Source organism: Melospiza georgiana, chromosome 2, assembly GCF_028018845.1.
Source record: "Melospiza georgiana isolate bMelGeo1 chromosome 2, bMelGeo1.pri, whole genome shotgun sequence".
NCBI classification, from domain to species: Eukaryota; Metazoa; Chordata; class Aves; order Passeriformes; family Passerellidae; genus Melospiza; species Melospiza georgiana.
In genome coordinates, this window is record NC_080431.1 from 95,502,923 (window position 1) to 95,572,369 (window position 69,447).

Sequence of the window (69,447 nt, forward strand, 5' to 3'; positions counted from 1 at the left end):
CACCAGTGCCAAGTCGGGCTGGTTTGATAGTAATAAATAGCTCCTGCAATCTGCCATCCAGAAGCGGGGTAGCTTAATTTTGTTTGTCAGGGTAACGGGCAGAGCTTTGTGTCTGGGGTCCTGTGGCTCGGAGTGGCCGGCTGGCTCCTTAGAATCCACGACACGCAGGATGGTTCCCAGACCAGTGGTGGCACCAGTGCCAAGTTGGGCTGGTTTGATAGTACCAAGTGGCTCCTGCAATCTGCAATCAAAAAGTTGGCAGGCGAGTTTTGTTTTCCAGGGAAAAGCGCCGTTGTTTGTGTTTGGGGGCCTGTGGATGGGAGTGGCCGGCTGGCTAATTAGAATCCACGATACGCAGGATGGTTCCCAGGCCAGAGGTGGCACCAGTGCCAAGTCGGGATAGTTTGATGGTGCAAAGTGGCTCCTGCAATCTGCCATCCAGAAGCGGGGTAGCTTACTTTTGTTTGCCAGGGAAACGGGCCGAGGTTTTTTTCTGGGGGCCTATGGCTGGGAGTGACCGGCTGGCTCCTGAAAAGTTCCCATAGGCAGGATGATTACCAGACCCATGGTGGCACCAGTGCCAAGTTGGGCTGATTTGATAGTACCAAGTGGCTCCTTCAATCTGCCATCCAAAAGTTGGCAGGCGAGTTTTGTTTTCCAGGGAAAAGCGCCGTTGTTTTTGTTTGGGGCCCTGTGGCTGGGAGTGGCCGCCTGTCGTCCAAGAATCCACGTTACGCAGCATGGTTCCAGGATCCCAGGTGGCACCAGTGCCAAGTCGGGCTGGTTTGATAGTACCAAGTGGCTCCTGCAATCTGCCATCCAGAAGCGGGGCAGCTTACTTTTGTTTGCCAGGGAAACGGGCCGAGGTATTTCTCTGGGGCCCTATGGCAGGGAGTGACTGGCTGGCTCCTGAAAAGCTACGATAGGCAGGATGGTTACCAGACCCATGGTGGCACCAGTGCCAAGTTGGGCTAAATTGATAGTACCAAGTGGCTCCTGCAATCTGCCATCCAGAAGCGGGGCAGCTTACTTTTGTTTGCCATGGAAACGGGCCGAGGTTTCTGTCTGGGGGTCTATGGCTGGAAGTGACCTCCTGGCTCCTGAAAAGCTATGCTAGGCAGGATGGTGACCAGACCCATGGTGGCACCAGTGCCAAGTTGGGCTGGTTTGATAGTACCAAGTGGCTCCTGCAATCTGCCATCAAAATGTTGGCAGGCGAGTTTTGTTTTCCGGGGAAAAGCGCCGTTGTTTGTGTTTGGGGGCCTGTGGCTCGGAGTGGCCGGGTGGCTGCTTAGAATCCACAATACGCAGGATGGTTCCCAGGCCAGAGGTGGCACCAGTGTCAAGTTGGACTGGTTTGATGGTGCAAAGTGGCTCCTACAATCTGCCATCCAGAAGCGGGGTAGCTTACTTTTGTTTGCCATGGAAACGGGCCGAAATTCTTGTCTGGGGGCCAGTGCCTGGGGCTGGCTGGCTGGCCCCTGAAAAGCTACGATAGGCAGGATGGTGACCAGACCCATGGTGGCACCAGTGCCAAGTTGGGCTGGTTTGATAGTACCAAGTGGCTCCTGCAATCTGCCATCCAGAAGCGGGGCAGCTTACTTTTGTTTGCCAGGGAAACGGCCGAGGTATTTGTCTGGGGGCCTACGGCTGGGAGTGACCGGCTGGCTCCTGAAATGCTATGATAAGCAGGATGGTGACCAGACCCATAGTGGCACCAGTGCCAAGTTGGGCTGGTTTGATAGTACCAAGTGGCTCCTGCACTCTGCCATCAAAAAGCTAGCAGGCGAGTTTTGTTTTCCAGGGAAAAGTGCCGTTGTTTGTGTTTGGGGGCCTGTGGCTGGGAGTGGCCGGCTGGCTCCTTAGAACCCACGATACGCAGGATGGTTCCCAGACCAGAGGTGGCACCAGTGCCAAGTCGGGCTGGTTTGATGATGCCAAGTTGCTCCTGCAATCTGCCATCCAGAAGCGGGGTAGCTTACTTTTGTGTGCCAGGGAAACGGGCCGAGGTTTGTGGCTGGGGGCCTATGGCTGGGAGTGACCGGCTGGCTCCTGAAAAGCTACGATAGGCAGGATGGTGACCAGACCCATGGTGGCACCAGTGCCAAGACGGGCTGGTTTGATAGTACCAAGTGGCTCCTGCAATCTGCCATCAAAATTTGGCAGGCCAGTTTTGTTTTCCAGGGAAAAGCTCCGTTGTTTGTGTTTGGGGGCCTGTGGCTGGGAGTGGCCAGCTGGCTACTTAGAATCCACGATACGCAGGATGGTTCCCAGACCCAAGTTGGCACCAGTGCCAAGTCGGACTGGTTTGATACTATCAAGTGGCTCCTGCAATCTGCCATCCAGAAGCGGGGCAGCTGAATTTTGTTTGCCAGAGAAAAAGGCTGTTGTTTGTGTTTGGGGGCCTGTAGCTTGCAGTTGCGGGCTGGCTCCTGAAAATCCATGATACGCAGCATGCTTCCCAGACCCAAGGTGGCACCAGTGCCAAGTAGGGCTGGTTTGATAGTACCAAGTGGCTCCTGCAATCTGCCATCCAGAAGAGGGGCAGTTGAGTTTTGTTTGCCAGAGAAAAGGGCCGTGGTTTGTGTTTGGGGCCTATGGCTGAGAGTGGCCGGCTGGCCCCTGAAAATCCACGATAGGTAGGATGTTTCCCAGATCCAAGGTGGCAGCAGTGCCATGTTGTGCTGGTGTGATAGTCCCAAATGGCTCCTGCAATCTGCCATCCAGAAGTGGGGCAGCTGAATTTTGTTTGCCAGAGAAAAAGGCTGTGGTTTTTGTTTGGGGGCCAGTGGCTTGCAATGGCCGGCTGGCTCCTGAAAATCCATGATACGCAGCATGGTTCCCAGACCCAAGGTGGCACCAGTGCCAAGTGGGGCTGGTTTGACAGTGTCAAGTGCCTCCTGCAATCTGCCATCCAGAAGCGGGGCAGCTGAGTTTTCTTTGCCTGTGAACCGGGCCGTTGTTTGTGATTGGGGTCTGTGGCCGAGAGTGGTCGGCTGGCTCCTGACAATCCACAATATGCAGGATGGTTCCCCGACCCAAGGTGGCACCAGTGCCAAGTCGGGCTGGTTTGATAGTACCAAGTGGCTCCTGCAATCTGCCATCCAGAAGCGGTGCAGCTGAGTTCTGTTTGCCAGAGGAAAGGACCGTGGGTTGTGTTTGGGGGCATATGGCTGGGAGTGGCCGGCTGTCTCAATAAAAAGATCGATACGCAGGATGGTTCCCAGACCCAAGGTGGCACCAGTGCCAAGTCAGGCTGTTTTTATAGTACCAAGTGCGTCCTGCAATTTGCCATCCAGAAGAGGGGCAGTTGAGTTTTGTTTGCCAGGGAAAAGCACCGTTGTTTGTGTTTGGGGGCTTGTGGCTGGGAGAGGCCGGCTGGCGCCTTAGAATCTACGTTACGCAGCATGGTTCCCAGACCCAAGGTGGCACCAGTGCCAAGTCGGGCTGGTTTGATAGTCCCAAGTGTCTCCTGCAATCTGCCATCCTGAAGCGGGGCAGCTTACTTTTGTTTGCCAGGGAAACGTGCCGAGGTTTGTGACTGGGGGCCTATGGCTGGGAGTGACCGGCTGGCACCTGGAAAGCTACAATAGGCAGGATGGTTACCAGACCCATGGTGGCACCAGTGCCAAGTTGGGCTGGTTTGATAGTACCAAGTGGCTCCTGCAATCTGCCATCAAAAAGTTGGCAGGCGAGTTTTGTTTTCCAGGGAAAAGTGCCGTTGTTTGTGTTTGGCGGCCTGTGGCTGGGAGTGGCCGGCTGGCTCCTTAGAACCCAAGATATGCAGGATGGTTCCCAGACCCAAGGTGGCACCAGTGCCAAGTCGGCCTGCGGTTTTAGTATCAAGTTCATCCTGCAATTTGCCCTCCAGAAGAGGGGCAGTTGAGTTTTGTTTGCCAGAGAAACGGGCCGAGGTTTCTGTTTGGGGGCATATGGCTGACAATGGCCGGCTGGCCCCTGAAAATCCACGATAGGCAGGATGGTTCCCAGATCAGAGGTGGCACCAGTGCCAAGTTGGGCTGGTTTGATAGTCCCAAGTGTCTCCTGCAATCTGCCATCCAGAAGCGGGGCAGCTTACTTTTGTTTGCCAGAGAAATGGGCCTAGGTTTTTGTTTGGGGGCCTGTGGCTAGGAGTGGCCGGCTGGCTCCTAAGAATCCACGATACGCAGGATGTTTCCCACACCCAAGGTGGCACCAGTGCCAAGTCGGGCTGGTTTGATAGTACCAAGTGGCTCCTGCAAACTCCATCAAAATGTTGGCAGACGTGTTTTGTTTTCCAGGGAACAGCGCCGTTGATTTTGTTTGGGGGCCTGTGGCTGGGAGTGGCCGGCTGGCTCCTTAGAATCCACGATACGCAGCATGGTTCCCAGACCCAAGGTGGCACCAGTGCCAAGACGGGCTGGTTTGATAACACCAAGTGGCTCCTGCAATCTGCCATCCAGAAGTGAGGCAGCTAAGTTTTGTTTGCCAGAAAAAAGGGCCGTGGTTTTTGTTTGGGGGCCTCTGGCTGGGAGTAGCCGGCTGGCTCCTTAAAATCCACAATAGGCAGGATGGTTCCCAGAGCCAAGGTGGCACCAGTGCCAAGTCGGGCTGGTTTGATAGTACTAAATAGCTCCTGCAATCTGCCATCCAGAAGCGGGGTAGCTTAATTTTGTTTGTCAGGGAAACGGGCAGAGCTTTGTGTCTGGGGTCCTGTGGCTGGGAGTGGCCGGCTGGCTCCTTAGAATCCACGATACGCAGGATGGTTCCCAGACCAGAGGTGGCACCAGTGCCAAGTCGGGCTGGTTTGATGTTTCAAAGTGGCTCCTGCAATCTGCCATCCAGAAGCGGGGTAGCTTACTTTTGTTTGCCGGGGAAACGGGCAGAGATTTGTGTTTGGGGCCTATGGCTGGGACTGATCGGCTGGCTCCTGAAAAGCTACGATAGGCAGGATGGTGACCAGACCCATGGTGGCACCAGTGCCAAGTTGGGCTGGTTTCATAGTACCAAGTGGCTCCTGCAATCTGCCATCCAAAAGTTGTCAGGCGAGTTTTGTTTTCCAGGGAAAAGCGCCGTTGTTTGTGTTTGGCGGCCTGTGGCTGGGAGTGGCCGCCTGGCGCCTTAGAATCTACGTTAGGCAGCATGGTTACCAGACCCATGGAGGCACCAGTGCCAAGTCGGGCTGGTTTGATAGTACCAAGTGGCTCCTGCAATCTGCCATCCAGAAGCGGGGCAGCTTACTTTTGTTTGCCAGGGAAACGGGCCGAGGTTTGTGTCTGGGGGCCTATGGCTGGGAGTGACCGGCTGGCTCCTGAAAAGGTACGATAGGCAGGATGGTGACCAGACCCATGGTGGCACCAGTGCCAAGTTGGGCTGGTTTGATAGTACCAAGTGGCTCCTGCAATCTGCCATCAAAAATTTGGCAGGCCAGTTTTGTTTTCCAGGGAAAAGCGCCGTTGTTTGTGTTTGTGGGCCTGTGGCTGGGACTGGCCAGCTGGCTCCATAGAATCCACGATACGCAGGATGGTTCCCAGACCAGAGGTGGCACCAGTGCCAAGTCGGGATTGTTTGATGGTTCAAAGTGGCTCCTGCAATCTGCCATCCAGAAGCGGGGTAGCTTACTTTTGTTTGCCAGGGAATCGGGCAGAGCTTTGTGCCTGGGGCCTATGGCTGGGACTGACCGGCTGGCTCCTGAAAAGCTACGATAGGCAGGATTGTTACCAGACCCATGGAGGCACCAGTGCCAAGTTGGGCTGGTTTGATAGTACCAAGTGGTTCCTGCAATCTGCCATGCAGAAGCGGGGCAGCTTACTTTTATTTACCATGGAAATGGGCCGAGCTTTGTGTCTGGGCGCCTATGGCTGGAAGTGACCGGCTGGCTCCTGAAAAGCTACGATAGGCAGGATTGTGACAAGACCCATGGTGGCACCAGTGCCAAGTTGGGCTGGTTTGATAGCACCAAGTGGCTCCTGCAATCTACCATCAAAAAATTGGCAGGCGAGTTTTGTTTTCCAGGGAAAAGAGCCGTTGTTTGTGTTTGGGGGCCTGTGGCTGGGAGTGGCCGGCTGGCTCCTTAGAATCCACGATACGCAGGATGGTTCCCAGACCAGAGGTGGCACCAGTGCCAAGTTGGGCTGTTTTTGTAGTACCAAGTGCGTCCTGCAATTTGCCTTCCAGAAGAGGGGCAGTTGAGTTTTGTTTGCCAGAGAAAAGGGCCGTGGTTTGTGTTTGAGGGCATATGGCTGAGAGTGGCCGGCTGACCCCACAAAATCCACAATAGGCAGGATGGTTCCCAGAGCCAAGGTGGCACCAGTGCCAAGTCGGGCTGGTTTGATAGTACTAAAAAGCTCCTGCAATCTGCCATCCAGAAGCGGGGTAGCTTAATTTTGTTTGTCAGGGAAACGGGCAGAGCTTTGTGTCTGGGGTCCTGTGGCTGGGAGTGGCCGGCTGGCTCCTTAGAATCCACGATACGCAGGATGGTTCCCAGACCAGTGGTGGCACCAGTGACAAGTTGGGCTGGTTTGATAGTACCAAGTGGCTCCTGCAATCTGCCATCAAAAATTTGGCAGGCCAGTTTTGTTTTCCAGGGAAAAGCGCCGTTGTTTGTGTTTGGGGGCCTGTGGCTGGGAGTGGCCGGCTGGCTAATTAGAATCCACGATACGCAGGATGGTTCCCAGACCAGAGGTGGCACCAGTGCCAAGTCGGGATAGTTTCATGGTGCAAAGTGGCTCCTGCAATCTGCCATACAGAAGCTGGGCAGCTTACTTTTGTTTTCCATGGAAACGGGCCGAGGTTTCTGTCTGGGGGTCTATGGCTGGGAGTGACCTCCAGGCTCCTGAAAAGCTATGCTAGGCAGGATGGTGACCAGACCCATGGTGGCACCAGTGCCAAGTTGGGCTGGTTTGATAGTACCAAGTGGCTCCTGCAATCTGCCATCAATATGTTGGCAGGCGAGTTTTGTTTTCCGGGGAAAATCGCCGTTGTTTGTGTTTGGGCGCCTGTGGCTCGGAGTGGCCGGGTGGCTGCTTAGAATCCACAATACGCAGGATGGTTCCCAGGCCAGAGGTGGCACCAGTGCCAAGTCGGGCTGTTTTCGTAGTACCAAGTGGCTCCTGCAATTTGCCGTCCAGAAGAGGGGCAGTTGAGTTTTGTTTGCCAGAGAAAAGGGCCGTGGTTTGTGTTTGGGGGCATATGGCTGAGAGTGGCCGGCTGGCCCCTGAAAATCCACGATAGGCAGGATGGTTCCCAGACCCAAGGTGGCATCAGTGCCAAGTCGGGCTGGTTTGATAGTAATAAATAGCTCCTGCAATCTGCCATCCAGAAGCGGGGCAGCTTACTTTTGTTTGCCAGGGAAACGGGCCGAGGTTTGTGTCTGTGGGCCTATGGCTGGGAGTGACCGGCTGGCTCCTGAAAAGCTACGATAGGCAGGATGGTGACCAGACCCATGGTGGCACCAGTGCCAAGTTGGGCTGGTTTGATAGTACCAAGTGGCTCCTGCAATCTGCCATCAAAAAGTTGGCAGGCCAATTTTGTTTTCCAGGGAAAAGCGACATTGTTTGTGTTTGGGGGCCTGTGGCTGGGAGTGGCCGCCTGGCGCCTTAGAATCTACGTTACGCAGCGTGATTCCCAGACCCAAGGTGGCACCAGTGCCAAGTCGGGCTGGTTTGATAGTACTAAATAGCTCCTGCAATCTGCCATCCAGAAGCGGGGTAGCTTAATTTTGTTTGTCAGGGAAACGGGCAGAGCTTTGTGTCTGGGGTCCTGTGGCTGGGAGTGGCCGGCTGGCTCCTTAGAATCCACGATACGCAGGATGGTTCCCAGACCAGTGGTGGCACCAGTGCCAAGTTGGGCTGGTTTGATAGTACCAAGTGGCTCCTGCAATCTGCCATCAAAAAGTTGGCAGGCGAGTTTTGTTTTCCAGGGAAAAGCGCCGTTGTTTGTGTTTGGGGGCCTGTGGCTGGGAGTGGCCGGCTGGCTAATTAGAATCCACGATACGCAGGATGGTTCCCAGACCCGAGGTGGCACCAGTGCCAAGTCGGGATAGTTTGATGGTGCAAAGTGGCTCCTGCAATCTGCCATCCAGAAGCGGGGCAGCTTACTTTTGTTTGCCAGGGAAACGGGCCGAGGTATTTGTCTGGGGCCCTATGGCAGGGAGTGACTGGCTGGCTCCTGAAAAGCTACGATAGGCAGGATGTTTACCAGACCCATGGTGGCACCAGTGCCAAGTTGGGCTAAATTGATAGTACCAAGTGGCTCCTGCAATCTGCCATCCAGAAGCGGGGCAGCTTACTTTTGTTTGCCATGGAAACGGGCCGAGGTTTCTGTCTGGGGGTCTATGGCTGGGAGTGACCTCCTGGCTCCTGAAAAGCTATGCTAGGCAGGATGGTGACCAGACCCATGGTGGCACCAGTGCCAAGTTGGGCTGGTTTGATAGTACCAAGTGGCTCCTGCAATCTGCCATCAAAATGTTGGCAGGCGAGTTTTGTTTTCCGGGGAAAAGCGCCATTGTTTGTGTTTGGGGGCCTGTGGCTCGGAGTGGCCGGGTGGCTGCTTAGAATCCACAATACGCAGGATGGTTCCCAGGCCAGAGGTGGCACCAGTGTCAAGTTGGGCTGGTTTGATGGTGCAAAGTGGCTCCTACAATCTGCCATCCAGAAGCGGGGTAGCTTACTTTTGTTTGCCATGGAAACGGGCCGAAAATCTTGTCTGGGGGCCAGTGCCTGGGGCTGGCTGGCTGGCCCCAGAAAAGCTACGATAGGCAGGATGGTGACCAGACCCATGGTGGCACCAGTGCCAAGTTGCGCTGGTTTGATAGCACCAAGTGGCTCCTGCAATCTACCATCAAAATGTTGGCAGGCGAGTTTTGTTTTCCAGGGAAAAGAGCCGTTGTTTGTGTTTGGGGGCCTGTGGCTGGGAATGGCCGGCTGGCTCCTTAGAATCCACGATACGCAGGATGGTTCCCAGACCAGAGGTGGCACCAGTGCCAAGTTGGGCTGTTTTTGTAGTACCAAGTGCGTCCTGCAATTTGCCTTCCAGAAGAGGGGCAGTTGAGTTTTGTTTGCCAGAGAAAAGGGCCGTGGTTTGTGTTTGAGGGCATATGGCTGAGAGTGGCCGGCTGACCCCACAAAATCCACAATAGGCAGGATGGTTCCCAGAGCCAAGGTGGCACCAGTGCCAAGTCGGGCTGGTTTGATAGTACTAAATAGCTCCTGCAATCTGCCATCCAGAAGAGGGGTAGCTTAATTTTGTTTGTCAGGGAAACGGGCAGAGCTTTGTGTCTGGGGTCCTGTGGCTGGGAGTGGCCGGCTGGCTCCTTAGAATCCACGATACGCAGGATGGTTCCCAGACCAGTGGTGGCACCAGTGACAAGTTGGGCTGGTTTGATAGTACCAAGTGGCTCCTGCAATCTGCCATCAAAAAGTTGGCAGGCGAGTTTTGTTTTCCAGGGAAAAGCGCCGTTGTTTGTGTTTGGGGGCCTGTGGCTGGGAGTGGCCGGCTGGCTAATTAGAATCCACGATACGCAGGATGGTTCCCAGACCAGAGGTGGCACCAGTGCCAAGTCGGGATAGTTTGATGGTGCAAAGTGGCTCCTGCAATCTGCCATCCAGAAGCGGGGCAGCTTACTTTTGTTTTCCATGGAAAAGGGCCGAGGTTTCTGTCTGGGGGTCTATGGCTGGGAGTGACCTCCAGGCTCCTGAAAAGCTATGCTAGGCAGGATGGTGACCAGACCCATGGTGGCACCAGTGCCAAGTTGGGCTGGTTTGATAGTACCAAGTGGCTCCTGCAATCTGCCATCAATATGTTGGCAGGCGAGTTTTGTTTTCCGGGGAAAAGCGCCGTTGTTTGTGTTTGGGCGCCTGTGGCTCGGAGTGGCCGGGTGGCTGCTTAGAATCCACAATACGCAGGATGGTTCCCAGACCAGAGGTGGCACCAGTGCCAAGTCGGGCTGTTTTCGTAGTACCAAGTGCGTCCTGCAATTTGCCGTCCAGAAGAGGGGCAGTTGAGTTTTGTTTGCCAGAGAAAAGGGCCGTGGTTTGTGTTTGAGGGCATATGGCTGAGAGTGGCCGGCTGACCCCACAAAATCCACAATAGGCAGGATGGTTCCCAGAGCCAAGGTGGCACCAGTGCCAAGTCGGGCTGGTTTGATAGTACTAAATAGCTCCTGCAATCTGCCATCCAGAAGCGGGGTAGCTTAATTTTGTTTGTCAGGGAAACGGGCAGAGCTTTGTGTCTGGGGTCCTGTGGCTGGGAGTGGCCGGCTGGCTCCTTAGAATCCACGATACGCAGGATGGTTCCCAGACCAGTGGTGGCACCAGTGCCAAGTTGGGCTGGTTTGATAGTACCAAGTGGCTCCTGCAATCTGCCATCAAAAAGTTGGCAGGCGAGTTTTGTTTTCCAGGGAAAAGCGCCGTTGTTTGTGTTTGGGGGCCTGTGGCTGGGAGTGGCCGGCTGGCTAATTAGAATCCACGATACGCAGGATGGTTCCCAGACCCGAGGTGGCACCAGTGCCAAGTCGGGCTGGTTTGATGGTGCAAAGTGGCTCCTGCAATCTGCCATCCAGAAGCGGGGCAGCTTACTTTTGTTTGCCAGGGAAACGGGCCGAGGTATTTGTCTGGGGCCCTATGGCAGGGAGTGACTGGCTGGCTCCTGAAAAGCTACGATAGGCAGGATGTTTACCAGACCCATGGTGGCACCAGTGCCAAGTTGGGCTAAATTGATAGTACCAAGTGGCTCCTGCAATCTGCCATCCAGAAGCGGGGCAGCTTACTTTTGTTTGCCATGGAAACGGGCCGAGGTTTCTGTCTGGGGGTCTATGGCTGGGAGTGACCTCCTGGCTCCTGAAAAGCTATGCTAGGCAGGATGGTGACCAGACCCATGGTGGCACCAGTGCCAAGTTGGGCTGGTTTGATAGTACCAAGTGGCTCCTGCAATCTGCCATCAAAATGTTGGCAGGCGAGTTTTGTTTTCCGGGGAAAAGCGCCATTGTTTGTGTTTGGGGGCCTGTGGCTCGGAGTGGCCGGGTGGCTGCTTAGAATCCACAATACGCAGGATGGTTCCCAGGCCAGAGGTGGCACCAGTGTCAAGTTGGGCTGGTTTGATGGTGCAAAGTGGCTCCTACAATCTGCCATCCAGAAGCGGGGTAGCTTACTTTTGTTTGCTAGGGAAACGGGCCGAGGTTTGTGACTGGGGGCCTATGGCTGGGAGTGACCGGCTGGCTCCTGAAAAGCTCCGATAGGCAGGATGGTGACCAGACCCATGGTGGCACCAGTGCCAAGTTGGGCTGGTTTGATAGTACTAAGCGGCTCCTGCAATCTGCCATCAAAAAGTTGGCAGGCGAGTTTTGTTTGCCAGGGACAAGCGTCGTTGTTTGTGTTTGGGGGCCTGTGGCTGGGAGTGGCCGGCTGGCTCCTTAGAATCCACGATACGCAGGATGGTTCCCAGACCCGAGGTGGCACCAGTGCCAAGTCGGGCTGGTTTGATGGTTCAAAGTGGCTCCTGCAATCTGCCATCCAGAAGCGGGGTAGCTTACTTTTGTTTGCCGGGGAAACGGGCAGAGATTTGTGTTTGGGGCCTATGGCTGGGACTGATCGGCTGGCTCCTGAAAAGCTACGATAGGCAGGATGGTGACCAGACCCATGGTGGCACCAGTGCCAAGTTGGGCTGGTTTGATAGTACCAAGTGGCTCCTGCAATCTGCCATCAAAAATTTGGCAGGCCAGTTTTGTTTTCCAGGGAAAAGCGCCGTTGTTTGTGTTTGTGGGCCTGTGGCTGGGACTGGCCAGCTGGCTCCTTAGAATCCACGATACGCATGATGGTTCCCAGACCAGAGGTGGCACCAGTGCCAAGTCGGGATAGTTTGATGGTTCAAAGTGGCTCCTGCAATCTGCCATCCAGAAGCGGGGTAGCTTACTTTTGTTTGCCAGAGAATCGGGCAGAGCTTTGTGTCTGGGGCCTATGGCTGGGACTGACCGGCTGGCTCCTGAAAAGCTACGATAGGCAGGATGGTTACCAGACCCATGGAGGCACCAGTGCCAAGTTGGGCTGGTTTGATAGTACCAAGTGTCTCCTGCAATCTGCCATGCAGAAGCGGGGCAGCTTACTTTTATTTACCATGGAAATGGGCCGAGCTTTGTGTCTGGGCGCCTATGGCTGGAAGTGACCGGCTGGCTCCTGAAAAGCTACGATAGGCAGGATTGTGACAAGACCCATGGTGGCACCAGTGCCAAGTTGGGCTGGTTTGATAGCACCAAGTGGCTCCTGCAATCTGCCATCAAAAAGTTGGCAGGCGAGTTTTGTTTTCCAGGGAAAAGAGCCGTTGTTTGTGTTTGGGGGCCTATGGCTCAGAGTGGCCGGCTGGCTCCTTAGAATCCACGATACGCAGGATGGTTCCCAGACCAGAGGTGGCACCAGTGCCAAGTTGGGCTGTTTTTGTAGTACCAAGTGCGTCCTGCAATTTGCCTTCCAGAAGAGGGGCAGTTGAGTTTTGTTTGCCAGAGAAAAGGGCCGTGGTTTGTGTTTGAGGGCATATGGCTGAGAGTGGCCGGCTGACCCCACAAAATCCACTATAGGCAGGATGGTTCCCAGAGCCAAGGTGGCACCAGTGCCAAGTCGGGCTGGTTTGATAGTACTAAATAGCTCCTGCAATCTGCCATCCAGAAGCGGGGTAGCTTAATTTTGTTTGTCAGGGTAACGGGCAGAGCTTTGTGTCTGGGGTCCTGTGGCTGGGAGTGGCCGGCTGGCTCCTTAGAATCCACGACACGCAGGATGGTTCCCAGACCAGTGGTGGCACCAGTGCCAAGTTGGGCTGGTTTGATAGTACCAAGTGGCTCCTGCAATCTGCAATCAAAAAGTTGGCAGGCGAGTTTTGTTTTCCAGGGAAAAGCGCCGTTGTTTGTGTTTGGGGGCCTGTGGATGGGAGTGGCCGGCTGGCTAATTAGAATCCACGATACGCAGGATGGTTCCCAGACCCGAGGTGGCACCAGTGCCAAGTCGGGATAGTTTGATGGTGCAAAGTGGCTCCTGCAATCTGCCATCCAGAAGCGGGGTAGCTTACTTTTGTTTGCCAGGGAAACGGGCCGAGGTTTTTTTCTGGGGGCCTATGGCTGGGAGTGACCGGCTGGCTCCTGAAAACTCCCATAGGCAGGATGATTACCAGACCCATGGTGGCACCAGTGCCAAGTTGGGCTGATTTGATAGTACCAAGTGGCTCCTTCAATCTGCCATCCAAAAGTTGGCAGGCGAGTTTTGTTTTCCAGGGAAAAGCGCCGTTGTTTTTGTTTGGGGCCCTGTGGCTGGGAGTGGCCGCCTGTCGTCCAAGAATCCACGTTACGCAGCATGGTTCCAGGATCCCAGGTGGCACCAGTGCCAAGTCGGACTGGTTTGATAGTACCAAGTGGCTCCTGCAATCTGCCATCCAGAAGCGGGGCAGCTTACTTTTGTTTGCCAGGGAAACGGGCCGAGGTATTTCTCTGGGGCCCTATGGCAGGGAGTGACTGGCTGGCTCCTGAAAAGCTACGATAGGCAGGATGGTTACCAGACCCATGGTGGCACCAGTGCCAAGTTGGGCTAAATTGATAGTACCAAGTGGCTCCTGCAATCTGCCATCCAGAAGCGGGGCAGCTTACTTTTGTTTGCCATGGAAACGGGCCGAGGTTTCTGTCTGGGGGTCTATGGCTGGGAGTGACCTCCTGGCTCCTGAAAAGCTATGCTAGGCAGGATGGTGACCAGACCCATGGTGGCACCAGTGCCAAGTTGGGCTGGTTTGATAGTACCAAGTGGCTCCTGCAATCTGCCATCAAAATGTTGGCAGGCGAGTTTTGTTTTCCGGGGAAAAGCGCCGTTGTTTGTGTTTGGGGGCCTGTGGCTCGGAGTGGCCGGGTGGCTGCTTAGAATTCACAATACGCAGGATGGTTCCCAGGCCAGAGGTGGCACCAGTGTCAAGTTGGACTGGTTTGATGGTGCAAAGTGGCTCCTACAATCTGCCATCCAGAAGCGGGGTAGCTTACTTTTGTTTGCCATGGAAACGGGCCGAAATTCTTGTCTGGGGGCCAGTGCCTGGGGCTGGCTGGCTGGCCCCTGAAAAGCTACGATAGGCAGGATGGTGACCAGACCCATGGTGGCACCAGTGCCAAGTTGGGCTGGTTTGATAGTACCAAGTGGCTCCTGCAATCTGCCATCCAGAAGCGGGGCAGCTTACTTTTGTTTGCCAGGGAAACGGCCGAGGTATTTGTCTGGGGGCCTACGGCTGGGAGTGACCGGCTGGCTCCTGAAATGCTATGATAAGCAGGATGGTGACCAGACCCATAGTGGCACCAGTGCCAAGTTGGGCTGGTTTGATAGTACCAAGTGGCTCCTGCACTCTGCCATCAAAAAGCTAGCAGGCGAGTTTTGTTTTCCAGGGAAAAGTGCCGTTGTTTGTGTTTGGGGGCCTGTGGCTGGGAGTGGCCGGCTGGCTCCTTAGAACCCACGATACGCAGGATGGTTCCCAGACCAGAGGTGGCACCAGTGCCAAGTCGGACTGGTTTGATACTATCAAGTGGCTCCTGCAATCTGCCATCCAGAAGCGGGGCAGCTGAATTTTGTTTGCCAGAGAAAAAGGCTGTTGTTTGTGTTTGGGGGCCTGTAGCTTGCAGTTGCGGGCTGGCTCCTGAAAATCCATGATACGCAGCATGCTTCCCAGACCCAAGGTGGCACCAGTGCCAAGTAGGGCTGGTTTGATAGTACCAAGTGGCTCCTGCAATCTGCCATCCAGAAGAGGGGCTGTTGAGTTTTGTTTGCCAGAGAAAAGGGCCGTGGTTTGTGTTTGGGGCCTATGGCTGAGAGTGGCCGGCTGGCCCCTGAAAATCCACGATAGGTAGGATGTTTCCGAGATCCAAGGTGGCAGCAGTGCCATGTTGTGCTGGTGTGATAGTCCCAAATGGCTCCTGCAATCTGCCATCCAGAAGTGGGGCAGCTGAATTTTGTTTGCCAGAGAAAAAGGCTGTGGTTTTTGTTTGGGGGCCAGTGGCTTGCAGTGGCCGGCTGGCTCCTGAAAATCCATGATACGCAGCATGGTTCCCAGACCCAAGGTGGCACCAGTGCCAAGTCGGGCTGGTTTGATAGTACCAAGTGGCTCCTGCAATCTGCCATCCAGAAGCGGTGCAGCTGAGTTCTGTTTGCCAGAGGAAAGGACCGTGGGTTGTGTTTGGGGGCATATGGCTGGGAGTGGCCGGCTGTCTCAATAAAAAGATCGATACGCAGGATGGTTCCCAGACCCAAGGTGGCACCAGTGCCAAGTCGGGCTGGTTTGATAGTCCCAAGTGTCTCCTGCAATCTGCCATCCTGAAGCGGGGCAGCTTACTTTTGTTTGCCAGGGAAACGTGCCGAGGTTTGTGACTGGGGGCCTATGGCTGGGAGTGACCGGCTGGCACCAGGAAAGCTACAATAGGCAGGATGGTTACCAGACCCATGGTGGCAGCAGTGCCAAGTTGGGCTGGTTTGATAGTACCAAGTGGCTCCTGCAATCTGCCATCAAAAAGTTGGCAGGCGAGTTTTGTTTTCCAGGGAAAAGTGCCGTTGTTTGTGTTTGGCGGCCTGTGGCTGGGAGTGGCCGGCTGGCTCCTTAGAACCCAAGATACGCAAGATGGTTCCCAGACCCAAGGTGGCACCAGTGCCAAGTCGGCCTGCGGTTTTAGTATCAAGTTCATCCTGCAATTTGCCCACCAGAAGAGGGGCAGTTGAGTTTTGTTTGCCAGAGAAACGGGCCGAGGTTTCTGTTTGGGGGCATATGGCTGACAATGGCCGGCTGGCCCCTGAAAATCCACGATAGGCAGGATGGTTCCCAGATGAGAGGTGGCACCAGTGCCAAGTTGGGCTGGTTTGATAGTCCCAAGTGTCTCCTGCAATCTGCCATCCAGAAGCGGGGCAGCTTACTTTTGTTTGCCAGAGAAATGGGCCTAGGTTTTTGTTTGGGGGCCTGTGGCTAGGAGTGGCCGGCTGGCTCCTAAGAATCCACGATACGCAGGATGTTTCCCACACCCAAGGTGGCACCAGTGCCAAGTCGGGCTGGTTTGATAGTACCAAGTGGCTCCTGCAAACTCCATCAAAATGTTGGCAGGCGTGTTTTGTTTTCCAGGGAACAGCGCCGTTGATTTTGTTTGGGGGCCTGTGGCTGGGAGTGGCCGGCTGGCTCCTTAGAATCCACGATACGCAGCATGGTTGCCAGACCCAAGGTGGCACCAGAGCCAAGACGGGCTGGTTTGATAACACCAAGTGGCTCCTGCAATCTGCCATCCAGAAGTGAGGCAGCTAAGTTTTGTTTGCCAGAAAAAAGGGCCGTGGTTTTTGTTTGGGGGCCTCTGGCTGGGAGTAGCCGGCTGGCTCCTTAAAATCCACAATAGGCAGGATGGTTCCCAGAGCCAAGGTGGCACCAGTGCCAAGTCGGGCTGGTTTGATAGTACTAAATAGCTCCTGCAATCTGCCATCCAGAAGCGGGGTAGCTTAATTTTGTTTGTCAGGGAAACGGGCAGAGCTTTGTGTCTGGGGTCCTGTGGCTGGGAGTGGCCGGCTGGCTCCTTAGAATCCACGATACGCAGGATGGTTCCCAGACCAGAGGTGGCAACAGTGCCAAGTCGGGCTGGTTTGATGTTTCAAAGTGGCTCCTGCAATCTGCCATCCAGAAGCGGGGTAGCTTACTTTTGTTTGCCGGGGAAACGGGCAGAGATTTGTGTTTGGGGCCTATGGCTGGGACTGATCGGCTGGCTCCTGAAAAGCTACGATAGGCAGGATGGTGACCAGACCCATGGTGGCAGCAGTGCCAAGTTGGGCTGGTTTCATAGTACCAAGTGGCTCCTGCAATCTGCCATCCAAAAGTTGTCAGGCGAGTTTTGTTTTCCAGGGAAAAGCGCCCTTGTTTGTGTTTGGCGGCCTGTGGCTGGGAGTGGCCGCCTGGCGCCTTAGAATCTACGTTAGGCAGCATGGTTACCAGACCCATGGAGGCACCAGTGCCAAGTCGGGCTGGTTTGATAGTACCAAGTGGCTCCTGCAATCTGCCATCCAGAAGCGGGGCAGCTTACTTTTGTTTGCCAGGGAAACGGGCCGAGGTTTGTGTCTGGGGGCCTATGGCTGGGAGTGACCGGCTGGCTCCTGAAAAGCTACGATAGGCAGGATGGTGACCAGACCCATGGTGGCACCAGTGCCAAGTTGGGCTGGTTTGATAGTACCAAGTGGCTCCTGCAATCTGCCATCAAAAATTTGGCAGGCCAGTTTTGTTTTCCAGGGAAAAGCGCCGTTGTTTGTGTTTGTGGGCCTGTGGCTGGGACTGGCCAGCTGGCTCCATAGAATCCACGATACGCAGGATGGTTCCCAGACCAGAGGTGGCACCAGTGCCAAGTTGGGCTGTTTTTGTAGTACCAAGTGCGTCCTGCAATTTGCCTTCCAGAAGAGGGGCAGTTGAGTCTTGTTTGCCAGAGAAAAGGGCCGTGGTTTGTGTTTGAGGGCATATGGCTGAGAGTGGCCGGCTGACCCCACAAAATCCACAATAGGCAGGATGGTTCCCAGAGCCAAGGTGGCACCAGTGCCAAGTCGGGCTGGTTTGATAGTACTAAAAAGCTCCTGCAATCTGCCATCCAGAAGCGGGGTAGCTTAATTTTGTTTGTCAGGGAAACGGGCAGAGCTTTGTGTCTGGGGTCCTGTGGCTGGGAGTGGCCGGCTGGCTCCTTAGAATCCACGATACGCAGGATGGTTCCCAGACCAGTGGTGGCACCAGTGACAAGTTGGGCTGGTTTGATAGTACCAAGTGGCTCCTGCAATCTGCCATCAAAAAGTTGGCAGGCCAGTTTTGTTTTCCAGGGAAAAGCGCCGTTGTTTGTGTTTGGGGGCCTGTGGCTGGGAGTGGCCGGCTGGCTAATTAGAATCCACGATACGCAGGATGGTTCCCAGACCAGAGGTGGCACCAGTGCCAAGTCGGGATAGTTTCATGGTGCAAAGTGGCTCCTGCAATCTGCCATCCAGAAGCTGGGCAGCTTACTTTTGTTTTCCATGGAAACGGGCCGAGATTTCTGTCTGGGGGTCTATGGCTGGGAGTGACCTCCAGGCTCCTGAAAAGCTATGCTAGGCAGGATGGTGACCAGACCCATGGTGGCACCAGTGCCAAGTTGGGCTGGTTTGATAGTACCAAGTGGCTCCTGCAATCTGCCATCAATATGTTGGCAGGCGAGTTTTGTTTTCCGGGGAAAGCGCCGTTGTTTGTGTTTGGGCGCCTGTGGCTCGGAGTGGCCGGGTGGCTGCTTAGAATCCACAATACGCAGGATGGTTCCCAGGCCAGAGGTGGCACCAGTGCCAAGTCGGGCTGTTTTCGTAGTACCAAGTGGCTCCTGCAATTTGCCGTCCAGAAGAGGGGCAGTTGAGTTTTGTTTGCCAGAGAAAAGGGCCGTGGTTTGTGTTTGGGGGCATATGGCTGAGAGTGGCCGGCTGGCCCCTGAAAATCCACGATAGGCAGGATGGTTCCCAGACCCAAGGTGGCATCAGTGCCAAGTCGGGCTGGTTTGATAGTAATAAATAGCTCCTGCAATCTGCCATCCAGAAGCGGGGCAGCTTACTTTTGTTTGCCAGGGAAACGGGCCGAGGTTTGTGTCTGTGGGCCTATGGCTGGGAGTGACCGGCTGGCTCCTGAAAAGCTACGATAGGCAGGATGGTGACCAGACCCATGGTGGCACCAGTGCCAAGTTGGGCTGGTTTGATAGTACCAAGTGGCTCCTGCAATCTGCCATCAAAAAGTTGGCAGGCCAATTTTGTTTTCCAGGGAAAAGCGACATTGTTTGTGTTTGGGGGCCTGTGGCTGGGAGTGGCCGCCTGGCGCCTTAGAATCTACGTTACGCAGCGTGATTCCCAGACCCAAGGTGGCACCAGTGCCAAGTCGGGCTGGTTTGACAGTACAAAGTGGCTCCTGCAATCTGCCATCCAGAAGCGGGGCAGCTTACTTTTGTTTGCCAGGGAAACGTGCCGAGGTTTGTGACTGGGGGCCTATGGCTGGGAGTGACCGGCTGGCTCCTGAAAAGCTCCGATAGGCAGGATGGTGACCAGACCCATGGTGGCACCAGTGCCAAGTTGGGCTGGTTTGATAGTACTAAGGGGCTCCTGCAATCTGCCATCAAAAAGTTGGCAGGCGAGTTTTGTTTGCCAGGGACAAGCGCCGTTGTTTGTGTTTGGGGGCCTGTGGCTGGGAGTGGCCGGCTGGCTCCTTAGAATCCACGATACGCAGGATGGTTCCCAGACCAGAGGTGGGACCAGTGCCAAGTCGGGATAGTTTGATGGTTCAAAGTGGCTCCTGCAATCTGCCATCCAGAAGCGGGGTAGCTTACTTTTGTTTGCCAGAGAATCGGGCAGAGCTTTGTGTCTGGGGCCTATGGCTGGGACTGACCGGCTGGCTCCTGAAAAGCTACGATAGGCAGGATGGTTACCAGACCCATGGAGGCACCAGTGCCAAGTTGGGCTGGTTTGATAGTACCAAGTGGTTCCTGCAATCTGCCATGCAGAAGCGGGGCAGCTTACTTTTATTTACCATGGAAATGGGCCGAGCTTTGTGTCTGGGCGCCTATGGCTGGAAGTGACCGGCTGGCTCCTGAAAAGCTACGATAGGCAGGATTGTGACAAGACCCATGGTGGCACCAGTGCCAAGTTGGGCTGGTTTGATAGCACCAAGTGGCTCCTGCAATCTGCCATCAAAAAGTTGGCAGGCGAGTTTTGTTTTCCAGGGAAAAGAGCCGTTGTTTTTGTTTGGGGGCCTGTGGCTGGGAGTGGCCGGCTGGCTCCTTAGAATCCACGATACGCAGGATGGTTCCCAGACCAGAGGTGGCACCAGTGCCAAGTTGGGCTGTTTTTGTAGTACCAAGTGCGTCCTGCAATTTGCCTTCCAGAAGAGGGGCAGTTGAGTCTTGTTTGCCAGAGAAAAGGGCCGTGGTTTGTGTTTGAGGGCATATGGCTGAGAGTGGCCGGCTGACCCCACAAAATCCACAATAGGCAGGATGGTTCCCAGAGCCAAGGTGGCACCAGTGCCAAGTCGGGCTGGTTTGATAGTACTAAATAGCTCCTGCAATCTGCCATCCAGAAGCGGGGTAGCTTAATTTTGTTTGTCAGGGAAACGGGCAGAGCTTTGTGTCTGGGGTCCTGTGGCTGGGAGTGGCCGGCTGGCTCCTTAGAATCCACGATACGCAGGATGGTTCCCAGACCAGTGGTGGCACCAGTGCCAAGTTGGGCTGGTTTGATAGTACCAAGTGGCTCCTGCAATCTGCCATCAAAAAGTTGGCAGGCGAGTTTTGTTTTCCAGGGGAAAGCGCCGTTGTTTGTGTTTGGGGGCCTGTGGCTGGGAGTGGCCGGCTGGCTAATTAGAATCCACGATACGCAGGATGGTTCCCAGACCCGAGGTGGCACCAGTGCCAAGTCGGGATAGTTTGATGGTGCAAAGTGGCTCCTGCAATCTGCCATCCAGAAGCGGGGCAGCTTACTTTTGTTTGCCAGGGAAACGGGCCGAGGTATTTGTCTGGGGCCCTATGGCAGGGAGTGACTGGCTGGCTCCTGAAAAGCTACGATAGGCAGGATGTTTACCAGACCCATGGTGGCACCAGTGCCAAGTTGGGCTGGTTTGATAGTACCAAGTGGCTCCTGCAATCTGCCATCCAGAAGCGGGGCAGCTTACTTTTTTTTGCCATGGAAACGGGCCGAGGTTTCTGTCTGGGGGTCTATGGCTGGGAGTGACCTCCTGGCTCCTGAAAAGCTATGCTAGGCAGGATGGTGACCAGACCCATGGTGGCACCAGTGCCAAGTTGGGCTGGTTTGATAGTACCAAGTGGCTCCTGCAATCTGCCATCAAAATGTTGGCAGGCGAGTTTTGTTTTCCGGGGAAAAGCGCCATTGTTTGTGTTTGGGGGCCTGTGGCTCGGAGTGGCCGGGTGGCTGCTTAGAATCCACAATACGCAGGATGGTTCCCAGGCCAGAGGTGGCACCAGTGTCAAGTTGGGCTGGTTTGATGGTGCAAAGTGGCTCCTACAATCTGCCATCCAGAAGCGGGGTAGCTTACTTTTGTTTGCCATGGAAACGGGCCGAAAATCTTGTCTGGGGGCCAGTGCCTGGGGCTGGCTGGCTGGCCCCAGAAAAGCTACGATAGGCAGGATGGTGACCAGACCCATGGTGGCACCAGTGCCAAGTTGCGCTGGTTTGATAGCACCAAGTGGCTCCTGCAATCTACCATCAAAATGTTGGCAGGCGAGTTTTGTTTTCCAGGGAAAAGAGCCGTTGTTTGTGTTTGGGGGCCTGTGGCTGGGAATGGCCGGCTGGCTCCTTAGAATCCACGATACGCAGGATGGTTCCCAGACCAGAGGTGGCACCAGTGCCAAGTTGGGCTGTTTTTGTAGTACCAAGTGCGTCCTGCAATTTGCCTTCCAGAAGAGGGGCAGTTGAGTTTTGTTTGCCAGAGAAAAGGGCCGTGGTTTGTGTTTGAGGGCATATGGCTGAGAGTGGCCGGCTGACCCCACAAAATCCACAATAGGCAGGATGGTTCCCAGAGCCAAGGTGGCACCAGTGCCAAGTCGGGCTGGTTTGATAGTACTAAATAGCTCCTGCAATCTGCCATCCAGAAGAGGGGTAGCTTAATTTTGTTTGTCAGGGAAACGGGCAGAGCTTTGTGTCTGGGGTCCTGTGGCTGGGAGTGGCCGGCTGGCTCCTTAGAATCCACGATACGCAGGATGGTTCCCAGACCAGTGGTGGCACCAGTGACAAGTTGGGCTGGTTTGATAGTACCAAGTGGCTCCTGCAATCTGCCATCAAAAAGTTGGCAGGCGAGTTTTGTTTTCCAGGGAAAAGCGCCGTTGTTTGTGTTTGGGGGCCTGTGGCTGGGAGTGGCCGGCTGGCTAATTAGAATCCACGATACGCAGGATGGTTCCCAGACCAGAGGTGGCACCAGTGCCAAGTCGGGATAGTTTGATGGTGCAAAGTGGCTCCTGCAATCTGCCATCCAGAAGCTGGGCAGCTTACTTTTGTTTTCCATGGAAAAGGGCCGAGGTTTCTGTCTGGGGGTCTATGGCTGGGAGTGACCTCCAGGCTCCTGAAAAGCTATGCTAGGCAGGATGGTGACCAGACCCATGGTGGCACCAGTGCCAAGTTGGGCTGGTTTGATAGTACCAAGTGGCTCCTGCAATCTGCCATCAATATGTTGGCAGGCGAGTTTTGTTTTCCGGGGAAAAGCGCCGTTGTTTGTGTTTGGGCGCCTGTGGCTCGGAGTGGCCGGGTGGCTGCTTAGAATCCACAATACGCAGGATGGTTCCCAGGCCAGAGGTGGCACCAGTGCCAAGTCGGGCTGTTTTCGTAGTACCAAGTGCGTCCTGCAATTTGCCGTCCAGAAGAGGGGCAGTTGAGTTTTGTTTGCCAGAGAAAAGGGCCGTGGTTTGTGTTTGGGGAGATATGGCTGAGAGTGGCCGGCTGGCCCCTGAAAATCCACGATAGGCAGGATGGTTCCCAGACCCAAGGTGGCATCAGTGCCAAGTCGGGCTGGTTTGATAGTAATAAATAGCTCCTGCAATCTGCCATCCAGAAGCGGGGCAGCTTACTTTTGTTTGCCAGGGAAACGGGCCGAGGTTTCTCTCTGGGGGTCTATGGCTGGGAGTGACCGGCTGGCTCCTGAAAAGCTACGATAGGCAGGATGGTGACCAGACCCATGGTGGCACCAGTGCCAAGTTGGGCTGGTTTGATAGTACCAAGTGGCTCCTGCAATCTGCCATCAAAAAGTTGGCAGGCGAGTTTTGTTTTCCAGGGAAAAGCGCCGTTGTTTGTGTTTGGGGGCCTGCGGCTGGGAGTGGCCGACTGGCGACTTAGAATCTACGTTACGCAGCATGGTTCCCAGACCCAAGGTGGCACCAGTGCCAAGTCGGGCTGGTTTGATAGTACCAAGTGGCTCCTGCAATCTGCCATCCAGAAGCGGGGCAGCTTACTTTTGTTTGCCAGGGAAACGGGCCGAGGTTTGTGTCTGTGGGCCTATGGCTGGGAGTGACCGGCTGGCTCCTGAAAAGCTACGATAGGCAGGATGGTGACCAGACCCATGGTGGCACCAGTGCCAAGTTGGGCTGGTTTGATAGTACCAAGTGGCTCCTGCAATCTGCCATCAAAAGTTGGCAGGCGAATTTTGTTTTCCAGGGAAAAGCGACATTGTTTGTGTTTGGGGGCCTGTGGCTGGGAGTGGCCGCCTGGCGCCTTAGAATCTACGTTACGCAGCATGGTTCCCAGACCCAAGGTGGCACCAGTGCCAAGTCGGGCTGGTTTGACAGTACAAAGTGGCTCCTGCAATCTGCCATCCAGAAGCGGGGCAGCTTACTTTTGTTTGCCAGGGAAACGGGCCGAGGTTTGTGACTGGGGGCCTATGGCTGGGAGTGACCGGCTGGCTCCTGAAAAGCTCCGATAGGCAGGATGGTGACCAGACCCATGGTGGCACCAGTGCCAAGTTGGGCTGGTTTGATAGTACTAAGCGGCTCCTGCAATCTGCCATCAAAAAGTTGGCAGGCGAGTTTTGTTTGCCAGGGACAAGCGTCGTTGTTTGTGTTTGGGGGCCTGTGGCTGGGAGTGGCCGGCTGGCTCCTTAGAATCCACGATACGCAGGATGGTTCCCAGACCCGAGGTGGCACCAGTGCCAAGTCGGGCTGGTTTGATGGTTCAAAGTGGCTCCTGCAATCTGCCATCCAGAAGCGGGGTAGCTTACTTTTGTTTGCCGGGGAAACGGGCAGAGATTTGTGTTTGGGGCCTATGGCTGGGACTGATCGGCTGGCTCCTGAAAAGCTACGATAGGCAGGATGGTGACCAGACCCATGGTGGCACCAGTGCCAAGTTGGGCTGGTTTGATAGTACCAAGTGGCTCCTGCAATCTGCCATCAAAAATTTTGCAGGCCAGTTTTGTTTTCCAGGGAAAAGCGCCGTTGTTTGTGTTTGTGGGCCTGTGGCTGGGACTGGCCAGCTGGCTCCTTAGAATCCACGATACGCAGGATGGTTCCCAGACCAGAGGTGGCACCAGTGCCAAGTCGGGACTGTTTGATGGTTCAAAGTGGCTCCTGCAATCTGCCATCCAGAAGCGGGGTAGCTTACTTTTGTTTGCCAGAGAATCGGGCAGAGCTTTGTGTCTGGGGCCTATGGCTGGGAGTGACCGGCTGGCTCCTGAAAAGCTACGATAGGCAGGATGGTTACCAGACCCATGGAGGCACCAGTGCCAAGTTGGGCTGGTTTGATAGTACCAAGTGGTTCCTGCAATCTGCCATGCAGAAGCGGGGTAGCTTACTTTTATTTACCATGGAAATGGGCCGAGCTTTGTGTCTGGGCGCCTATGGCTGGAAGTGACCGGCTGGCTCCTGAAAAGCTACGATAGGCAGGATTGTGACAAGACCCATGGTGGCACCAGTGCCAAGTTGGGCTGGTTTGATAGCACCAAGTGGCTCCTGCAATCTGCCATCAAAAAGTTGGCAGGCGAGTTTTGTTTTCCAGGGAAAAGAGCCGTTGATTTTGTTTGGGGGCCTGTGGCTGGGAGTGGCCGGCTGGCTCCTTAGAATCCACGATACGCAGGACAGTTCCCAGACCAGAGGTGGCACCAGTGCCAAGTCGGGATAGTTTGATGGTTCAAAGTGGCTCCTGCAATCTGCCATCCAGAAGCGCGGTAGCTTACTTTTGTTTGCCAGAGAATCGGGCAGAGCTTTGTGTCTGGGGCCTATGGCTGGGACTGACCGGCTGGCTCCTGAAAAGCTACGATAGGCAGGATGGTTACCAGACCCATGGAGGCACCAGTGCCAAGTTGGGCTGGTTTGATAGTACCAAGTGGTTCCTGCAATCTGCCATGCAGAAGCGGGGTAGCTTACTTTTATTTACCATGGAAATGGGCCGAGCTTTGTGTCTGGGCGCCTATGGCTGGAAGTGACCGGCTGGCTCCTGAAAAGCTACGATAGGCAGGATTGTGACAAGACCCATGGTGGCACCAGTGCCAAGTTGGGCTGGTTTGATAGCACCAAGTGGCTCCTGCAATCTGCCATCAAAAAGTTGGCAGGCGAGTTTTGTTTTCCAGGGAAAAGAGCCGTTGTTTTTGTTTGGGGGCCTGTGGCTGGGAGTGGCCGGCTGGCTCCTTAGAATCCACGATACGCAGGATGGTTCCCAGACCAGAGGTGGCACCAGTGCCAAGTTGGGCTGTTTTTGTAGTACCAAGTGCGTCCTGCAATTTGCCTTCCAGAAGAGGGGCAGTTGAGTCTTGTTTGCCAGAGAAAAGGGCCGTGGTTTGTGTTTGAGGGCATATGGCTGAGAGTGGCCGGCTGACCCCACAAAATCGACAATAGGCAGGATGGTTCCCAGAGCCAAGGTGGCACCAGTGCCAAGTCGGGCTGGTTTGATAGTACTAAATAGCTCCTGCAATCTGCCATCCAGAAGCGGGGTAGCTTAATTTTGTTTGTCAGGGAAACGGGCAGAGCTTTGTGTCTGGGGTCCTGTGGCTGGGAGTGGCCGGCTGGCTCCTTAGAATCCACGATACGCAGGATGGTTCCCAGACCAGTGGTGGCACCAGTGCCAAGTTGGGCTGGTTTGATAGTACCAAGTGGCTCCTGCAATCTGCCATCAAAAAGTTGGCAGGCGAGTTTTGTTTTCCAGGGAAAAGCGCCGTTGTTTGTGTTTGGGGGCCGGTGGCTGGGAGTGGCCGGCTGGCTAATTAGAATCCACGATACGCAGGATGGTTCCCAGACCCGAGGTGGCACCAGTGCCAAGTCGGGATAGTTTGATGGTGCAAAGTGGCTCCTGCAATCTGCCATCCAGAAGCGGGGCAGCTTACTTTTGTTTGCCAGGGAAACGGGCCGAGGTATTTGTCTGGGGCCCTATGGCAGGGAGTGACTGGCTGGCTCCTGAAAAGCTACGATAGGCAGGATGTTTACCAGACCCATGGTGGCACCAGTGCCAAGTTGGGCTAAATTGATAGTACCAAGTGGCTCCTGCAATCTGCCATCCAGAAGCGGGGCAGCTTACTTTTGTTTTCCATGGAAACGGGCCGAGGTTTCTGTCTGGGGGTCTATGGCTGGGAGTGACCTCCTGGCTCCTGAAAAGCTATGCTAGGCAGGATGGTGACCAGACCCATGGTGGCACCAGTGCCAAGTTGGGCTGGTTTGATAGTACCAAGTGGCTCCTGCAATCTGCCATCAAAATTTTGGCAGGCGAGTTTTGTTTTCCGGGGAAAAGTGCCATTGTTTGTGTTTGGGGGCCTGTGGCTCGGAGTGGCCGGGTGGCTGCTTAGAATCCACAATACGCAGGATGGTTCCCAGGCCAGAGGTGGCACCAGTGTCAAGTTGGGCTGGTTTGATGGTGCAAAGTGGCTCCTACAATCTGCCATCCAGAAGCGGGGTAGCTTACTTTTGTTTGCCATGGAAACGGGCCGAAAATCTTGTCTGGGGGCCAGTGCCTGGGGCTGGCTGGCTGGCCCCTGAAAAGCTACGATAGGCAGGATGGTGACCAGACCCATGGTGGCACCAGTGCCAAGTTGCGCTGGTTTGATAGCACCAAGTGGCTCCTGCAATCTACCATCAAAATGTTGGCAGGCGAGTTTTGTTTTCCAGGGAAAAGAGCCGTTGTTTGTGTTTGGGGGCCTGTGGCTGGGAATGGCCGGCTGGCTCCTTAGAATCCACGATACGCAGGATGGTTCCCAGACCAGAGGTGGCACCAGTGCCAAGTTGGGCTGTTTTTGTAGTACCAAGTGCGTCCTGCAATTTGCCTTCCAGAAGAGGGGCAGTTGAGTTTTGTTTGCCAGAGAAAAGGGCCGTGGTTTGTGTTTGAGGGCATATGGCTGAGAGTGGCCGGCTGACCCCACAAAATCCACAATAGGCAGGATGGTTCCCAGAGCCAAGGTGGCACCAGTGCCAAGTCGGGCTGGTTTGATAGTACTAAATAGCTCCTGCAATCTGCCATCCAGAAGAGGGGTAGCTTAATTTTGTTTGTCAGGGAAACGGGCAGAGCTTTGTGTCTGGGGTCCTGTGGCTGGGAGTGGCCGGCTGGCTCCTTAGAATCCACGATACGCAGGATGGTTCCCAGACCAGTGGTGGCACCAGTGACAAGTTGGGCTGGTTTGATAGTACCAAGTGGCTCCTGCAATCTGCCATCAAAAAGTTGGCAGGCGAGTTTTGTTTTCCAGGGAAAAGCGCCGTTGTTTGTGTTTGGGGGCCTGTGGCTGGGAGTGGCCGGCTGGCTAATTAGAATCCACGATACGCAGGATGGTTCCCAGACCAGAGGTGGCACCAGTGCCAAGTCGGGATAGTTTGATGGTGCAAAGTGGCTCCTGCAATCTGCCATCCAGAAGCTGGGCAGCTTACTTTTGTTTTCCATGGAAAAGGGCCGAGGTTTCTGTCTGGGGGTCTATGGCTGGGAGTGACCTCCAGGCTCCTGAAAAGCTATGCTAGGCAGGATGGTGACCAGACCCATGGTGGCACCAGTGCCAAGTTGGGCTGGTTTGATAGTACCAAGTGGCTCCTGCAATCTGCCATCAATATGTTGGCAGGCGAGTTTTGTTTTCCGGGGAAAAGCGCCGTTGTTTGTGTTTGGGCGCCTGTGGCTCGGAGTGGCCGGGTGGCTGCTTAGAATCCACAATACGCAGGATGGTTCCCAGGCCAGAGGTGGCACCAGTGCCAAGTCGGGCTGTTTTCGTAGTACCAAGTGCGTCCTGCAATTTGCCGTCCAGAAGAGGGGCAGTTGAGTTTTGTTTGCCAGAGAAAAGGGCCGTGGTTTGTGTTTGGGGGCATATGGCTGAGAGTGGCCGGCTGGCCCCTGAAAATCCACGATAGGCAGGATGGTTCCCAGACCCAAGGTGGCATCAGTGCCAAGTCGGGCTGGTTTGATAGTAATAAATAGCTCCTTCAATCTGCCATCCAGAAGCGGGGCAGCTTACTTTTGTTTGCCAGGGAAACGGGCCGAGGTTTCTCTCTGGGGGTCTATGGCTGGGAGTGACCGGCTGGCTCCTGAAAAGCTACGATAGGCAGGATGGTGACCAGACCCATGGTGGCACCAGTGCCAAGTTGGGCTGGTTTGATAGTACCAAGTGGCTCCTGCAATCTGCCATCAAAAAGTTGGCAGGCGAGTTTTGTTTTCCAGGGAAAAGCGCCGTTGTTTGTGTTTGGGGGCCTGCGGCTGGGAGTGGCCGACTGGCGACTTAGAATCTACGTTACGCAGCATGGTTCCCAGACCCAAGGTGGCACCAGTGCCAAGTCGGGCTGGTTTGATAGTACCAAGTGGCTCCTGCAATCTGCCATCCAGAAGCGGGGCAGCTTACTTTTGTTTTCCAGGAAACGGGCCGAGGTTTGTGTCTGTGGGCCTATGGCTGGGAGTGACCGGCTGGCTCCTGAAAAGCTACGATAGGCAGGATGGTGACCAGACCCATGGTGGCACCAGTGCCAAGTTGGGCTGGTTTGATAGTACCAAGTGGCTCCTGCAATCTGCCATCAAAAGTTGGCAGGCGAATTTTGTTTTCCAGGGAAAAGCGACATTGTTTGTGTTTGGGGGCCTGTGGCTGGGAGTGGCCGCCTGGCGCCTTAGAATCTACGTTACGCAGCATGGTTCCCAGACCCAAGGTGGCACCAGTGCCAAGTCGGGCTGGTTTGACAGTACAAAGTGGCTCCTGCAATCTGCCATCCAGAAGCGGGGCAGCTTACTTTTGTTTGCCAGGGAAACGGGCCGAGGTTTGTGACTGGGGGCCTATGGCTGGGAGTGACCGGCTGGCTCCTGAAAAGCTCCGATAGGCAGGATGGTGACCAGACCCATGGTGGCACCAGTGCCAAGTTGGGCTGGTTTGATAGTACTAAGCGGCTCCTGCAATCTGCCATCAAAAAGTTGGCAGGCGAGTTTTGTTTGCCAGGGACAAGCGTCGTTGTTTGTGTTTGGGGGCCTGTGGCTGGGAGTGGCCGGCTGGCTCCTTAGAATCCACGATACGCAGGATGGTTCCCAGACCCGAGGTGGCACCAGTGCCAAGTCGGGCTGGTTTGATGGTTCAAAGTGGCTCCTGCAATCTGCCATCCAGAAGCGGGGTAGCTTACTTTTGTTTGCCGGGGAAACGGGCAGAGATTTGTGTTTGGGGCCTATGGCTGGGACTGATCGGCTGGCTCCTGAAAAGCTACGATAGGCAGGATGGTGACCAGACCCATGGTGGCACCAGTGCCAAGTTGGGCTGGTTTGATAGTACCAAGTGGCTCCTGCAATCTGCCATCAAAAATTTGGCAGGCCAGTTTTGTTTTCCAGGGAAAAGCGCCGTTGTTTGTGTTTGTGGGCCTGTGGCTGGGACTGGCCAGCTGGCTCCTTAGAATCCACGATACGCAGGATGGTTCCCAGACCAGAGGTGGCACCAGTGCCAAGTCGGGATAGTTTGATGGTTCAAAGTGGCTCCTGCAATCTGCCATCCAGAAGCGGGGTAGCTTACTTTTGTTTGCCAGAGAATCGGGCAGAGCTTTGTGTCTGGGGCCTATGGCTGGGACTGACCGGCTGGCTCCTGAAAAGCTACGATAGGCAGGATGGTTACCAGACCCATGGAGGCACCAGTGCCAAGTTGGGCTGGTTTGATAGTACCAAGTGGTTCCTGCAATCTGCCATGCAGAAGCGGGGCAGCTTACTTTTATTTACCATGGAAATGGGCCGAGCTTTGTGTCTGGGCGCCTATGGCTGGAAGTGACCGGCTGGCTCCTGAAAAGCTACGATAGGCAGGATTGTGACAAGACCCATGGTGGCACCAGTGCCAAGTTGGGCTGGTTTGATAGCACCAAGTGGCTCCTGCAATCTGCCATCAAAAAGTTGGCAGGCGAGTTTTGTTTTCCAGGGAAAAGAGCCGTTGTTTTTGTTTGGGGGCCTGTGGCTGGGAGTGGCCGGCTGGCTCCTTAGAATCCACGATACGCAGGATGGTTCCCAGACCAGAGGTGGCACCAGTGCCAAGTTGGGCTGTTTTTGTAGTACCAAGTGCGTCCTGCAATTTGCCTTCCAGAAGAGGGGCAGTTGAGTTTTGTTTGCCAGAGAAAAGGGCCGTGGTTTGTGTTTGAGGGCATATGGCTGAGAGTGGCCGGCTGACCCCACAAAATCCACAATAGGCAGGATGGTTCCCAGAGCCAAGGTGGCACCAGTGCCAAGTCGGGCTGGTTTGATAGTACTAAATTGCTCCTGCAATCTGCCATCCAGAAGCGGGGTAGCTTAATTTTGTTTGTCAGGGAAACGGGCAGAGCTTTGTGTCTGGGGTCCTGTGGCTGGGAGTGGCCGGCTGGCTCCTTAGAATCCACGATACGCAGGATGGTTCCCAGACCAGTGGTGGCACCAGTGCCAAGTTGGGCTGGTTTGATAGTACCAAGTGGCTCCTGCAATCTGCCATCAAAAAGTTGGCAGGCGAGTTTTGTTTTCCAGGGAAAAGCGCCGTTGTTTGTGTTTGGGGGCCTGTGGCTGGGAGTGGCCGGCTGGCTAATTAGAATCCACGATACGCAGGATGGTTCCCAGACCCGAGGTGGCACCAGTGCCAAGTCGGGATAGTTTGATGGTGCAAAGTGGCTCCTGCAATCTGCCATCCAGAAGCGGGGCAGCTTACTTTTGTTTGCCAGGGAAACGGGCCGAGGTATTTGTCTGGGGCCCTATGGCAGGGAGTGACTGGCTGGCTCCTGAAAAGCTACGATAGGCAGGATGTTTACCAGACCCATGGTGGCACCAGTGCCAAGTTGGGCTAAATTGATAGTACCAAGTGGCTCCTGCAATCTGCCATCCAGAAGCGGGGCAGCTTACTTTTGTTTGCCAGGGAAACGGGCCGAGGTTTCTGTCTGGGGGTCTATGGCTGGGAGTGACCTCCTGGCTCCTGAAAAGCTATGCTAGGCAGGATGGTGACCAGACCCATGGTGGCACCAGTGCCAAGTTGGGCTGGTTTGATAGTACCAAGTGGCTCCTGCAATCTGCCATCAAAATGTTGGCAGGCGAGTTTTGTTTTCCGGGGAAAAGCGCCGTTGTTTGTGTTTGGGGGCCTGTGGCTCGGAGTGGCCGGGTGGCTGCTTAGAATCCACAATACGCAGGATGGTTCCCAGGCCAGAGGTGGCACCAGTGTCAAGCTGGTCTGGTTTGATGGTGCAAAGTGGCTCCTACAATCTGCCATCCAGAAGCGGGGTAGCTTACTTTTGTTTGCCATGGAAACGGGCCGAAAATCTTGTCTGGGGGCCAGTGCCTGGGGCTGGCTGGCTGGCCCCTGAAAAGCTACGATAGGCAGGATGGTGACCAGACCCATGGTGGCACCAGTGCCAAGTTGCGCTGGTTTGATAGCACCAAGTGGCTCCTGCAATCTACCATCAAAAAGTTGGCAGGCGAGTTTTGTTTTCCAGGGAAAAGAGCCGTTGTTTGTGTTTGGGGGCCTGTGGCTGGGAGTGGCCGGCTGGCTCCTTAGAATCCACGATACGCAGGATGGTTCCCAGACCAGAGGTGGCACCAGTGCCAAGTTGGGCTGTTTTTGTAGTACCAAGTGCGTCCTGCAATTTGCCTTCCAGAAGAGGGGCAGTTGAGTTTTGTTTGCCAGAGAAAAGGGCCGTGGTTTGTGTTTGAGGGCATATGGCTGAGAGTGGCCGGCTGACCCCACAAAATCCACAATAGGCAGGATGGTTCCCAGAGCCAAGGTGGCACCAGTGCCAAGTCGGGCTGGTTTGATAGTACTAAATAGCTCCTGCAATCTGCCATCCAGAAGCGGGGTAGCTTAATTTTGTTTGTCAGGGAAACGGGCAGAGCTTTGTGTCTGGGGTCCTGTGGCTGGGAGTGGCCGGCTGGCTCCTTAGAATCCACGATACGCAGGATGGTTCCCAGACCAGTGGTGGCACCAGTGCCAAGTTGGGCTGGTTTGATAGTACCAAGTGGCTCCTGCAATCTGCCATCAAAACGTTGGCAGGCGAGTTTTGTTTTCCAGGGAAAAGCGCCGTTGTTTGTGTTTGGGGGCCTGTGGCTGGGAGTGGCCAGCTGGCTAATTAGAATCCACGATACGCAGGATGGTTCCCAGACCAGAGGTGGCACCAGTGCCAAGTCGGGATAGTTTCATGGTGCAAAGTGGCTCCTGCAATCTGCCATCCAGAAGCGGGGCAGCTTACTTTTGTTTTCCATGGAAAAGGGCCGAGGTTTCTGTCTGGGGGTCTATGGCTGGGAGTGACCTCCAGGCTCCTGAAAAGCTATGCTAGGCAGGATGGTGACCAGACCCATGGTGGCACCAGTGCCAAGTTGGGCTGGTTTGATAGTACCAAGTGGCTCCTGCAATCTGCCATCAATATGTTGGCAGGCGAGTTTTGTTTTCCGGGGAAAAGCGCCGTTGTTTTTGTTTGGGCGCCTGTGGCTCGGAGTGGCCGGGTGGCTGCTTAGAATCCACAATACGCAGGATGGTTCCCAGGCCAGAGGTGGCACCAGTGCCAAGTCGGGCTGTTTTCGTAGTACCAAGTGCGTCCTGCAATTTGCCGTCCAGAAGAGGGGCAGTTGAGTTTTGTTTGCCAGAGAAAAGGGCCGTGGTTTGTGTTTGGGGGCATATGGCTGAGAGTGGCCGGCTGGCCCCTGAAAATCCACGATAGGCAGGATGGTTCCCAGACCCAAGGTGGCATCAGTGCCAAGTCGGGCTGGTTTGATAGTAATAAATAGCTCCTGCAATCTGCCATCCAGAAGCGGGGCAGCTTACTTTTGTTTGCCAGGGAAACGGGCCGAGGTTTTTGTCTGGGGGCAAAAGGCTGGGAGTGACCGGCTGGCTCCTGAAAAGCTACGATAGGCAGGATGGTGACCAGACCCATGGTGGCACCAGTGCCAAGTTGGGCTGGTTTGATAGTACCAAGTGGCTCCTGCAATCTGCCATCAAAAAGTTGGCAGGCGAGTTTTGTTTTCCAGGGAAAAGCGCCGTTGTTTGTGTTTGGGGGCCTGCGGCTGGGAGTGGCCGACAGGCGCCTTAGAATCTACGTTACGCAGCATGGTTCCCAGACCCAAGGTGGCACCAGTGCCAAGTCGGGCTGGTTTGATAGTACCAAGTGGCTCCTGCAATCTGCCATCCAGAAGCGGGGCAGCTTACTTTTGTTTGCCAGGGAAACGTGCCGAGGTTTGTGACTGGGGGCCTATGGCTGGGAGTGACCGGCTGGCTCCTGAAAAGCTACGATAGGCAGGATGGTGACCAGACCCATGGTGGCACCAGTGCCAAGTTGGGCTGGTTTGATAGTACCAAGTGGCTCCTGCAATCTGCCATCAAAAAGTTGGCAGACGAATTTTGTTTTCCAGGGAAAAGCGACATTGTTTGTGTTTGGGGGCCTGTGGCTGGGAGTGGCCGCCTGGCGCCTTAGAATCTACGTTACGCAGCATGGTTCCCAGACCCAAGGTGGCACCAGTGCCAAGTTGGGCTGGTTTGACAGTACAAAGTGGCTCCTGCAATCTGCCATCCAGAAGCGGGGCAGCTTACTTTTGTTTGCCAGGGAAACGGGCCGAGGTTTGTGACTGGGGGCCTATGGCTGGGAGTGACCGGCTGGCTCCTGAAAAGCTCCGATAGGCAGGATGGTGACCAGACCCATGGTGGCACCAGTGCCAAGTTGGGCTGGTTTGATAGTACTAAGCGGCTCCTGCAATCTGCCATCAAAAAGTTGGCAGGCGAGTTTTGTTTGCCAGGGACAAGCGCCGTTGTTTGTGTTTGGGGGCCTGTGGCTGGGAGTGGCCGGCTGGCTCCTTAGAATCCACGATACGCAGGATGGTTCCCAGACCCGAGGTGGCACCAGTGCCAAGTCGGGCTGGTTTGATGGTTGAAAGTGGCTCCTGCAATCTGCCATCCAGAAGCGGGGTAGCTTACTTTTGTTTGCCGGGGAAACGGGCAGAGATTTGTGTTTGGGGCCTATGGCTGGGACTGATCGGCTGGCTCCTGAAAAGCTACGATAGGCAGGATGGTGACCAGACCCATGGTGGCACCAGTGCCAAGTTGGGCTGGTTTGATAGTACCAAGTGGCTCCTGCAATCTGCCATCAAAAATTTGGCAGGCCAGTTTTGTTTTCCAGGGAAAAGCGCCGTTGTTTGTGTTTGTGGGCCTGTGGCTGGGACTGGCCAGCTGGCTCCTTAGAATCCACGATACGCAGGATGGTTCCCAGACCAGAGGTGGCACCAGTGCCAAGTCGGGATAGTTTGATGGTTCAAAGTGGCTCCTGCAATCTGCCATCCAGAAGCGGGGTAGCTTACTTTTGTTTGCCAGAGAATCGGGCAGAGCTTTGTGTCTGGGGCCTATGGCTGGGACTGACCGGCTGGCTCCTGAAAAGCTACGATAGGCAGGATGGTTACCAGACCCATGGAGGCACCAGTGCCAAGTTGGGCTGGTTTGATAGTACCAAGTGGTTCCTGCAATCTGCCATGCAGAAGCGGGGCAGCTTACTTTTATTTACCATGGAAATGGGCCGAGCTTTGTGTCTGGGCGCCTATGGCTGGAAGTGACCGGCTGGCTCCTGAAAAGCTACGATAGGCAGGATTGTGACAAGACCCATGGTGGCACCAGTGCCAAGTTGGGCTGGTTTGATAGCACCAAGTGGCTCCTGCAATCTGCCATCCAGAAGCGGGGTAGCTTAATTTTGTTTGTCAGGGAAACGGGCAGAGCTTTGTGTCTGGGGTCCTGTGGCTGGGAGTGGCCGGCTGGCTCCTTAGAATCCACGATACGCAGGATGGTTCCCAGACCAGTGGTGGCACCAGTGCCAAGTTGGGCTGGTTTGATAGTACCAAGTGGCTCCTGCAATCTGCCATCAAAAAGTTGGCAGGCGAGTTTTGTTTTCCAGGGAAAAGCGCCGTTGTTTGTGTTTGGGGGCCTGTGGCTGGGAGTGGCCGGCTGGCTACTTAGAATCCACGATACGCAGGATGGTTCCCAGACCCGAGGTGGCACCAGTGCCAAGTCGGGATAGTTTGATGGTGCAAAGTGGCTCCTGCAATCTGCCATCCAGAAGCGGGCAGCTTACTTTTGTTTGCCAGGGAAACGGGCCGAGGTATTTGTCTGGGGCCCTATGGCAGGGAGTGACTGGCTGGCTCCTGAAAAGCTACGATAGGCAGGATGTTTACCAGACCAATGGTGGCACCAGTGCCAAGTTGGGCTAAATTGATAGTACCAAGTGGCTCCTGCAATCTGCCATCCAGAAGCGGGGCAGCTTACTTTTGTTTTCCATGGAAACGGGCCGAGGTTTCTGTCTGGGGGTCTATGGCTGGGAGTGACCTCCTGGCTCCTGAAAAGCTATGCTAGGCAGGATGGTGACCAGACCCATGGTGGCACCAGTGCCAAGTTGGGCTGGTTTGATAGTACCAAGTGGCTCCTGCAATCTGCCATCAAAATGTTGGCAGGCGAGTTTTGTTTGCCAGGGACAAGCGCCATTGTTTGTGATTGGGGGCCTGTGGCTGGGAGTGGCCGGCTGGCTCCTTAGAATCCACGATACGCAGGATGGTTCCCAGACCAGAGGTGGCACCAGTGCCAAGTCGGGCTGGTTTGATGGTTCAAAGTGGCTCCTGCAATCTGCCATCCAGAAGCGGGGTAGCTTACTCTTGTTTGCCGGGGAAACGAGCAGAGATTTGTGTTTGGGGCCTATGGCTGGGACTGATCGGCTGGCTCCTGAAAAGCTCCGATAGGCAGGATGGTGACCAGACCCATGGTGGCACCAGTGCCAAGTTGGGCTGGTTTGATAGTACCAAGTGGCTCCTGCAATCTGCCATCAAAAATTTGGCAGGCCAGTTTTGTTTTCCAGGGAAAAGCGCCGTTGTTTGTGTTTGTGGGCCTGTGGCTGGGACTGGCCAGCTGGCTCCTTAGAATCCACGATACGCAGGATGGTTCCCAGACCAGAGGTGGCACCCGTGCCAAGTCGGGATAGTTTGATGGTTCAAAGTGGCTCCTGCAATCTGCCATCCAGAAGCGGGGTAGCTTACTTTTGTTTGCCAGAGAATCGGGCAGAGATTTGTGTCTGGGGCCTATGGCTGGGACTGACCGGCTGGCTCCTGAAAAGCTACGATAGGCAGGATGGTTACCAGACCCATGGAGGCACCAGTGCCAAGTTGGGCTGGTTTGATAGTACCAAGTGGTTCCTGCAATCTGCCATGCAGAAGCGGGGCAGCTTACTTTTATTTACCATGGAAATGGGCCGAGATTTGTGTCTGGGCGCCTATGGCTGGAAGTGACCGGCTGGCTCCTGAAAAGCTACGATAGGCAGGATTGTGACAAGACCCATGGTGGCACCAGTGCCAAGTTGGGCTGGTTTGATAGCACCAAGTGACTCCTGCAATCTGCCATCAAAAAGTTGGCAGGCGAGTTTTGTTTTCCAGGGAAAAGAGCCGTTGTTTTTGTTTCGGGGCCTGTGGCTGGGAGTTGTCGGCTGGCTCCTTAGAATCCACGATACGCAGGATGGTTCCCAGACCAGAGGTGGCACCAGTGCCAAGTTGGGCTGTTTTTGTAGTACCAAGTGCGTCCTGCAATTTGCCTTCCAGAAGAGGGGCAGTTGAGTTTTGTTTGCCAGAGAAAAGGGCCGTGGTTTGTGTTTGAGGGCATATGGCTGAGAGTGGCCGGCTGACCCCACAAAATCCACAATAGGCAGGATGGTTCCCAGAGCCAAGGTGGCACCAGTGCCAAGTCGGGCTGGTTTGATAGTACTAAAAAGCTCCTGCAATCTGCCATCCAGAAGCGGGGTAGCTTAATTTTGTTTGTCAGGGAAACGGGCAGAGCTTTGTGTCTGGGGTCCTGTGGCTGGGAGTGGCCGGCTGGCTCCTTAGAATCCACGATACGCAGGATGGTTCCCAGACCAGTGGTGGCACCAGTGCCAAGTCGGACTGGTTTGATACTACCAAGTGGCTCCTGCAATCTGCCATCCAGAAGCGGGGCAGCTGAATTTTGTTTGCCAGAGAAAAAGGCTGTTGTTTGTGTTTGGGGGCCTGTAGATTGCAGTTGCGGGCTGGCTCCTGAAAATCCATGATACGCAGCATGCTTCCCAGACCCAAGGTGGCACCAGTGCCAAGTAGGGCTGGTTTGATAGTACCAAGTGGCTCCTGCAATCTGCCATCCAGAAGAGGGGCAGTTGAGTTTTGTTTGCCAGAGAAAAGGGCCGTGGTTTGTGTTTGGGGCCTATGGCTGAGAGTGGCCGGCTGGCCCCTGAAAATCCACCATAGGCAGGATGGTGACCAGACCCATGGTGGCACCAGTGCCAAGTTGGGCTGGTTTGATAGTACCAAGTGGCTCCTGCAATCTGCCATCAAAAGTTGGCAGGCGAGTTTTGTTTTCCAGGGAAAAGCGCCGTTGTTTGTGTTTGGGGGCCTGCGGCGGGGAGTGGCCGACTGGCGCCTTAGAATCTACGTTACGCAGCATGGTTCCCAGAGCCAAGGTGGCACCAGTGCCAAGTCGGGCTGGTTTGATAGTACCAAGTGGCTCCTGCAATCTGCCATCCAGAAGCGGGGCAGCTTACTTTTGTTTGCCAGGGAAACGGGCCGAGCTTTGTGTCTGGGGGCCTATGGCTGGGAGTGACCGGCTGGCTCCTGAAAAGCTACGATAGGCAGGATGGTGACCAGACCCATGGTGGCACCAGTGCCAAGTTGGGCTGGTTTGATAGTACTAAGCGGCTCCTGCAATCTGCCATCAAAAAGTTGGCAGGCGAGTTTTGTTTGCCAGGGACAAGTGCCATTGTTTGTGATTGGGGGCCTGTGGCTGGGAGTGGCCGGCTGGCTCCTTAGAATCCACGATACGCAGGATGGTTCCCAGACCAGAGGTGGCACCAGTGCCAAGTCGGGCTGGTTTGATAGTACCAAGTGGCTCCTGCAATCGGCCATCCAGAAGCGGGGTAGCTTACTTTTGTTTGCCGGGGAAACGAGCAGAGATTTGTGTTTGGGGCCTATGGCTGGGACTGATCGGCTGGCTCCTGAAAAGCTACGATAGGCAGGATGGTGACCAGACCCATGGTGGCACCAGTGCCAAGTTGGGCTGGTTTGATAGTACCAAGTGGCTCCTGCAATCTGCCATCAAAAATTTGGCAGGCCAGTTTTGTTTTCCAGGGAAAAGCGCCGTTGGTTGTGTTTGTGGGCCTGTGGCTGGGACTGGCCAGCTGGCTCCTTAGAATCCACGATACGCAGGATGGTTCCCAGACCAGAGGTGGCACCAGTGCCAAGTCGGGATAATTTGATGGTTCAAAGTGGCTCCTGCAATCTGCCATCCAGAAGCGGGGTAGCTTACTTTTGTTTGCCAGAGAATCGGGCAGAGCTTTGTGTCTGGGGCCTATGGCTGGGACTGACCGGCTGGCTCCTGAAAAGCTACGATAGGCAGGATGGTTACCAGACCCATGGAGGCACCAGTGCCAAGTTGGGCTGGTTTGATAGTACCAAGTGGTTCCTGCAATCTGCCATGCAGAAGCGGGGCAGCTTACTTTTATTTACCATGGAAATGGGCCGAGCTTTGTGTCTGGGCACCTATGGCTGGAAGTGACCGGCTGGCTCCTGAAAAGCTACGATAGGCAGGATTGTGACAAGACCCATGGTGGCACCAGTGCCAAGTTGGGCTGGTTTGATAGCACCAAGTGACTCCTGCAATCTGCCATCAAAAAGTTGGCAGGCGAGTTTTGTTTTCCAGGGAAAAGAGCCGTTGTTTTTGTTTCGGGGCCTGTGGCTGGGAGTTGTCGGCTGGCTCCTTAGAATCCACGATACGCAGGATGGTTCCCAGACCAGAGGTGGCACCAGTGCCAAGTTGGGCTGTTTTTGTAGTACCAAGTGCGTCCTGCAATTTGCCTTCCAGAAGAGGGGCAGTTGAGTTTTGTTTGCCAGAGAAAAGGGCCGTGGTTTGTGTTTGGGGGCATATGGCTGAGAGTGGCCGGCTGACCCCACAAAATCCACAATAGGCAGGATGGTTCCCAGACCCGAGGTGGCACCAGTGCCAAGTCGGGCTGGTTTGATAGTACTAAATAGCTCCTGCAATCTGCCATCCAGAAGCGGGGTAGCTTAATTTTGTTTGTCAGGGAAACGGGCAGAGCTTTGTGTCTGGGGTCCTGTGGCTGGGAGTGGCCGGCTGGCTCCTTAGAATCCACGATACGCAGGATGGTTCCCAGACCAGTGGTGGCACCAGTGCCAAGTTGGGCTGGTTTGATAGTACCAAGTGGCTCCTGCAATCTGCCATCAAAAAGTTGGCAGGCGAGTTTTGTTTTCCAGGGAAAAGCGCCGTTGTTTGTGTTTGGGGGCCTGTGGCTGGGAGTGGCCGGCTGGCTAATTAGAATCCACGATACGCAGGATGGTTCCCAGACCCGAGGTGGCACCAGTGCCAAGTCGGGATAGTTTGATGGTGCAAAGTGGCTCCTGCAATCTGCCATCCAGAAGCGGGGCAGCTTACTTTTGTTTGCCAGGGAAACGGGCCGAGGTATTTGTCTGGGGCCCTAAGGCAGGGAGTGACTGGCTGGCTCCTGAAAAGCTACGATAGGCAGGATGTTTACCAGACCCATGGTGGCACCAGTGCCAAGTTGGGCTAAATTGATAGTACCAAGTGGCTCCTGCAATCTGCCATCCAGAAGCGGGGCAGCTTACTTTTGTTTTCCATGGAAACGGGCCGAGGTTTCTTTCTGGGGATTCTATGGCTGGGAGTGACCTCCTGGCTCCTGAAAAGCTATGCTAGGCAGGATGGTGACCAGACCCATGGTGGCACCAGTGCCAAGTTGGGCTGGTTTGATAGTACCAAGTGGCTCCTGCAATCTGCCATCAAAATGTTGGCAGGCGGGTTTTGTTTTCCGGGGAAAAGCGCCGTTGTTTGTGTTTGGGGATCTGTGGCTCGGAGTGGCCGGGTGGCTGCTTAGAATCCACAATACGCAGGATGGTTCCCAGGCCAGAGGTGGCACCAGTGTCAAGTTGGGCTGGTTTGATGGTGCAAAGTGGCTCCTACAATCTGCCATCCAGAAGCGGGGTAGCTTACTTTTGTTTGCCATGGAAACGGGCCGAAAATCTTGTCTGGGGCCAGTGCCTGGGGCTGGCTGGCTGGCCCCTGAAAAGCTACGATAGGCAGGATGGTGACCAGACCCATGGTGGCACCAGTGCCAAGACGGGCTGGTTTGATAGTACCAAGTGGCTCCTGCAATCTGCCATCAAAAAGTTGGCAGGCCAGTTTTGTTATCCAGGGAAAAGCGCCGTTGTTTGTGTTTGGGGGCCTGTGGCTGGGAGTGGCCAGTTGGCTACTTAGAATCCACGATACGCAGGATGGTTCCCAGACCCAAGTTGGCACCAGTGCCAAGTCGGACTGGTTTGATACTACCAAGTGGCTCCTGCAATCTGCCATCCAGAAGCGGGGCAGCTGAATTTTGTTTGCCAGAGAAAAAGGCTGTTGTTTGTGTTTGGGGGCCTGTAGATTGCAGTTGCGGGCTGGCTCCTGAAAATCCATGATACGCAGCATGCTTCCCAGACCCAAGGTGGCACCAGTGCCAAGTAGGGCTGGTTTGATAGTACCAAGTGGCTCCTGCAATCTGCCATCCAGAAGAGGGGCAGTTGAGTTTTGTTTGCCAGAGAAAAGGGCCGTGGTTTGTGTTTGGGGCCTATGGCTGAGAGTGGCCGGCTGGCCCCTGAAAATCCACCATAGGCAGGATGGTGACCAGACCCATGGTGGCACCAGTGCCAAGTTGGGCTGGTTTGATAGTACCAAGTGGCTCCTGCAATCTGCCATCAAAAAGTTGGCAGGCGAGTTTTGTTTTCCAGGGAAAAGCGCCGTTGTTTGTGTTTGGGGGCCTGCGGCGGGGAGTGGCCGACTGGCGCCTTAGAATCTACGTTACGCAGCATGGTTCCCAGAGCCAAGGTGGCACCAGTGCCAAGTCGGGCTGGTTTGATAGTACCAAGTGGCTCCTGCAATCTGCCATCCAGAAGCGGGGCAGCTTACTTTTGTTTGCCAGGGAAACGGGCCGAGCTTTGTGTCTGGGGGCCTATGGCTGGGAGTGACCGGCTGGCTCCTGAAAAGCTACGATAGGCAGGATGGTGACCAGACCCATAGTGGCACCACTGCCAAGTTGGGCTGGTTTGATAGTACTAAGCGCCTCCTGCAATCTGCCATCAAAAAGTTGGAGGCGAATTTTGTTTTCCAGGGACAAGCGCCGTTGTTTGTGTTTGGGGGCCTGTGGCTGGGAGTGGCCGGCTGGCTCCTTAAAATCCACGATACGCAGGATGGTTCCCAGACCCGAGGTGGCACCAGTGCCAAGTCGGGCTGGTTTGATGGTTCAAAGTGGCTCCTGCAATCTGCCATCCAGAAGCGGGGTAGCTTACTTTTGTTTGCCGGGGAAACGGGCAGAGATTTGTGTTTGGGGCCTATGGCTGGGACTGATCGGCTGGCTCCTGAAAAGCTACGATTGGCAGGATGGTGACCAGACCCATGGTGGCACCAGTGCCAAGTCGGGCTGGTTTGATAGTACCAAGTGGCTCCTGCAATCTGCCATCAAAAATTTGGCAGGCCAGTTTTGTTTTCCAGGGAAAAGCGACGTTGTTTGTGTTTGTGGGCCTGTGGCTGGGACTGGCCAGCTGGCTCCTTAGAATCCACGATACGCAGGATGGTTCCCAGACCAGTGGTGGCACCAGTGGCAAGTTGGGCTGGTTTGATAGTACCAAGTGGCTCCTGCAATCTGCCATCAAAAAGTTGGCAGGCGAGTTTTGTTTTCCAGGGAAAAGCGACGTTGTTTGTGTTTGTGGGCCTGTGGCTGGGAGTGGCCGGCTGGCTCCTTAGAATCCACGATACGCAGGATGGTTCCCAGACCCGAGGTGGCACCAGTGCCAAGTCGGGATAGTTTGATGGTGCAAAGTGGCTCCTGCAATCTGCCATCCAGAAGCGGGGTAGCTTACTTTTGTTTGCCAGGGAAACGGGCCGAGGTTTTTTTCTGGGGGCCTATGGTTGGGAGTGACCGGCTGGCTCCTGAAAAGCTACAGTAGGCAGGATGATTACCAGACCCATGGTGGCACCAGTGCCAAGTTGGGCTGGTTTGATAGTACCAAGTGGCTCCTGCAATCTGCCATCCAGAAGCGGGGCAGCTTACTTTTGTTTGCCAGGGAAACGGGCCGAGGTATTTGTCTGGGCGCCTACGGCTGGGAGTGACCGGCTGGCTCCTGAAATGCTATGATAAGCAGGATGGTGACCAGGCCCATAGTGGCACCAGTGCCAAGTTGGGCTGGTTTGATAGTACCAAGTGGCTCCTGCAATCTGCCATCAAAAAGCTAGCAGGCGAGTTTTGTTTTCCAGGGAAAAGTGCCGTTGGTTTTGTTTGGGGACCTGTGGCTAGGAGTGGCCGGCTGGCTCTTTAGAAGCCACGATACGCAGCATGGTTCCCAGACCCAAGGTGGCACCAGTGCCAAGTCGGTCTGGTTTGATGATGCCAAGTTGCTCCTGCAATCTGCCATCCAGAAGCGGGGTAGCTTACTTTTGTGTGCCAGGGAAACGGGCCGAGCTTTGTGTCTGGGGGCCTGTGGCTGGGAGTGACCGGCTGGCTCCTGAAAAGCTACGATAGGCAGGATGGTGACCAGACCCATGGTGGCACCAGTGCCAAGACGGGCTGGTTTGATAGTACCAAGTGGCTCCTGCAATCTGCCATCAAAAAGTTGGTAGGCCAGTTTTGTTTTCCAGGGAAAAGCACCGTTGTTTGTGTTTGGGGGCCTGTGGCTGGGAGTGGCCAGCTGGCTACTTAGAATCCACGATACGCAGGATGGTTCCCAGACCCAAGTTGGCACCAGTGCCAAGTCGGACTGGTTTGATACTACCAAGTGGCTCCTGCAATCTGCCATCCAGAAGCGGGGCAGCAGAATTTTGTTTGCCAGAGAAAAAGGCTGTTGTTTGTGTTTGGGGGCCTGTAGCTTGCAGTTGCGGGCTGGCTCCTGAAAATCCATGATACGCAGCATGCTTCCCAGACCCAAGGTGGCACCAGTGCCAAGTAGGGCTGGTTTGATAGTACCAAGTGGCTCCTGCAATCTGCCATCCAGAAGAGGGGCAGTTGAGTTTTGTTTGCCAGAGAAAAGGGCCGTGGTTTGTGTTTGGGGCCTATGGCTGAGAGTGGCCGGCTGGCCCCTGAAAATCCACGATAGGTAGGATGTTTCCCAGATCCAAGGTGGCAGCAGTGCCATGTTGTGCTGGTGTGATAGTCCCAAATGGCTCCTGCAATCTGCCATCCAGAAGTGGGGCAGCTGAATTTTGTTTGCCAGAGAAAAAGGCTGTGGTTTTTGTTTGGGGGCCTGTGGCTTGCAGTGGCCGGCTGACTCCTGAAAATCCATGATACGCAGCATGGTTCCCAGACCCAAGGTGGCACCAGTGCCAAGTGGGGCTGGTTTGACAGTGTCAAGTGCCTCCTGCAATCTCCCATCCAGAAGCGGGGAAGCTGAGTTTTCTTTGCCTGTGAACCGGGCCGTTGTTTTTGATTGGGGTCTGTGGCCGAGAGTGGTCGGCTGGCTCCTGACAATCCACAATACGCAGGATGGTTCCCAGACCCAAGGTGGCACCAGTGCCAAGTCGGGCTGGTTTGATAGTACCAAGTGGCTCCTGCAATCTGCCATCCAGAAGCGGTGCAGCTGAGTTTTGTTTGCCAGAGGAAAGGACCGTGGGTTGTGTTTGGGGGCATATGGCTGGGAGTGGCCGGCTGTCTCAATAAAAAGATCGATACGCAGGATGGTTCCCTGACCCAAGGTGGCACCAGTGCCAAGTCAGGCTGTTTTTATAGTACCAAGTGCGTCCTGCAATTTGCCATCCAGAAGAGGGGCAGTTGAGTTTTGTTTGCCAGGGAAAAGCACCGTTGTTTGTGTTTGGGGGCTTGTGGCTGGGAGTGGCCGGCTGGCGCCTTAGAATCTACGTTACGCAGCATGGTTCCCAGACCCAAGGTGGCACCAGTGACAAGTCGGGCTGGTTTGATAGTACCAAGTGGCTCCTGCAATCTGCCATCCTGAAGCGGGGCAGCTTACTTTTGTTTGCCAGGGAAACGGGCCGAGGTTTGTGACTGGGGGCCTATGGCTGGGAGTGACCGGCTGGCACCTGGAAAGCTACAATAGGCAGGATGGTTACCAGACCCATGGTGGCACCAGTGCCAAGTTGGGCTGGTTTGATAGTACCAAGTGGCTCCTGCAATCTGCCATCAAAAAGTTGGCAGGCGAGTTTTGTTTTCCAGGGAAAAGTGCCGTTGTTTGTGTTTGGGGGCCTGTGGCTGGGAGTGGCCGGCTGGCTCCTTTGAACCCAAGTTACGCAGGATGGTTCCCAGACCCAAGGTGGCACCAGTGCCAAGTCGGCCTGCGGTTTTAGTATCAAGTTCATCCTGCAATTTGCCCTCCAGAAGAGGGGCAGTTGAGTTTTGTTTGCCAGAGAAACGGGCCGAGTTTTCTGTTTGGGGGCATATGGCTGAGAGTGGCCGGCTGGCCCCTGAAAATCCACGATAGGCAGGATGGTTCCCAGATCAGAGGTGGCACCAGTGCCAAGTTGGGCTGGTTTGATAGTCCCAAGTGTCTCCTGCAATCTGCCATCCAGAAGCGGGGCAGCTTACTTTTGTTTGCCAGAGAAATGGGCCTAGGTTTTTGTTTGGGGGCCTGTGGCTAGGAGTGGCCGGCTGGCTCCTTAGAATCCACGATACGCAGGATGTTTCCCACACCCAAGGTGGCAGCAGTGCCAAGTCGGGCTGGTTTGATAGTACCAAGTGGCTCCTGCAAACTCCATCAAAATGTTGGCAGGCGTGTTTTGTTTTCCAGGGAACAGCGCCGTTGATGTTGTTTGGGGGCCTGTGGCTGGGAGTGGCCGGCTGGCTCCTTAGAATCCACGATACGCAGGATGGTTCCCAGACCAGAGGTGGCACCAGTGCCAAGTCGGGATTGTTTGATGGTTCAAAGTGGCTCCTGCAATCTGCCATCCAGAAGCGGGGTAGCTTACTTTTGTTTGCCAGGGAATCGGGCAGAGCTTTGTGTCTGGGGCCTATGGCTGGGACTGACCGGCTGGCTCCTGAAAAGCTACGATAGGCAGGATGGTTACCAGACCCATGGAGGCACCAGTGCCAAGTTGGGCTGGTTTGATAGTACCAAGTGGTTCCTGCAATCTGCCATGCAGAAGCGGGGCAGCTTACTTTTATCTACCATGGAAATGGGCCGAGCTTTGTGTCTGGGCGCCTATGGCTGGAAGTGACCGGCTGGCTCCTGAAAAGCTACGATAGGCAGGATTGTGACAAGACCCATGGTGGCACCAGTGCCAAGTTGGGCTGGTTTGATAGCACCAAGTTGCTCCTGCAATCTACCATCAAAAAGTTGGCAGGCGAGTTTTGTTTTCCAGGGAAAAGAGCCGTTGTTTGTATTTGGGGGCCTGTGGCTGGGAGTGGCCGGCTGGCTCCTTAGAATCCACGATACGCAGGATGGTTCCCAGACCAGAGGTGGCACCAGTGCCAAGTTGGGCTGTTTTTGTAGTACCAAGTGCGTCCTGCAATTTGCCTTCCAGAAGAGGGGCAGTTGAGTTTTGTTTGCCAGAGGAAAGGGCCGTGGTTTGTGTTTGAGGGCATATGGCTGAGAGTGGCCGGCTGACCCCACAAAATCCACAATAGGCAGGATGGTTCCCAGAGCCAAGGTGGCACCAGTGCCAAGTCGGGCTGGTTTGATAGTACTAAATAGCTCCTGCAATCTGCCATCCAGAAGCGGGGTAGCTTAATTTTGTTTGTCAGGGAAACGGGCAGAGCTTTGTGTCTGGGGTCCTTTGGCTGGGAGTGGCCGGCTGGCTCCTTAGAATCCACGATACGCAGGATGGTTCCCAGACCAGTGGTGGCACCAGTGACAAGTTGGGCTGGTTTGATAGTACCAAGTGGCTCCTGCAATCTGCCATCAAAAAGTTGGCAGGCGAGTTTTGTTTTCCAGGGAAAAGCGCCGTTGTTTGTGTTTGGGGGCCTGTGGCTGGGAGTGGCCGGCTGGCTAATTAGAATCCACGATACGCAGGATGGTTCCCAGACCCGAGGTGGCACCAGTGCCAAGTCGGGATAGTTTGATGATGCAAAGTGGCTCCTGCAATCTGCCATCCAGAAGCGGGGCAGCTTACTTTTGTTTGCCAGGGAAACGGGCCGAGGTTTCTGTCTGGGGGTCTATGGCTGGGAGTGACCTCCTGGCTCCTGAAAAGCTATGCTAGGCAGGATGGTGACCAGACCCATGGTGGCACCAGTGCCAAGTTGGGCTGGTTTGATAGTACCAAGTGGCTCCTGCAATCTGCCATCAATATGTTGGCAGGCGAGTTTTGTTTTCCGGGAAAAAGCGCCGTTGTTTGTGTTTGGGCGCCTGTGGCTCGGAGTGGCCGGGTGGCTGCTTAGAATCCACAATACGCAGGATGGTTCCCAGGCCAGAGGTGGCACCAGTGCCAAGTCGGGCTGTTTTCGTAGTACCAAGTGCGTCCTGCAATTTGCCGTCCAGAAGAGGGGCAGTTGAGTTTTGTTTGCCAGAGAAAAGGGCCGTGGTTTGTGTTTGGGGGCATATGGCTGAGAGTGGCCGGCTGGCCCCTGAAAATCCACGATAGGCAGGATGGTTCGCAGACCCAAGGTGGCATCAGTGCCAAGTCGGGCTGGTTTGATAGTAATAAATAGCTCCTGCAATCTGCCATCCAGAAGCGGGGCAGCTTACTTTTGTTTGCCAGGGAAACGGGCCGAGGTTTGTGACTGGGGGCCTATGGCTGGGAGTGACCGGCTGGCTCCTGAAAAGCTCCGATAGGCAGGATGGTGACCAGACCCATGGTGGCACCAGTGCCAAGTTGGGCTGGTTTGATAGTACTGAGCGGCTCCTGCAATCTGCCATCAAAATGTTGGCAGGCCAGTTTTGTTTTCCAGGGAAAAGCGCCGTTGTTTGTGTTTGTGGGCCTGTGGCTGGGACTGGCCAGCTGGCTCCTTAGAATCCACGATACGCAGGATGGTTCCCAGACCAGAGGTGGCACCAGTGCCAAGTCGGGATAGTTTGATGGTTCAAAGTGGCTCCTGCAATCTGCCATCCAGAAGCGGGGTAGCTTACTTTTGTTTGCCAGAGAATCGGGCAGAGCTTTGTGTCTGGGGCCTATGGCTGGGACTGACCGGCTGGCTCCTGAAAAGCTACGATAGGCAGGATGGTTACCAGACCCATGGAGGCACCAGTGCCAAGTTGGGCTGGTTTGATAGTACCAAGTGGTTCCTGCAATCTGCCATGCAGTAGCGGGGCAGCTTACTTTTATTTACCATGGAAATGGGCCGAGCTTTGTGTCTGGGGCGCCTATGGCTGGAAGTGACCGGCTGGCTCCTGAAAAGCTACGAGAGGCAGGATTGTGACAGGACCCATGGTGGCACCAGTGCCAAGTTGGGCTGGTTTGATAGTACCAAGTGGCTCCTGCAATCTGCCATCAAAAAGTTGGAGGCGAATTTTGTTTTCCAGGGAAAAGCGACATTGTTTGTGTTTGGGGGCCTGTGGCTCGGAGTGGCCGGGTGGCTGCTTAGAATCCACAATACGCAGGATGGTTCCCAGGCCAGAGGTGGCACCAGTGTCAAGTTGGGCTGGTTTGATGGTGCAAAGTGGCTCCTACAATCTGCCATCCAGAAGCGGGGTAGCTTACTTTTGTTTGCCATGGAAACGGGCCGAAAATCTTGTCTGGGGGCCAGTGCCTGGGGCTGGCTGGCTGGCCCCTGAAAAGCTACGATAGGCAGGATGGTGACCAGACCCATGGTGGCACCAGTGCCAAGACGGGCTGGTTTGATAGTACCAAGTGGCTCCTGCAATCTGCCATCAAAAAGTTGGCAGGCCAGTTTTGTTTTCCAGGGAAAAGCACCGTTGTTTGTGTTTGGGGGCCTGTGGCTGGGAGTGGCCAGCTGGCTACTTAGAATCCACGATACGCAGGATGGTTCCCAGACCCAAGTTGGCACCAGTGCCAAGTCGGACTGGTTTGATACTACCAAGTGGCTCCTGCAATCTGCCATCCAGAAGCGGGGCAGCTGAATTTTGTTTGCCTGAGAAAAAGGCTGTTGTTTGTGTTTGGGGGCCTGTAGATTGCAGTTGCGGGCTGGCTCCTGAAAATCCATGATACGCAGCATGCTTCCCAGACCCAAGGTGGCACCAGTGCCAAGTAGGGCTGGTTTGATAGTACCAAGTGGCTCCTGCAATCTGCCATCCAGAAGCGGGGCAGCTTACTTTTGTTTGTCAGGGAAACGGGCCGAGGTTTGTGACTGGGGGCCTATGGCTGGGAGTGACCGGCTGGCTCCTGAAAAGCTCCGATAGGCAGGATGGTGACCAGACCCATGGTGGCACCAGTGCCAAGTTGGGCTGGTTTGATAGTACTAAGCGGCTCCTGCAATCTGCCATCAAAATGTTGGCAGGCGAGTTTTGTTTGCCAGGGACAAGCGCCGTTGTTTGTGTTTGGGAGCCTGTGGCTGGGAGTGGCCGGCTGGCTCCTTAAAATCCACGATACGCAGGATGGTTCCCAGACCCGAGGTGGCACCAGTGCCAAGTCGGGCTGGTTTGATGGTTCAAAGTGGCTCCTGCAATCTGCCATCCAGAAGCGGGGTAGCTTACTTTTGTTTGCCGGGGAAACGGGCAGAGATTTGTGTTTGGGGCCTATGGCTGGGACTGATCGGCTGGCTCCTGAAAAGCTACGATAGGCAGGATGGTGACCAGACCCATGGTGGCACCAGTGCCAAGTTGGGCTGGTTTGATAGTACCAAGTGGCTCCTGCAATCTGCCATCAAAAATTTGGCAGGCCAGTTTTGTTTTCCAGGGAAAAGCGACGTTGTTTGTGTTTGTGGGCCTGTGGCTGGGACTGGCCAGCTGGCTCCTTAGAATCCACGATACGCAGGATGGTTCCCAGACCAGAGGTGGCACCAGTGCCAAGTCGGGATAGTTTGATGGTTCATAGTGGCTCCTGCAATCTGCCATCCAGAAGCGGGGTAGCTTACTTTTGTTTGCCAGAGAATCGGGCAGAGCTTTGTTTCTGGGGCCTATGACTGGGACCGACCGGCTGGCTCCTGAAAAGCTACGATAGGCAGGATGGTTACCAGACCCATGGAGGCACCAGTGCCAAGTTGGGCTGGTTTGATAGTACCAAGTTGTTCCTGCAATCTGCCATGCAGAAGCGGGGCAGCTTACTTTTATTTACCATGGAAATGGGCCGAGCTTTGTGTCTGGGCGCCTATGGCTGGAAGTGACCGGCTGGCTCCTGAAAAGCTACGAGAGGCAGGATTGTGACAAGACCCATGGTGGCACCAGTGCCAAGTCGGGCTGGTTTGATAGCACCAAGTGGCTCCTGCAATCTGCCATCAAAAAGTTGGCAGGCGAGTTTTGTTTTCCAGGGAAAAGAGCCGTTGTTTGTGTTTGGGGGCCTGTGGCTGGGAGTGGCCGGCTGGCTCCTTAGAATCCACGATACGCAGGATGGTTCCCAGACCAGAGGTGGCACCAGTGCCAAGTTGGGCTGTTTTTGTAGTACCAAGTGCGTCCTGCAATTTGCCTTCCAGAAGAGGGGCAGTTGAGTTTTGTTTGCCAGAGAAAAGGGCCGTGGTTTGTGTTTGAGGGCATATGGCTGAGAGTGGCCGGCTGACCCCACAAAATCCACAATAGGCAGGATGGTTCCCAGAGCCAAGGTGGCACCAGTGCCAAGTCGGGCTGGTTTGATAGAACTAAATAGCTCCTTCAATCTGCCATCCAGAAGCGGGGTAGCTTAATTTTGTTTGTCAGGGAAACGGGCAGAGCTTTGTGTCTGGGGTCCTGTGGCTGGGAGTGGCCGGCTGGCTCCTTAGAATCCACGATACGCAGGATGGTTCCCAGACCAGTGGTGGCACCAGTGCCAAGTTGGGCTGGTTTGATAGTACCAAGTGGCTCCTGCAATCTGCCATCAAAAAGTTGGCAGGCGAGTTTTGTTTTCCAGGGAAAAGCGCCGTTGTTTGTGTTTGGGGGCCTGTGGCTGGGAGTGGCCGGCTGGCTAATTAGAATCCACGATAGGCAGGATGGTTCCCAGACCCGAGGTGGCACCAGTGCCAAGTCGGGCTGGTTTGATGATGCCAAGTTGCTCCTGCAATCTGCCATCCAGAAGCGGGGTAGCTTACTTTTGTGTGCCAGGGAAACGGGCCGAGGTTTGTGTCTGGGGGCCTATGGCTGGGAGTGACCGGCTGGCTCCTGAAAAGCTACGATAGGCAGGATGGTGACCAGACCCATGGTGGCACCAGTGCCAAGACGGGCTGGTTTGATAGTACCAAGTGGCTCCTGCAATCTGCCATCAAAAAGTTGGTAGGCCAGTTTTGTTTTCCAGGGAAAAGCACCGTTGTTTGTGTTTGGGGGCCTGTGGCTGGGAGTGGCCAGCTGGCTCCTTAGAATCCACGATACGCAGGATGGTTCCCAGACCCAAGTTGGCACCAGTGCCAAGTAGGGCTGGTTTGATAGTACCAAGTGGCTCCTGCAATCTGCCATCCAGAAGAGGGGCAGTTGAGTTTTGTTTGCCAGAGAAAAGGGCCGTGGTTTGTGTTTGGGGCCTATGGCTGAGAGTGGCCGGCTGGCCCCTGAAAATCCACGATAGGTAGGATGTTTCCCAGATCCAAGGTGGCAGCAGTGCCATGTTGTGCTGGTGTGATAGTCCCAAATGTCTCCTGCAATCTGCCATCCAGAAGTGGGGCAGCTGAATTTTGTTTGCCAGAGAAAAAGGCTGTGGTTTTTGTTTGGGGGCCTGTGGCTTGCAGTGGCCGGCTGACTCCTGAAAATCCATGATACGCAGCATGGTTCCCAGACCCAAGGTGGCACCAGTGCCAAGTGGGGCTGGTTTGACAGTGTCAAGTGCCTCCTGCAATCTCCCATCCAGAAGCGGGGCAGCTGAGTTTTCTTTGCCTGTGAACCGGGCCGTTGTTTTTGATTGGGGTCTGTGGCCGAGAGTGGTCGGCTGGCTCCTGACAATCCACAATACGCAGGATGGTTCCCAGACCCAAGGTGGCACCAGTGCCAAGTCGGGCTGGTTTGATAGTACCAAGTGGCTCCTGCAATCTGCCATCCAGAAGCGGTGCAGCTGAGTTTTGTTTGCCAGAGGAAAGGACCGTGGGTTGTGTTTGGGGGCATATGGCTGGGAGTGGCCGGCTGTCTCAATAAAAAGATCGATACGCAGGATGGTTCCCTGACCCAAGGTGGCACCAGTGCCAAGTCAGGCTGTTTTTATAGTACCAAGTGCGTCCTGCAATTTGCCATCCAGAAGAGGGGCAGTTGAGTTTTGTTTGCCAGGGAAAAGCACCGTTGTTTGTGTTTGGGGGCTTGTGGCTGGGAGTGGCCGGCTGGCGCCTTAGAATCTACGTTACGCAGCATGGTTCCCAGACCCAAGGTGGCACCAGTGACAAGTCGGGCTGGTTTGATAGTACCAAGTGGCTCCTGCAATCTGCCATCCTGAAGCGGGGCAGCTTACTTTTGTTTGCCAGGGAAACGGGCCGAGGTTTGTGACTGGGGGCCTATGGCTGGGAGTGACCGGCTGGCACCTGGAAAGCTACAATAGGCAGGATGGTTACCAGACCCATGGTGGCACCAGTGCCAAGTTGGGCTGGTTTGATAGTACCAAGTGGCTCCTGCAATCTGCCATCAAAAAGTTGGCAGGCGAGTTTTGTTTTCCAGGGAAAAGTGCCGTTGTTTGTGTTTGGGGGCCTGTGGCTGGGAGTGGCCGGCTGGCTCCTTTGAACCCAAGATACGCAGGATGGTTCCCAGACCCAAGGTGGCACCAGTGCCAAGTCGGCCTGCGGTTTTAGTATCAAGTTCATCCTGCAATTTGCCATCCAGAAGAGGGGCAGTTGAGTTTTGTTTGCCAGAGAAACGGGCCGAGGTTTCTGTTTGGGGGCATATGGCTGAGAGTAGCCTGCTGGCCCCTGAAAATCCACGATAGGCAAGATGGTTCCCAGATCAGAGGTGGCACCAGTGCCAAGTTGGGCTGGTTTGATAGTCCCAAGTGTCTCCTGCAATCTGCCATCCAGAAGCGGGGCAGCTTACTTTTGTTTGCCAGAGAAATGGGCCTAGGTTTTTGTTTGGGGGCCTGTGGCTAGGAGTGGCCGGCTGGCTCCTAAGAATCCACGATACGCAGGATGTTTCCCACACCCAAGGTGGCACCAGTGCCAAGTCGGGCTGGTTTGATAGTACCAAGTGGCTCCTGCAAACTCCATCAAAATGTTGGCAGGCGTGTTTTGTTTTCCAGGGAACAGCGCCGTTGATGTTGTTTGGGGGCCTGTGGCTGGGAGTGGCTGGCTGGCTCCTTAGAATCCACGATACGCAGGATGGTTCCCAGACCAGAGGTGGCACCAGTGCCAAGTCGGGACTGTTTGATGGTTCAAAGTGGCTCCTGCAATCTGCCATCCAGAAGCGGGGTAGCTTACTTTTGTTTGCCAGGGAATCGGGCAGAGCTTTGTGTCTGGGGCCTATGGCTGGGACTGACCGGCTGGCTCCTGAAAAGCTACGATAGGCAGGATGGTTACCAGACCCATGGAGGCACCAGTGCCAAGTTGGGCTGGTTTGATAGTACCAAGTGGTTCCTGCAATCTGCCATGCAGAAGCGGGGCAGCTTACTTTTATCTACCATGGAAATGGGCCGAGCTTTGTGTCTGGGCACCTATGGCTTAAAGTGACCGGCTGGCTCCTGAAAAGCTACGATAGTCAGGATTGTGACAAGACCCATGGTGGCACCAGTGCCAAGTCGGGCTGGTTTGATAGTACCAAGTGGCTCCTGCAATCTGCCATCCTGAAGCGGGGCAGCTTACTTTTGTCTGCCAGAGGAAAGGACCGTGGGTTTTGTTTGGGGGCATATGGCTGGGAGTGGCCGGCTGTCTCAATAAAAAGATCGATACGCAGGATGGTTCCCAGACCGAAGGTGGCACCAGTGCCAAGTCAGGCTGTTTTTGTAGTACCAAGTGCGTCCTGCAATTTGCCTTCCAGAAGAGGGGCAGTTGAGTTTTGCTTGCCAGAGAAAAGGGCCGTGGTTTGTGTTTGAGGGCATATGGCTGAGAGTGGCCGGCTGACCCCACAAAATCCACAATAGGCAGGATGGTTCCCAGAGCCAAGGTGGCACCAGTGCCAAGTCGGGCTGGTTTGATAGTACTAAATAGCTCCTGCAATCTGCCATCCAGAAGCGGGGTAGCTTAATTTTGTTTGTCAGGGAAACGGGCAGAGCTTTGTGTCTGGGGTCCTGTGGCTGGGAGTGGCCTGCTGGCTCCTTAGAATCCACGATACGCAGGATGGTTCCCAGACCAGTGGTGGCACCAGTGACAAGTTGGGCTGGTTTGATAGTACCAAGTGGCTCCTGCAATCTGCCATCAAAAAGTTGGCAGGCGAGTTTTGTTTTCCAGGAAAAAGCGCCGTTGTTTGTGTTTGGGGGCCTGTGGCTGGGAGTGGCCGGCTGGCTAATTAGAATCCACGATACGCAGGATGGTTCCCAGACCAGAGGTGGCACCAGTGCCAAGTCGGGATAGTTTGATGGTGCAAAGTGGCTCCTGCAATCTGCCATCCAGAAGCGGGGCAGCAGAATTTTGTTTGCCAGAGAATCGGGCAGAGCTTTGTGTCTGGGGCCTATGGCTGGGACTGACCGGCTGGCTCCTGAAAAGCTACGATAGGCAGGATGGTTACCAGACCCATGGAGGCACCAGTGCCAAGTTGGGCTGGTTTGATAGTACCAAGTGGTTCCTGCAATCTGCCATGCAGTAGCGGGGCAGCTTACTTTTATTTACCATGGAAATGGGCCGAGCTTTGTGTCTGGGCGCCTATGGCTGGAAGTGACCGGCTGGCTCCTGAAAAGCTACGAGAGGCAGGATTGTGACAGGACCCATGGTGGCACCAGTGCCAAGTTGGGCTGGTTTGATAGCACCAAGTGGCTCCTGCAATCTGCCATCAAAATTTGGCAGGCGAGTTTTGTTTTCCAGGGAAAAGAGCCGTTGTTTGTGTTTGGGGGCCTGTGGCTGGGAGTGGCCGGCTGGCTCCTTAGAATCCACGATACGCAGGATGGTTCCCAGACCAGAGGTGGCACCAGTGCCAAGTCGGGCTGGTTTGATGGTTCAAAGTGGCTCCTGCAATCTGCCATCCAGAAGCGGGGCAGCTTACTTTTGTTTTCCATGGAAACGGGCCGAGGTTTCTGTCTGGGGGTCTATGGCTGGGAGTGACCTCCAGGCTCCTGAAAAGCTATGCTAGGCAGGATGGTGACCAGACCCATGGTGGCACCAGTGCCAAGTTGGGCTGGTTTGATAGCACCAAGTGGCTCCTGCAATCTGCCATCAATATGTTGGCAGGCGAGTTTTGTTTTCCGGGGAAAAGCGCCGTTGTTTTTGTTTGGGCGCCTGTGGCTCGGAGTGGCCGGGTGGCTGCTTAGAATCCACAATACGCAGGATGGTTCCCAGGCCAGAGGTGGCACCAGTGCCAAGTCGGGCTGTTTTCGTAGTACCAAGTGCGTCCTGCAATTTGCCGTCCAGAAGAGGGGCAGTTGAGTTTTGTTTGCCAGAGAAAAGGGCCGTGGTTTGTGTTTGGGGGCATATGGCTGAGAGTGGCCGGCTGGCCCCTGAAAATCCACGATAGGCAGGATGGTTCCCAGACCCAAGGTGGCATCAGTGCCAAGTCGGGCCGGTTTGATAGTAATAAATAGCTCCTGCAATCTGCCATCCAGAAGCGGGGCAGCTTACTTTTGTTTGCCATGGAAACGGGCCGAGGTTTCTGTCTGGGGGTCTATGGCTGGGAGTGACCGGCTGGCTCCTGAAAAGCTACGATAGGCAGGATGGTGACCAGACCCATGGTGGCACCAGTGCCAAGTTGGGCTGGTTTGATAGTACCAAGTGGCTCCTGCAATCTGCCATCAAAAAGTTGGCAGGCCAGTTTTGTTTTCCAGGGAAAAGCGCCGTTGTTTGTGTTTGGGGGCCTGCGGCTGGGAGTGGCCGACTGGCGCCTTAGAATCTACGTTACACAGCATGGTTCCCAGACCCAAGGTGGCACCAGTGCCAAGTCGGGCTGGTTTGATAGTACCAAGTGGCTCCTGCAATCTGCCATCCAGAAGCGGGGCAGCTTACTTTTGTTTGCCAGGGAAACGGGCCGAGGTTTGTGTCTGTGGGCCTATGGCTGGGAGTGACCGGCTGGCTCCTGAAAAGCTACGATAGGCAGGATGGTGACCAGACCCATGGTGGCACCAGTGCCAAGTAGGGCTGGTTTGATAGTACCAAGTGGCTCCTGCAATCTGCCATCAAAAAGTTGGAGGCGAATTTTGTTTTCCAGGGAAAAGCGACATTGTTTGTGTTTGGGGCCCTGTGGCTCGGAGTGGCCGGGTGGCTGCTTAGAATCCACAATACGCAGGATGGTTCCCAGGCCAGAGGTGGCACCAGTGTCAAGTTGGGCTGGTTTGATGGTGCAAAGTGGCTCCTACAATCTGCCATCCAGAAGCGGGGTAGCTTACTTTTGTTTGCCATGGAAACGGGCCGAAAATCTTGTCTGGGGGCCAGTGCCTGGGGCTGGCTGGCTGGCCCCTGAAAAGCTACGATAGGCAGGATGGTGACCAGACCCATGGTGGCACCAGTGCCAAGACGGGCTGGTTTGATAGTACCAAGTGGCTCCTGCAATCTGCCATCAAAAAGTTGGCAGGCCAGTTTTGTTTTCCAGGGAAAAGCACCGTTGTTTGTGTTTGGGGGCCTGTGGCTGGGAGTGGCCAGCTGGCTACTTAGAATCCACGATACGCAGGATGGTTCCCAGACCCAAGTTGGCACCAGTGCCAAGTCGGACTGGTTTGATACTACCAAGTGGCTCCTGCAATCTGCCATCCAGAAGCGGGGCAGCTGAATTTTGTTTGCCTGAGAAAAAGGCTGTTGTTTGTGTTTGGGGGCCTGTAGATTGCAGTTGCGGGCTGGCTCCTGAAAATCCATGATACGCAGCATGCTTCCCAGACCCAAGGTGGCACCAGTGCCAAGTCGGGCTGGTTTGATAGTACCAAGTGGCTCCTGCAATCTGCCATCCAGAAGCGGGGCAGCTTACTTTTGTTTGCCAGGGAAACGGGCCGAGGTTTGTGACTGGGGGCCTATGGCTGGGAGTGACCGCCTGGCTCCATAAAAGCTCCGATAGGCAGGATGGTGACCAGACCCATGGTGGCACCAGTGCCAAGTTGGGCTGGTTTGATAGTACTAAGCGGCTCCTGCAATCTGCCATCAAAATGTTGGCAGGCGAGTTTTGTTTGCCAGGGACAAGCGCCGTTGTTTGTGATTGGGGGCCTGTGGCTGGGAGTGGCCGGCTGGCTCCTTAAAATCCATGATACGCAGGATGGTTCCCAGACCCGAGGTGGCACCAGTGCCAAGTCGGGCTGGTTTGATGGTTCAAAGTGGCTCCTGCAATCTGCCATCCAGAAGCGGGGTAGCTTACTTTTGTTTGCCGGGGAAACGGGCAGAGATTTGTGTTTGGGGCCTATGGCTGGGACTGATCGGCTGGCTCCTGAAAAGCTACGATAGGCAGGATGGTGACCAGACCCATGGTGGCACCAGTGCCAAGTTGGGCTGGTTTGATAGTACCAAGTGGCTCCTGCAATCTGCCATCAAAAATTTGGCAGGCCAGTTTTGTTTTCCAGGGAAAAGCGACGTTGTTTGTGTTTGTGGGCCTGTGGCTGGGACTGGCCAGCTGGCTCCTTAGAATCCACGATACGCAGGATGGTTCCCAGACCAGAGGTGGCACCAGTGCCAAGTCGGGATAGTTTGATGGTTCATAGTGGCTCCTGCAATCTGCCATCCAGAAGCGGGGTAGCTTACTTTTGTTTGCCAGAGAATCGGGCAGAGCTTTGTTTCTGGGGCCTATGACTGGGACCGACCGGCTGGCTCCTGAAAAGCTACGATAGGCAGGATGGTTACCAGACCCATGGAGGCACCAGTGCCAAGTTGGGCTGGTTTGATAGTACCAAGTTGTTCCTGCAATCTGCCATGCAGAAGCGGGGCAGCTTACTTTTATTTACCATGGAAATGGGCCGAGCTTTGTGTCTGGGCGCCTATGGCTGGAAGTGACCGGCTGGCTCCTGAAAAGCTACGAGAGGCAGGATTGTGACAAGACCCATGGTGGCACCAGTGCCAAGTTGGGCTGGTTTGATAGCACCAAGTGGCTCCTGCAATCTGCCATCAAAAAGTTGGCAGGCGAGTTTTGTTTTCCAGGGAAAAGAGCCGTTGTTTGTGTTTGGGGGCCTGTGGCTGGGAGTGGCCGGCTGGCTCCTTAGAATCCACGATACGCAGGATGGTTCCCAGACCAGAGGTGGCACCAGTGCCAAGTTGGGCTGTTTTTGTAGTACCAAGTGCGTCCTGCAATTTGCCTTCCAGAAGAGGGGCAGTTGAGTTTTGTTTGCCAGAGAAAAGGGCCGTGGTTTGTGTTTGAGGGCATATGGCTGAGAGTGGCCGGCTGACCCCACAAAATCCACAATAGGCAGGATGGTTCCCAGAGCCAAGGTGGCACCAGTGCCAAGTCGGGCTGGTTTGATAGAACTAAATAGCTCCTGCAATCTGCCATCCAGAAGCGGGGTAGCTTAATTTTGTTTGTCAGGGAAACGGGCAGAGCTTTGTGTCTGGGGTCCTGTGGCTGGGAGTGGCCGGCTGGCTCCTTAGAATCCACGATACGCAGGATGGTTCCCAGACCAGTGGTGGCACCAGTGCCAAGTTGGGCTGGTTTGATAGTACCAAGTGGCTCCTGCAATCTGCCATCAAAAAGTTGGCAGGCGAGTTTTGTTTTCCAGGGAAAAGCGCCGTTGTTTGTGTTTGGGGGCCTGTGGCTGGGAGTGGCCGGCTGGCTCCTTAAAACCCACGATACGCAGGATGGTTCCCAGACCAGAGGTGGCACCAGTGCCAAGTCGGGCTGGTTTGATGATGCCAAGTTGCTCCTGCAATCTGCCATCCAGAAGCGGCGTAGCTTACTTTTGTGTGCCAGGGAAACGGGCCGAGGTTTGTGTCTGGGGGCCTATGGCTGGGAGTGACCGGCTGGCTCCTGAAAAGCTACGATAGGCAGGATGGTGACCAGACCCATGGTGGCACCAGTGCCAAGACGGGCTGGTTTGATAGTACCAAGTGGCTCCTGCAATCTGCCATCAAAAAGTTGGTAGGCCAGTTTTGTTTTCCAGGGAAAAGCACCGTTGTTTGTGTTTGGGGGCCTGTGGCTGGGAGTGGCCAGCTGGCTACTTAGAATCCACGATACGCAGGATGGTTCCCAGACCCAAGTTGGCACCAGTGCCAAGTCGGACTGGTTTGATACTACCAAGTGGCTCCTGCAATCTGCCATCCAGAAGCGGGGCAGCAGAATTTTGTTTGCCAGAGAAAAAGGCTGTTGTTTGTGTTTGGGGGCCTGTAGCTTGCAGTTGCGGGCTGGCTCCTGAAAATCCATGATACGCAGCATGCTTCCCAGACCCAAGGTGGCACCAGTGCCAAGTAGGGCTGGTTTGATAGTACCAAGTGGCTCCTGCAATCTGCCATCCAGAAGAGGGGCAGTTGAGTTTTGTTTGCCAGAGAAAACGGCCAGGGTTTGTGTTTGGGGCCTATGGCTGAGAGTGGCCGGCTGGCCCCTGAAAATCCACGATAGGTAGGATGGTTCCCAGATCCAAGGTGGCAGCAGTGCCATGTTGTGCTGGTGTGATAGTCCCAAATGGCTCCTGCAATCTGCCATCCAGAAGTGGGGCAGCTGAATTTTGTTTGCCAGAGAAAAAGGCTGTGGTTTTTGTTTGGGGGCCTGTGGCTTGCAGTGGCCGGCTGACTCCTGAAAATCCATGATACGCAGCATGGTTCCCAGACCCAAGGTGGCACCAGTGCCAAGTGGGGCTGGTTTGACAGTGTCAAGTGCCTCCTGCAATCTCCCATCCAGAAGCGGGGCAGCTGAGTTTTCTTTGCCTGTGAACCGGGCCGTTGTTTTTGATTGGGGTCTGTGGCCGAGAGTGGTCGGCTGGCTCCTGACAATCCACAATACGCAGGATGGTTCCCAGACCCAAGGTGGCACCAGTGCCAAGTCGGGCTGGTTTGATAGTACCAAGTGGCTCCTGCAATCTGCCATCCAGAAGCGGTGCAGCTGAGTTTTGTTTGCCAGAGGAAAGGACCGTGGGTTGTGTTTGGGGGCATATGGCTGGGAGTGGCCGGCTGTCTCAATAAAAAGATCGATACGCAGGATGGTTCCCTGACCCAAGGTGGCACCAGTGCCAAGTCAGGCTGTTTTTATAGTACCAAGTGCGTCCTGCAATCTGCCATCCAGAAGAGGGGCAGTTGAGTTTTGTTTGCCAGGGAAAAGCACCGTTGTTTGTGTTTGGGGGCTTGTGGCTGGGAGTGGCCGGCTGGCGCCTTAGAATCTACGTTACGCAGCATGGTTCCCAGACCCAAGGTGGCACCAGTGACAAGTCGGGCTGGTTTGATAGTACCAAGTGGCTCCTGCAATCTGCCATCCTGAAGCGGGGCAGCTTACTTTTGTTTGCCAGGGAAACGGGCCGAGGTTTGTGACTGGGGGCCTATGGCTGGGAGTGACCGGCTGGCACCTGGAAAGCTACAATAGGCAGGACGGTTACCAGACCCATGGTGGCACCAGTGCCAAGTTGGGCTGGTTTGATAGTACCAAGTGGCTCCTGCAATCTGCCATCAAAAAGTTGGCAGGCGAGTTTTGTTTTCCAGGGAAAAGTGCCGTTGTTTGTGTTTGGGGGCCTGTGGCTGGGAGTGGCCGGCTGGCTCCTTTGAACCCAAGATACGCAGGATGGTTCCCAGACCCAAGGTGGCACCAGTGCCAAGTCGGCCTGCGGTTTTAGTATCAAGTTCATCCTGCAATTTGCCCTCCAGAAGAGGGGCAGTTGAGTTTTGTTTGCCAGAGAAACGGGCCGAGGTTTCTGTTTGGGGGCATATGGCTGAGAGTAGCCTGCTGGCCCCTGAAAATCCACGATAGGCAAGATGGTTCCCAGATCAGAGGTGGCACCAGTGCCAAGTTGGGCTGGTTTGATAGTCCCAAGTGTCTCCTGCAATCTGCCATCCAGAAGCGGGGCAGCTTACTTTTGTTTGCCAGAGAAATGGGCCTAGGTTTTTGTTTGGGGGCCTGTGGCTAGGAGTGGCCGGCTGGCTCCTAAGAATCCACGATACGCAGGATGTTTCCCACACCCAAGGTGGCACCAGTGCCAAGTCGGGCTGGTTTGATAGTACCAAGTGGCTCCTGCAAACTCCATCAAAATGTTGGCAGGCGTGTTTTGTTTTCCAGGGAACAGCGCCGTTGATGTTGTTTGGGGGCCTGTGGCTGGGAGTGGCCGGCTGGCTCCTTAGAATCCACGATACGCAGGATGGTTCCCAGACCAGAGGTGGCACCAGTGCCAAGTCGGGACTGTTTGATGGTTCAAAGTGGCTCCTGCAATCTGCCATCCAGAAGCGGGGTAGCTTACTTTTGTTTGCCAGGGAATCGGGCAGAGCTTTGTGTCTGGGGCCTATGGCTGGGACTGACCGGCTGGCTCCTGAAAAGCTACGATAGGCAGGATGGTTACCAGACCCATGGAGGCACCAGTGCCAAGTTGGGCTGGTTTGATAGTACCAAGTGGTTCCTGCAATCTGCCATGCAGAAGCGGGGCAGCTTACTTTTATCTACCATGGAAATGGGCCGAGCTTTGTGTCTGGGCACCTATGGCTGGAAGTGACCGGCTGGCTCCTGAAAAGCTACGATAGTCAGGATTGTGACAAGACCCATGGTGGCACCAGTGCCAAGTCGGGCTGGTTTGATAGTACCAAGTGGCTCCTGCAATCTGCCATCCTGAAGCGGGGCAGCTTACTTTTGTCTGCCAGAGGAAAGGACCGTGGGTTTTTTTTGGGGGCATATGGCTGGGAGTGGCCGGCTGTCTCAATAAAAACATCGATACGCAGGATGGTTCCCAGACCGAAGGTGGCACCAGTGCCAAGTCAGGCTGTTTTTGTAGTACCAAGTGCGTCCTGCAATTTGCCTTCCAGAAGAGGGGCAGTTGAGTTTTGCTTGCCAGAGAAAAGGGCCGTGGTTTGTGTTTGAGGGCATATGGCTGAGAGTGGCCGGCTGACCCCACATTTTCCACAATAGGCAGGATGGTTCCCAGAGCCAAGGTGGCACCAGTGCCAAGTCGGGCTGGTTTGATAGTACTAAATAGCTCCTGCAATCTGCCATCCAGAAGCGGGGTAGCTTAATTTTGTTTGTCAGGGAAACGGGCAGAGCTTTGTGTCTGGGGTCCTGTGGCTGGGAGTGGCCTGCTGGCTCCTTAGAATCCACGATACGCAGGATGGTTCCCAGACCAGTGGTGGCACCAGTGACAAGTTGGGCTGGTTTGATAGTACCAAGTGGCTCCTGCAATCTGCCATCAAAAAGTTGGCAGGCGAGTTTTGTTTTCCAGGGAAAAGCGCCGTTGTTTGTGTTTGGGGGCCTGTGGCTGGGAGTGGCCGGCTGGCTAATTAGAATCCACGATACGCAGGATGGTTCCCAGACCAGAGGTGGCACCAGTGCCAAGTCGGGATAGTTTGATGGTGCAAAGTGGCTCCTGCAATCTGCCATCCAGAAGCGGGGCAGCTTACTTTTGTTTTCCATGGAAACGGGCCGAGGTTTCTGTCTGGGGGTCTATGGCTGGGAGTGACCTTCTTGCTCCTGAAAAGCTATGCTAGGCAGGATGGTGACCAGACCCATGGTGGCACCAGTGCCAAGTTGGGCTGGTTTGATAGTACCAAGTGGCTCCTGCAATCTGCCATCAATATGTTGGCAGGCGAGTTTTGTTTTCCGGGAAAAAGCGCCGTTGTTTGTGTTTGGGCGCCTGTGGCTCGGAGTGGCCGGGTGGCTGCTTAGAATCCACAATACGCAGGATGGTTCCCAGGCCAGAGGTGGCACCAGTGCCAAGTCGGGCTGTTTTCGTAGTACCAAGTGCGTCCTGCAATTTGCCGTCCAGAAGAGGGGCAGTTGAGTTTTGTTTGCCAGAGAAAAGGGCCGTGGTTTGTGTTTGGGGGCATATGGCTGAGAGTGGCCGGCTGGCCCCTGAAAATCCACGATAGGCAGGATGGTTCGCAGACCCAAGGTGGCATCAGTGCCAAGTCGGGCTGGTTTGATAGTAATAAATAGCTCCTGCAATCTGCCATCCAGAAGCGGGGCAGCTTACTTTTGTTTGCCAGGGAAACGGGCCGAGGTTTGTGTCTCGGGGCCTATGGCTGGGAGTGACCGGCTGGCTCCTGAAAAGCTACGATAGGCAGGATGGTGACCAGACCCATGGTGGCACCAGTGCCAAGTTGGGCTGGTTTGATAGTACCAAGTGGCTCCTGCAATCTGCCATCAAAAAGTTGGCAGGCGAGTTTTGTTTTCCAGGGAAAAGCGCCGTTGTTTGTGTTTGGGGGCCTGCGGCTGGGAGTGGCCGACTGGCGCCTTAGAATCTACGTTACGCAGCATGGTTCCCAGACCCAAGGTGGCACCAGTGCCAAGTCGGGCTGGTTTGATAGTACCAAGTGGCTCCTGCAATCTGCCATCCAGAAGCGGGGCAGCTTACTTTTGTTTGCCAGGGAAACGGGCCGAGGTTTGTGTCTGGGGGCCTATGGCTGGGAGTGACCGGCTGGCTCCTGAAAAGCTACGATAGGCAGGATGATGACCAGACCCATGGTGGCACCAGTGCCAAGTTGGGCTGGTTTGATAGTACCAAGTGGCTCCTGCAATCTGCCATCAAAAAGTTGGGAAGCGAATTTTGTTTTCCAGGGAAAAGCGACATTGTTTGTGTTTGGGGGCCTGTGGCTGGGAGTGGCCGCCTGGCGCCTTAGAATCTACATTACGCAGCATGGTTCCCAGACCCACGGTGGCACCAGTGCCAAGTCGGGCTGGTTTGACAGTACAAAGTGGCTCCTGCAATCTGCCATCCAGAAGCGGGGCAGCTTACTTTTGTTTGCCAGGGAAACGGGCCGAGGTTTGTGACTGGGGGCCTATGGCTGGGAGTGACCGGCTGGCTCCTGAAAAGCTCCGATAGGCAGGATGGTGACCAGACCCATGGTGGCACCAGTGCCAAGTTGGGCTGGTTTGATAGTACTAAGCGGCTCCTGCAATCTGCCATCAAAAAGTTGGCAGGCGAGTTTTGTTTGCCAGGGACAAGCGCCGTTGTTTGTGTTTGGGGGCCTGTGGCTGGGAGTGGCCGGCTGGCTCCTTAGAATCCACGATACGCAGGATGGTTCCCAGACCCGAGGTGGCACCAGTGACAAGTTGGGCTGGTTTGATGGTTCAAAGTGGCTCCTGCAATCTGCCATCCAGAAGCGGGGTAGCTTACTTTTGTTTGCCGGGGAAACCTGGCAGAGATTTGTGTTTGGGGCCTATGGCTGGGACTGTTCGGCTGGCTCCTGAAAAGCTACGATAGGCAGGATGGTGACCAGACCCATGGTGGCACCAGTGCCAAGTTGGGCTGGTTTGATAGTACCAAGTGGCTCCTGCAATCTGCCATCAAAAATTTGGCAGGCCAGTTTTGTTTTCCAGGGAAAAGCGCCGTTGTTTGTGTTTGTGGGCCTGTGGCTGGGACTGGCCAGCTGGCTCCTTAGAATCCACGATACGCAGCATGGTTCCCAGACCAGAGGTGGCACCAGTGCCAAGTCGGGATAGTTTGATGGTTCAAAGTGGCTCCTGCAATCTGCCATCCAGAAGCGGGGTAGCTTACTTTTGTTTGCCAGGGTATCGGGCAGAGCTTTGTGTCTGGGGCCTATGGCTGGGACTGACCGGCTGGCTCCTGAAAAGCTACGATAGGCAGGATGGTTACCAGACCCATGGAGGCACCAGTGCCAAGTTGGGCTGGTTTGATAGTACCAAGTGGTTCCTGCAATCTGCCATGCAGTAGCGGGGCAGCTTACTTTTATTTACCATGGAAATGGGCCGAGCTTTGTGTCTGGGCGCCTATGGCTGGAAGTGACCGGCTGGCTCCTGAAAAGCTACGAGAGGCAGGATTGTGACAAGACCCATGGTGGCACCAGTGCCAAGTTGGGCTGGTTTGATAGCACCAAGTGGCTCCTGCAATCTGCCATCAAAAATTTGGCAGGCGAGTTTTGTTTTCCAGGGAAAAGAGCCGTTGTTTGTGTTTGGGGGCCTGTGGCTGGGAGTGGCCGGCTGGCTCCTTAGAATCCACGATACGCAGGATGGTTCCCAGACCAGAGGTGGCACCAGTGCCAAGTTGGGCTGTTTTTGTAGTACCAAGTGCGTCCTGCAATTTGCCTTCCAGAAGAGGGGCAGTTGAGTTTTGTTTGCCAGAGAAACGGGCCGTGGTTTGTGTTTGAGGGCATATGGCTGAGAGTGGCCGGCTGACCCCACAAAATCCACAATACGCAGGATGGTTCCCAGAGCCAAGGTGGCACCAGTGCCAAGTCGGGCTGGTTTGATAGTACTAAATAGCTCCTGCAATCTGCCATCCAGAAGCGGGGTAGCTTAATTTTGTTTGTCAGGGAAACGGGCAGAGCTTTGTGTCTGGGGTCCTGTGGCTGGGAGTGGCCGGCTGGCTCCTTAGAATCCACGATACGCAGGATGGTTCCCAGACCAGTGGTGGCACCAGTGCCAAGTTGGGCTGGTTTGATAGTACCAAGTGGCTCCTGCAATCTGCCATCAAAAAGTTGGCAGGCGAGTTTTGTTTTCCAGGGAAAAGCGCCGTTGTTTGTGTTTGGGGGCCTGTGGCTGGGAGTGGCCGGCTGGCTAATTAGAATCCACGATACGCAGGATGGTTCCCAGACCCGAGGTGGCACCAGTGCCAAGTTGGGATAGTTTGATGGTGCAAAGTGGCTCCTGCAATCTGCCATCCAGAAGCGGGGCAGCTTACTTTTGTTTGCCAGGGAAACGGGCCGAGGTATTTGTCTGGGGCCCTATGGCAGGGAGTGACTGGCTGGCTCCTGAAAAGCTACGATAGGCAGGATGTTTACCAGACCCATGGTGGCACCAGTGCCAAGTTGCGCTAAATTGATAGTACCAAGTGGCTCATGCAATCTGCCATCCAGAAGCGGGGCAGCTGACTTTTGTTTTCCATGGAAACGAGCCGAGGTTTCTGTCTGGGGGTCTATGGCTGGGAGTGACCTCCTGGCTCCTGAAAAGCTATGCTAGGCAGGATGGTGACCAGACCCATGGTGGCACCAGTGCCAAGTTGGGCTGGTTTGATAGTACCAAGTGGCTCCTGCAATCTGCCATCAAAATGTTGGCAGGCGAGTTTTGTTTTCCGGGGAAAAGCGCCGTTGTTTGTGTTTGGGGGTCTGCGGCTCGGAGTGGCCGGGTGGCTGCTTAGAATCCACAATACGCAGGATGGTTCCCAGGCCAGAGGTGGCACCAGTGTCAAGTTGGGCTGGTTTGATGGTGCAAAGTGGCTCCTACAATCTGCCATCCAGAAGCGGGGTAGCTTACTTTTGTTTGCCATGGAAACGGGCCGAAAATCTTGTCTGGGGGCCAGTGCCTGGGGCTGGCTGGCTGGCCCCTGAAAAGCTACGATAGGCAGGATGGTGACCAGACCCATGGTGGCACCAGTGCCAAGACGGGCTGGTTTGATAGTACCAAGTGGCTCCTGCAATCTGCCATCAAAAAGTTGGCAGGCCAGTTTTGTTTTCCAGGGAAAAGCACCGTTGTTTGTGTTTGGGGGCCTGTGGCTGGGAGTGGCCAGCTGGCTACTTAGAATCCACGATACGCAGGATGGTTCCCAGACCCAAGTTGGCACCAGTGCCAAGTCGGACTGGTTTGATACTACCAAGTGGCTCCTGCAATCTGCCATCCAGAAGCGGGGCAGCTGAATTTTGTTTGCCAGAGAAAAAGGCTGTTGTTTGTGTTTGGGGGCCTGTAGATTGCAGTTGCGGGCTGGCTCCTGAAAATCCATGATACGCAGCATGCTTCCCAGACCCAAGGTGGCACCAGTGCCAAGTAGGGCTGGTTTGATAGTACCAAGTGGCTCCTGCAATCTGCCATCCAGAAGAGGGGCAGTTGAGTTTTGTTTGCCAGAGAAAAGGGCCGTGGTTTGTGTTTGGGGCCTATGGCTGAGAGTGGCCGGCTGGCCCCTGAAAATCCATAATAGGCAGGATGGTGACCAGACCCATGGTGGCACCAGTGCCAAGTTGGGCTGGTTTGATAGTACCAAGTGGCTCCTGCAATCTGCCATCAAAAAGTTGGCAGGCAAGTTTTGTTTTCCAGGGAAAAGCGCCGTTGTTTGTGTTTGGGGGCCTGCGGCGGGGAGTGGCCGACTGGCGCCTTAGAATCTACGTTACGCAGCATGGTTCCCAGAGCCAAGGTGGCACCAGTGCCAAGTCGGGCTGGTTTGATAGTACCAAGTGGCTCCTGCAATCTGCCATCCAGAAGCGGGGCAGCTTACTTTTGTTTGCCAGGGAAACGGGCCGAGGTTTGTGTCTGGGGGCCTATGGCTGGGAGTGACCGGCTGGCTCCTGAAAAGCTACGATAGGCAGGATGGTGACCAGACCCATGGTGGCACCAGTGCCAAGTTGGGCTGGTTTGATAGTACCAAGTGGCTCCTGCAATCTGCCATCAAAAAGTTGGCAGGCGAGTTTTGTTTGCCAGGGACAAGCGCCGTTGTTTGTGTTTGGGGGCCTGTGGCTGGGAGTGGCCGGCTGGCTCCTTAAAATCCACGATACGCAGGATGGTTCCCAGACCCGAGGTGGCACCAGTGCCAAGTCGGGCTGGTTTGATGGTGCAAAGTGGCTCCTACAATCTGCCATCCAGAAGCGGGGTAGCTTACTTTTGTTTGCCGGGGAAACGGGCAGAGATTTGTGTTTGGGGCCTATGGCTGGGACTGATCGGCTGGCTCCTGAAAAGCTACGATAGGCAGGATGGTGACCAGACCCATGGTGGCACCAGTGCCAAGTTGGGCTGGTTTGATAGTACCAAGTGGCTCCTGCAATCTGCCATCAAAAATTTGGCAGGCCAGTTTTGTTTTCCAGGGAAAAGCGCCGTTGTTTGTGTTTGTGGGCCTGTGGCTGGGAGTGGCCAGCTGGCTCCTTAGAATCCACGATACGCAGGATGGTTCCCAGACCAGAGGTGGCACCAGTGCCAAGTCGGGATAGTTTGATGGTTCAAAGTGGCTCCTGCAATCTGCCATCCAGAAGCGGGTTAGCTTACTTTTGTTTGCCAGAGAATCGGGCAGAGCTTTGTGTCTGGGGCCTATGGCTGGGACTGACCGGCTGGCTCCTGAAAAGCTACGATAGGCAGGATGGTTACCAGACCCATGGAGGCACCAGTGCCAAGTTGGGCTGGTTTGATAGTACCAAGTGGTTCCTGCAATCTGCCATGCAGAAGCGGGGCAGCTTACTTTTATTTACCATGGAAATGGGCCGAGCTTTGTGTCTGGGCGCCTATGGCTGGAAGTGACCGGCTGGCTCCTGAAAAGCTACGATAGGCAGGATTGTGACAAGACCCATGGTGGCACCAGTGCCAAGTTGGGCTGGTTTGATAGCACCAAGTGGCTCCTGCAATCTGCCATCAAAAAGTTGGCAGGCGAGTTTTGTTTTCCAGGGAAAAGAGCCGTTGTTTGTTTTTGGGGGCCTGTGGCTGGGAGTGGCCGGCTGGCTCCTTAGAATCCACGATACGCAGGATGGTTCCCAGACCAGAGGTGGCACCAGTGCCAAGTTGGGCTGTTTTTGTAGTACCAAGTGCGTCCTGCAATTTGCCTTCCAGAAGAGGGGCAGTTGAGTTTTGTTTGCCAGAGAAAAGGGCCGTGGGTTTTGTTTGGGGGCATATGGCTGGGAGTGGCCGGCTGTCTCAATAAAAAGATCGATACGCAGGATGGTTCCCAGACCGAAGGTGGCACCAGTGCCAAGTCAGGCTGTTTTTGTAGTACCAAGTGCGTCCTGCAATTTGCCTTCCAGAAGAGGGGCAGTTGAGTTTTGCTTGCCAGAGAAAAGGGCCGTGGTTTGTGTTTGAGGGCATATGGCTGAGAGTGGCCGGCTGACCCCACAAAATCCACAATAGGCAGGATGGTTCCCAGAGCCAAGGTGGCACCAGTGCCAAGTCGGGCTGGTTTGATAGTACTAAATAGCTCCTGCAATCTGCCATCCAGAAGCGGGGTAGCTTAATTTTGTTTGTCAGGGAAACGGGCAGAGCTTTGTGTCTGGGGTCCTGTGGCTGGGAGTGGCCTGCTGGCTCCTTAGAATCCACGATACGCAGGATGGTTCCCAGACCAGTGGTGGCACCAGTGACAAGTTGGGCTGGTTTGATAGTACCAAGTGGCTCCTGCAATCTGCCATCAAAAAGTTGGCAGGCGAGTTTTGTTTTCCAGGGAAAAGCGCCGTTGTTTGTGTTTGGGGGCCTGTGGCTGGGAGTGGCCGGCTGGCTAATTAGAATCCACGATACGCAGGATGGTTCCCAGACCAGAGGTGGCACCAGTGCCAAGTCGGGATAGTTTGATGGTGCAAAGTGGCTCCTGCAATCTGCCATCCAGAAGCGGGGCAGCAGAATTTTGTTTGCCAGAGAATCGGGCAGAGCTTTGTGTCTGGGGCCTATGGCTGGGACTGACCGGCTGGCTCCTGAAAAGCTACGATAGGCAGGATGGTTACCAGACCCATGGAGGCACCAGTGCCAAGTTGGGCTGGTTTGATAGTACCAAGTGGTTCCTGCAATCTGCCATGCAGTAGCGGGGCAGCTTACTTTTATTTACCATGGAAATGGGCCGAGCTTTGTGTCTGGGCGCCTATGGCTGGAAGTGACCGGCTGGCTCCTGAAAAGCTACGAGAGGCAGGATTGTGACAGGACCCATGGTGGCACCAGTGCCAAGTTGGGCTGGTTTGATAGCACCAAGTGGCTCCTGCAATCTGCCATCAAAAAGTTGGCAGGCGAGTTTTGTTTTCCAGGGAAAAGAGCCGTTGTTTGTGTTTGGGGGCCTGTGGCTGGGAGTGGCCGGCTGGCTCCTTAGAATCCACGATACGCAGGATGGTTCCCAGACCAGAGGTGGCACCAGTGCCAAGTCGGGCTGGTTTGATGGTTCAAAGTGGCTCCTGCAATCTGCCATCCAGAAGCGGGGCAGCTTACTTTTGTTTTCCATGGCAACGGGCCGAGGTTTCTGTCTGGGGGTCTATGGCTGGGAGTGACCTCCAGGCTCCTGAAAAGCTATGCTAGGCAGGATGGTGACCAGACCCATGGTGGCACCAGTGCCAAGTTGGGCTGGTTTGATAGTACCAAGTGGCTCCTGCAATCTGCCATCAATATGTTGGCAGGCGAGTTTTGTTTTCCGGGGAAAAGCGCCGTTGTTTTTGTTTGGGCGCCTGTGGCTCGGAGTGGCCGGGTGGCTGCTTAGAATCCACAATACGCAGGATGGTTCCCAGGCCAGAGGTGGCACCAGTGCCAAGTCGGGCTGTTTTCGTAGTACCAAGTGGCTCCTGCAATTTGCCGTCCAGAAGAGGGGCAGTTGAGTTTTGTTTGCCAGAGAAAAGGGCCGTGGTTTGTGTTTGGGGGCATATGGCTGAGAGTGGCCGGCTGGCCCCTGAAAATCCACGATAGGCAGGATGGTTCCCAGACCCAAGGTGGCATCAGTGCCAAGTCGGGCTGGTTTGATAGTAATAAATAGCTCCTGCAATCTGCCATCCAGAAGCGGGGCAGCTTACTTTTTTTTGCCATGGAAACGGGCCGAGGTTTCTGT